At 41.3% G+C, this 60,663-nt stretch overlaps 3 protein-coding genes across 3 annotated transcripts; all 3 read left to right on the top strand.

Moving 5' to 3' along the window:
- The first annotated feature begins 5,972 nt into the window (after positions 1-5,972).
- On the top strand, positions 5,973-30,896 carry entpd2b (ectonucleoside triphosphate diphosphohydrolase 2b). The gene is made up of 9 exons (XM_049604756.1): positions 5,973-6,430; positions 15,085-15,202; positions 18,846-18,996; positions 22,241-22,400; positions 22,734-22,961; positions 25,223-25,492; positions 25,715-25,834; positions 28,283-28,417; positions 28,506-30,896. The coding sequence occupies exons 1-9, from the start codon at positions 6,314-6,316 to the stop codon at positions 28,719-28,721; spliced, it is 1,515 nt and encodes a 504-aa protein (XP_049460713.1). The 5' UTR covers positions 5,973-6,313; the 3' UTR covers positions 28,722-30,896.
- Positions 30,897-32,172: 1,276 nt separating this feature from the next.
- On the top strand, positions 32,173-35,348 carry phpt1 (phosphohistidine phosphatase 1). The gene is made up of 3 exons (XM_049604760.1): positions 32,173-32,541; positions 34,651-34,778; positions 34,912-35,348. Exons 1-3 carry the CDS (start codon positions 32,376-32,378, stop codon positions 35,002-35,004), a joined length of 387 nt encoding a protein of 128 aa, XP_049460717.1. The 5' UTR covers positions 32,173-32,375; the 3' UTR covers positions 35,005-35,348.
- A 2,702-nt stretch (positions 35,349-38,050) lies between these two features.
- Positions 38,051-57,171, top strand: mamdc4 (MAM domain containing 4). The gene is given in 31 exon segments (XM_049604750.1): positions 38,051-38,119; positions 38,122-38,165; positions 38,167-38,228; positions 41,156-41,248; positions 42,366-42,533; positions 42,866-42,991; positions 43,436-43,669; positions 43,793-43,918; positions 44,523-44,690; positions 44,837-44,940; positions 45,115-45,270; positions 45,818-45,908; positions 46,022-46,138; positions 47,407-47,499; positions 47,601-47,738; positions 47,844-47,983; positions 48,500-48,608; positions 48,710-48,814; positions 50,696-50,830; positions 51,091-51,218; positions 51,320-51,536; positions 51,637-51,774; positions 51,853-51,980; positions 53,319-53,409; positions 53,538-53,687; positions 53,903-54,028; positions 54,127-54,251; positions 54,418-54,523; positions 55,424-55,623; positions 55,977-56,042; positions 56,346-57,171. Coding segments are annotated over 31 exon segments (3,753 nt in total). The 5' UTR covers positions 38,051-38,086; the 3' UTR covers positions 56,382-57,171.
- The last annotated feature ends 3,492 nt before the right edge of the window (positions 57,172-60,663 follow it).

The raw sequence follows: 60,663 nt of genomic DNA, 5'->3' as shown, positions 1-60,663 counted from the left end.
AGTCATTCATGAGCCCCAGAGGATGCATTCATTTCAACATTTCATGAAATTTCATTACATTGGCCGCCCGGTGGTGCAGTGGTTGGCATTGTCCCCTCACAGCAAGAGGGTTCCTGGTTTGAACCCAGGGTGGGGGAGCCCTTCTGTGAGGAGTTTGCATGTTCTCCCTGTGTCAGCGTGGGTTTTCTCTGGGTACTCCAGCTTCCTCCCACAGTCCAAAGACATGCAGGTTAATTGGTGACTCTAAATTGTCCGTAGGTGTGAATATGAGTGTGAATGGTTGTCTGTCTCTATGTGTCAGCCCTGTGATAGTCTGGCGACCTGTCCAGGGTGTACCCTGTCTCTCACTCAGTGTCAGCTGGGATAGGCTCCAGCACCCCCGTGACCCCCAACAGGATAAGTGGTTACAGCCAAACTAAAGCTGTGTCCAATATTCCTCACTAATGTGCTATTTCGTAGACTAAAACATGACATTTCTTTGTAGTATATCCAAAACCACAGTATGAAACCAATAGTATGTGAAATGCATAGGCTACTATTTCCATGAAATATTACAGTATGCAAACACTGCATTTCACCAGTATAAATATCCTACAATTCAATGCAGTAGAGGATGTCCGTAACAGACAGCATCCAAGAACAGCTCTGTAACGTCAATAATGCTTTAAGCGTAAGTATGTAAGAAGCGTCTTTGCTAGGCATAGAATAGCCCAGGTTTAAATTATTTTTAAATTACCAGTACAGCTGAAGTTGGCATGAGTTACCATGGTTACGTGTCCCCAATCAGTTAGAAGGCTCAAGCATTATGTACACTAAGCATGCTGAACAATCGTACTTATATTGGATATTTAGTGCACTGTATGTGTTTTCGGAACATGGTAAACATTTCATGCTTAACATTGGGTGCATTCGACAATACTCACTTCGAGTACTGGGGCATACAATAACACAAACTGGACCATTCGTAAGCTTGTAGCATTGTTGGAATGTCGTGTTCAGTTATTCAAAACACCACACTCTCGGAGCAGCAGAGTGCGAAGTGAATGAGTGAGTAACTCAATGGTTCATTCATTCATGTAGGAATAGAACGCTCTGTTTTTTCAAACAGTGGCCCTCTAATTTCAGTGTAGAGCGACAGATTGGATTTACAAACGCACCCACTGTCACTGTGTGAATACTAGCATCTTGAACTTAGCACTGTAACACACTCATGTTTATTTAACCCAAACAATGTCTAGTGTGACTGCAGTTGGTTCAGATCGAGGTCGGAACACGTTCTCGCCACAATGAAACTGCTCCAGAGTTTGTGTGTAACCGACCTGTTCAAGAGGGTCTCAGTCTGGTTGTTTGGGGCTGTGTTCACAGCTGCCCAAACGAACTCCACTTGAGTTCGATTGACCCAAACCAAACAGGGCAGGTGTGAAAGCACCCTCTTGTTAATGGAGACATCTGGTTTTATTGGTTAATGTTCCTTCCATATATCGCACCATGGTTTCTAAAAACAAACTGACAAGGAGGCTACGATTAAATCAAGGGTTTTCCCTCTAAACCTCTGTAGACAAAATAAGAGTTGCTGGCGTTTGTCAACCTAAAATGGATATATATCTGTTTAAGCTGATAAAAAACCTGTATTTTAAACAGCCCTTGTATGTAAAAGTTGATAATCTTTCAGTACTTGATATAATCCTGGGTACCCGACAGAAACAACAGAGCCTTGGTCACAGTCAGTAGAATCTTTAATTAAATTATGAATGTCATCATTAATTAAATCACGGCTGTCATTGTTAATTAATGACAGACCTTGTAGAGGCAGAGATGGGTCATAGGATATTGTCAGGTGAGACATTAGTTCTAGTCCACTGACCTTCTGCCCTGATCACAGCTGACACTCCATCACACTCTGTCAAAGAGATTAATGTGACTCTGAGAGCTGATTGGTTCTGCGGATAACAACCGAATTGTACTGGGATGAACCCCTTCTCTAGAAGGACAGAGCGTGATAGCAGAAGTTTCAATTACAAAGACTAATTTGCCTTGTTTTCCACACAAATTATAGATTTTGCATAATAACAGCGTCTGATAACATAAAATAAGAGCATTTTAGACCTTAAAAGAATTCATCTCTCTCAGGAAAACAGACAAGAGTACAGAGAATGTGAAGGTACGTCATGGTGTGTGGGAGGGGGATGCCATCTTGTTAGGTCAACACTGTCAAATTGCATCAACACTACAGGATCTTTGACTCTCCTTTGCCAAAAAAAAGGGGTACCCATGTGTACCAAGCTGATGTATGCAACCAGTAGGTTCCAGCTTTGCTGCAACCATCTCTATATGGCCTACATTAGAAAGCGTGTGTCGCAACCTGGAGTTGTGGCATTTGAAAGATGGCTTTAATGAAAAATGCTATTAAGTGCATTATGGGAAATGTGGGGTTTGGAGTTTTTAGAGCTTGGCCTTTACCCTACAATCCACTGTACTCAGAATTCAGAAAAAAAAAGTCAGAGTTCCGAGTCACAAGCTCAGGCAAGATCCACCAAGCCTGATTTCACTGACATGGACAAACCTGATTTCACAACTTCATGGTGAACCATACTTTATTTAGTGTTTTATGCCATATTTGTGTTGTTTGGAGTCCAGTCCCACTCCAAAGGCATTGAAATCTGGCGCATGGGCAACGACTCGCTAGAAACCAACAAAGGCATCCTTTAACGTCAGCATGATACGCGGCCAGTTGCCGTTGTAGTTTAAGGGCATCCAGCGGTGTCAGGGGGAAACACTACGGGACAAGGACGAAAGTTAGGGTGGTGAAAGTCAGAGTGGGGTGGCTGGGAGGGGTAGCGAATGGGTCCAACAAACACCAGCTTTTACCCGAGAGAGTAGTGTTCACGTCCCCTAAGATTCTAAAGCCAAACCCTGTGCTTTTTTCCTAAACCTAACCACATATTTTTGTTGTTGAAGGAAAAAAAAACATCAATTTGCAGTCGTGTACCAACGTGGTGGGTTTATTTTGAAAGAGACTGTATGTAAACAGTAAATTTCCTGTGAAAACGGAAGTGCATGTAACAGGCAGAACTTCACACTGTGTCCAAGAACATCAACAACCAACACACCCAGGGTACCTTTGTAGATGTGGAAATTCCATGACCAAACGTCAATATGTGACGAGGTTGGAGTGAGAATGTGTTGTTTGAACTGTAACATGTAGGTTTTCTGCAGATGCTTATGAAGCTCATTAACGTGACAGAAAAACATCAGTTTGCTGTGGGCGTCCATATTTATGGAAGATCAGAAGATGGGTTTCAGGGTTACTGGAGACTAAAAGTCAGAATATTTTAGTCTCTGCTGCTTTGATTCCATTTAAAATCTACCTCCTGTAGTTATCCCAATACCATTGAAGTGCAGTACTAAAGTGGAGTACCCCTTTAAAAATAGAACTTGACCGTTCACTCTTGAAAGTTTGATGAAACAAGCTCAACTCACGTTCAGGACATGAAGTCGTAAAAGTGCCCAGAAAGATGAGATGTCAAATCTGGACAACTGCAGCTCCATGACAACAGAGGAAGCTCCAAGCTCCAGGTCAGTAGTAAATTGATCTTGAGTTGTTTCATGAAACAGATAGGCCAATACGATGTGGGCTTGCTTTTTGCTCTTCTCTTCCTCCTCTCTGCTCTGCAGTCAGCGTGGACTTCACACATAGACAGGCCCACTTTTACTGCCTGCTGCTTGTTCATTGTGATTGTGAACGACATGGGAAAGCCAACGATGCAAAGTTGTCAAATATCCACATGCCTGTTGATTCAACAGGTGTCAGGCAAATCTATCACCTATCACCACCTGAAGTTCAGTTGTTGGACGTGAGGCAGTAATTAAGCTGTACAGTATGGCAAGCTCCTTAAGCATTATTCGATATCCTTGATATCAGACGTCAGTTTACTGAGCTAGTTGACTATGGTGACACTACCTGGAGTGTCGTTTTACCTTACAAGTTAACTAGTGAGGCTCAAAATATATACTAGTTAATTACGAAGGACCAAAATTTTCCACTAGTGACACCATTTGAGGTCGTTTTGACCTTACAAGTCAACTATTTAGCCCTGTTTCCACCAAGCTGTATGGTACAGTACAACTGAGTTCGGTACGCTTTTATTTCTGTTTCAACTGAAAAGTTGTGGATGGTACCAATGGAACCTTTCCGTACTGTCCCCATTTTTGGTCCCCCCTCTGTTGGGGTACCTAGCACACAGATCTGGTACTAAAAGGTGGAGCTGTGAACACTGCAGTCTGTTGATTGGTCAGTAGAGGACGGTCACTCTGCTCAGGGCTGAGTTGTGGCTGGTTTTGAGCCTCATGTAACCACTGATACCATGGAGAGTTTTATTAGACAACAGCCCTGCCCACATTTAAGAGTACTGTTTGTGGTGGAAACGCTAGGGTCAAGGTACCATGTCTGAAGGGTTACTGTTGGTTCCAAAGGTACCATACTGAAAGTGTTAAACGGAAGCAGGCTTTTGTGTCAAGATAATGCATGCACTGTAGTGTGCACTGGGGCCCATCCTGACTTCCTTACGCCACTGGTGGTAACACTAGTTGCACTGAGAGACATTTGAGCCTCATTAATTAACCCAGTAAGGTTCAACAACAACCCAACTCGATCCACCAGTGCACATTTTTGCATTCACTAGTTAACTAGTTAAAGAAAACTAATGTTTTTTTCAACCTGGGCCCTGTTTTGTGATCTGCTTTTGTCTAATTGAATGATAGGATGTTCAATATGTGACATTTCTCCAGTACGAAGCTCGGGCTGACCTGCCTGCAGCCCGTGAACAGCCCGTGAACAATAGGGCACTCAGACAGCATCAAACAACGTCAAAATATGTCCACTAAAAGTGCATTTTTTCACACAGATAGGCTCGGATTGTTAGTATGATTATCTGACAACATAACAGAAAGGAGAAATGAACGTCTGTGTTTACCTTCAGCTGGATTCGGACATGTTCCTCTGTCTGTTGCTGCTCCCTGTCTCTCCTCATCCGCTCTTCAATGTCAATGAGCTCTGCTTCCGTGTATGTCAGCTGGATTTGGAACATGTCCAAATCCAGCTAAAGGTGAACACAGATGTTCATTTCTCCTTTCCGTTATGTTTTCGGATAATTATACAAACAATCCGAGCCTATCTGTGTGAAAAAGTGCACTTTTAGAGGACGTATTTTGACGTTGTTTGACGCTGTCTGAGTGCCCTATTATTTAATATAGCACACGCTCATGGGCTGCAGGCAGGTCAGCCCTAGCTTTGTACTGGAGAAATGTGACATACTGAACATCCTACTCATTTAGGCAAAAGAAGATCACAAAATAGGGCCCAGGTTGAAAAAAAACGTTAGTTCCTCTTTAAATAAATGCTGTTAGAGCTTCTTTTGTGGCATTTGTGGTCTGTCAGATGTATAAACTCAGTTCAGATGTAGCCTAATGTTGATAGTTCGAATAATACATGTTTTTTGCAACATCCAGCAAATTGCAAAGGATATAAAAATGAAAATGTGTGCCCTAAGTGGCAGCATGAACAGCTCTACTGCAATATTCAGAAGCTCCTTCAAAATAACTCATTATACATTCTGCTAAATTTAGACTGTCAGAACAGGATTTCAGCAAAAATAGACTTTGAAAAAAAAGTTCATGTACAAAGAAAGTATAGACCTCCAGTAAAAAACTTCATTTCCATGCTTTTACTGAGGCATTCAAATGAGGGTACAATTTGCAAGTCAGGTTTTGAGCTGCACCCATTCACATGCAAATGCAGGACTAAAACAACAACCAGTTCTGCAGCTCGTCAACCCAACAGTTTACAAGGTGGACCTGTGCCAGTCTAAGCCACCCCTTTTTTCCCTATTAATGATTGAAAGAATATGACTCATGTGATGCTGCTCTGTCCCTGACATAAACAAGGATGTGATTAAGCTGGTGATACTATAGCTGTGAATGTGAATGAGCAGCAGTTTATCCAGCAGCTACAATAGAAACATTTTTCCCTCCATGGCACCAGTAGCCTTGGAGCTGTTTCCATTCACCACCCGAGGAGGAGTAGGTTTCAGGCGCATGGAGGAGGACTTGGCTGCGCACGGGACATAAATTCAGGTCAGACTTTGCTATCTCAAGTGAAATGTAAAACAGGAGGCAGGCAGTAGGTGAAGCGTGAACCACAGGCGATCTGTGATAACGCCCGGCCATCAGCCACTTCTCCCACTTGGCCGCTATTAAGGCACCGCTGAAATCTGCAGCCGGCGCAGAGACGCGCTGCACTTGACACTTTGGCTTCATGGCTCAGCGCTCCGCACACCCTGTCGTCCCCATCGCGCTGCTGGTGTTTGGACTTGTTGCGATCCTGCTCCTCACTATCCCCACTGAAGACGTGCAGGAGGCTCCGGGGTTCATGGTAAGGTCGGTTCCGTTGGGTATTTTGGGATCAGTGTTTGTCAGCGTGTTAAGTTGTCGATATAGTGTAACCGAAGCTGTGCTGGCGGGCGACGGTGCAGACAAACATGTGTGAGACAAAAATCTGTGGCACTGGTGCTTGGATGTTGTTTACTCGTGTTTGTTTCCCCGTGTGAAGTTTGCATTTTGCATCCTCCGCTTTCTGCAGAACCGTGAGTTTGTCTGATCTCCTCTGCTCAGCTGTTGACCTTAAATATATGGAAGTCCAGGTGTGACAATATTGAATATAATATCAAGCCTTTTTATTTTAGATTTTATCTCTTACAGTGTGTGAATTATTACAGAGCCCAGAAGGTGTCATTGAAAGCAAAATAATTAAATATACAAACAACATAATTATAACAATTTGTGCTCTTGATTAAATAATTCATTTAATTTGATTTGATTTTCATCTTTAAGCCATTATGTCCCTCATGTTCACTTCACACTCACTGTGTATTGCTTAGATTTAAAGGTCCAGTGTAGTGCTCGGCAATGCGGCTAAAAAAATTATCATGATGAAAATTTTCATATCAGTTGATATCAATAATTATAATGAAAAAAAAAACAACATTATTTCATTCAAGTTGGCTGATTTTTGCTCCTGGGTTAAAGTTTAGGAAACTATATGCTTAATCCGGTTTAGACCAGTGGTTCCCAGCTGGTGGGTCGCAGTCCAAAAGTGGGTCAGTTCCATTCTTAATGGACTGTAAGTGACCCTCAAACGCAGGGGCGTTTCTTGGGACTGAGAACATTGGGGGCTGAGCCCAGAACCTTATAGGGAAGTCTAGGGGATCCTACCTGGGAAAAAAGCTCTATGCTTTCTTGAGCCTTATTGCGTCTTGTCTACAGCCAAATACTGCCAACATGTACTTCAGAATGTGTCAAAATAAAATTATATTATATTGATAGAAACAGGATGATGCACTTATAGATAACACAGGAATTAAAGCCAAAAAAATAAATATTTTGTAAATATTTTGACTGAAGCCAAGTCATATTCCCCCTCAATTTTTAAAAAATGTTAGAGGTTACATGATTTGCGATTTTTAGTTTGCTTTTTTTTTTTAACACCAGACCATGTGAAAAAGTTGAGTGATGATGCCTACAGACTATATCAGGAGCCATATTTTCCCCAAAAAATGCACATTACATGAGTCAGTTTAATTTTTGGTATTTTATTTTTCCTTCCTTGCTAAAGTGGCACTCACTGGGCTCAATTATGTTGTTTTAATTATGAAATACAAGAGATGGTAGTAAAGAGTTTCAATGTTGCAACAATATATGAGTAGCCTAATTAATAACAACATTGACAAATATCTGCATGAATAACTGTATACATGCAGGCAAAATGAGATAGAGGTGCTCGGCAGCGCTTGTCAGCCCTTCGGAAGTCCTCGGGAGTTTTATTGTGAAAGCTCAGCTTTCACAATAAAAAGAAAAAGGCCAACACTTCAACCCACACAGCAACGTTAGAAGGACATAACAACAGTTACGTAGTTGTGTGCGGTATCTTTGGTAACTTATGTGAGAAAAATATCACTGAATTTATGTGTGGGAAAAGTCGCCAGCCGTGCCGAGCCTTCAGGATTTTCAGCCCGCCTAAGAGCGTCTATCACCGGGGAGGACTGTCCCGCAGCTCCGCCAGCACGCCCCCCTAACACTACACGTTTCACATAATTTTGAAGGAATAAACAGAATTTAAATTATTCATTTACCTGTTTCTGGTAACGGCTCCCCGGAGATGTGAGCCTCAGCCGAGTCAGCCTCCTTGTTTTTGAAAAAACGTCTTATATCCATGATCTTTCGTGTTGTTGCTAAAACGTCTCCCTCCAGCGTGCCAACAGTTTAGATACCGGAAGAGCCTGGTGACGCGAGGCTATCAGCCAATAAAACACGGATGCTTCACGCAACCCCTCTCTCTGATTAACCAGTCTCGACGTCATCCTGTGTTGCATTCACTGAAAATGGAAAACTACAACTTCTTTAGTGGCTCGTTAATGTACAGTTATCATTATTTCTTCTGAAGTTGAATTATCTGGGGCTTAAGAAAAAACGTTCGGGGCTAAAGCCCTGGATGCCCAGGCCAGGCAACGCCACTGCTCAAACGTGTCTAGTTTGTAAAAAACAATCTTTATTTTTAAGTACAGTGAATTTCCAGCACAGAGCTGCATTTATCAAGCGCTGATCCCTGCTGTAGAGTGAGTGACTAACAGACAGCTACTTAACAGAGACAGTAAACTAGCTCAGTGACATGGCTAAATGCAAGTATGACGCTGAATATATTAAACTGTGTGGACCTTGAGCTAATAATGACTAAGGAGAAAACTGGACCTCATGGCTGGACCAACTGGGAACCACTGGCTTAGACTATTATTTACTGTCAGTATATGACAACACTTGCCAACAGCAGAGCATTTTAACAAATCTGAGGTAGATTCCAAACAATTATAATTAAAATAATGTTAATAAATATAAAATAAATAGACAAATAAATCGTAATTCTGGTCAGAAGCATGGCAAACTCTTTGCACAGATGGTTTAACACATTTAGTGTTTTAGCTGGCAATGTGTGCGATTGCAATTTTGGTGGACAATATTGCGATTTGCGATTGCGATTACAATATAATACATAAATGGTATCATGAGTCTTCTTGCTTGATTCAGTGTTTCCCCTACATTATATCAGGGGGGCACTGACCTGACCTGACACAGTGTGTAAATGACCATCAACAGACTACTGTTATGCACAGTCAAACACGCTGCTCGCACAGCAGCGCAGCACGACACTGTACACACACTCAGTTGGAGCGGAGCCAGTGTTGCGTTCAGGAGTTGTCACGTAAATGACCTATTCCAGCACGCCATAGCACAACACAGCAGCATGTCAAGTGGGCCGAACCCAAGGAAAAATTCAGCTCAATATTTCATTTGTTATTATTGTTTGTCATGGAGTCCATGATTTCCTTGTGTCTCTTTGAGGTCTTGGTGTATGGCGTGACACTTACAAATGTTTGCGTAATTGTGCTTTGTTGTTGTTTTATGATGCTCTGGCGGCTTTCAGTTGTCCCTTTGTGTTTAACGCTACTCGGCTTGGCTTTCTCTCGCATGCATTCTTCCTACTTTTCTCTGTGCTGTCTCTGTGCAATGTCGCCGTACCTGAATCCAAAGTATCGCCATATAATGGACGTTGCGGGGTTTTTTGTCACCAACTCAGCCTGTTCTTGGTTGTGCTCATGCTCTTCTTCAGTGTCCATGTTGGTCACTGCTGCACGCCGGCTGGTCACCTGACCATATGTGCTGCACACACTAGGATAGCTTGTGGGCATAATGACCACAAACTCTACACACTACGGGAGAGGTAGTCCCGTTCACAGGCACACACATTAACATTTATTTACATTAAATCGCAAATCGCAGCCTTTTATGCGGTTATGTAATCGCACAGCCTGACATCGCGATTGCGATTAATAGTGCAACACTAGTATGAGTGAACAAAACAAAAACAAAAGACAGACTTAGAAGATGTTGTGACATCGTGTGGGATCATTTATTGCCAAAGAAAATCTTATCTGAGGTGACTGAGGCAGGAATCATATTTACAGACAAGGAAATGTTTGGAAGTTTTATTCACATCACCTTTAATCACATAATGTCATTTAATTCTAATGAAACAGCTGATCAGTCAGTCATGTTAACTTGCTAATTTACCATTAGCATTAGATGAACTGACTGTACAGCTAGTATAGCTAACAGTATGAGGCAGTTCAATCGCGGGGCAGCGCTGCGCTGTTATCTGTGGTCAAAACAATCCTACTAAAAAATAATTTGAACATGTTGAATGTTGTTGTAAAATTATAACCATACACATTAGTGGCAGGACTCGTCATTCACGGTGCATTTCTAATTATATCATTAAGCACAACACTGTGTTGTCTTTGAGATCTCTTAAGCCTGTTTTTCCATAAAACCTTTGATGATACCGCAGATGTCACCCAGTTCATAAAAACCCAGCTTGGAGCGTCTTACAAATGTCTTTTTTGTCATCTTCTTCAAGCTTCCAGCTCACTGAATGCTTTGCGCCAAAGGCGTTTACTGTCACAAATTATTAAACCAACAATTTACTAAATGGTGCACACTAATTAGCTTTTTTCCCCCTCCGTGACACCTCCTGGGGTCTGTATGTTATACATGAAACATTTTTATATTGGTACACACACCACAATACCTGCATTGCTGCCTTTTAAGCATGGATTTAATAATTTGCCGAATCAAAAGAGCTCTAGGTGTAAAATTTGTATGAAGAGATAATGTTGATCTCCAGTGTACACAGTATTGTTTCAGAAATAATACATCAACAGGTAAGTACGACCTCATTCATATTTGAACATAGTGATTTGAATAACAACAGCATAAACCAGTCTAGCTTTAATCTTGACATCTTGTACCTGCTAATCATCAAATCAGTGCTTACTGAATGCCAAAATTTAAACTGAACTTCAGATGCATAATGGAAAAAAATGTGCAGAGAACTTCAGAGAAACTCAATGAAATGAAATGTGAAAACGTCTCCAGTTTCTGTCGATTAATATCCGTGTGTTTGGCTCTTGGTCGCTCATCCCTCTGTTGCTGCAGTTCAGCTGAGGTGAGGGTGTTTTGCCTATCATGAAACAGCCATCAGAGGTGACCTCACATAATGAAACATATCATGTTAAAGCCTGTACCTGTGGAGCGTCCTGCCGATTTAAGAGACTGCCTTACATTCAGAGCGGAAATGAAGGCTCAAAGGCATTCAGAGCAGGACTGCTGCACATGTTGGTTTCTGTTTCCTCTGCTCTCTCATTTTTGTTTTATGAGCTACACATCCCGTGGTTCCTTTCTTGTTGGTATAATGCAGTCGCCCTTTCATTCACTCTCAGTGTGGTCGCCCGGTCGCAAAAAAGAACACAAAAGGGGTTTTCTCACATTTTCAGGGACAGAAGTGCTACAGTTCCCATAGTTTATCAAACGACAGGACAAAACAGTTCATTAGAGCTGCTCTGTGTTTTCTGGCAAGTGTTGGAGTGAGTCCTTACAGCTCACCGCACAGCAATAATGAGAAAATATTATGAGCAATAACGAGGCTTCCACCCGATGTTGCTGTTCACCTGTTGTAATATTAGAAAAGTTGTGCATTCACAAATGCATTAGTGTGTAATTATGTGTGTGTGTATCTACACGTGGTTTTATGTTTGTGTGTGTGTGTGTGGCCCCTTTCCTTTTGGATCATCAGTCACATACCTTCTTGCATGACTGGGTTTCTACACACATTCTGAGTGTTTCCCTTTAATTAATTAGAGATTAAAGTTACTTACTATTCTGCATGGTAGTGAAAGTGTAAGCACTGTCAGGGCAACAGGTTTTTCATCACAGTGAGTCGCAGCTGGGAAAGTCAGTACTAGCTTTTCTCATGTTTAGTAGAATACTTCCTCTCATGATTTAGATGGTTAGATTAAATGGTGAAGCACTTAAAGGGACAGTTCATCCCAAAATCAAAAACACACATTTTTCTTCTTACCTGTAGTGCTGTTCATCAGTCCAGATTGTTTTGGTGTGAGTCGCTGAGTGTTGGAGATATCGCCTGTAGAGATGTCTGCCTTCTCTCGAATACTGGAAGGCACTCAGCTTGTGGTGCTCAAAGCGTCAAAAATATACATTTGAAAAACTCAACAGCAATGTCTCTTTTCAGAAATCATGACCTGGTGACTCAAGATAATCCACGGACCTTTTTGTAAGCATCTCTGTGTAGGAACTATTTTCTTTTTACCGAACTACACCCACCAAGCATACCAATATGCAGAGGAAATTGTGGATCTACACATGCATGAGAGGCTCATGCCCATGACAGCACCAGATGTAAACATTAATAGGGTTTTTCTTGGCATTAGCTAGTGCAGTTGCGCTACATGAGCTAGCAGTAGATGCACGCTATCTCTATGGCTGATAGCTCCAACACTCAGCAACTCACACCAGAACAGTCTAGATTGATAAATATCATTACAGGTAAAAGGAACAATCTGTGTTTTGATTTGGGGGTGAACTGTACCTTACACAGCCCAAACTGTAGGAGGATAATTGCTCCTTGATATTTACCATTTTCCTGTTGTATACTTGTACTTACATATGTGCTTGATCTGCATCTGCAACCAGAACTGTAACTGAATGCCTTTTATTTATGTACCTCAATGTGAAATTAGAACAGTAAAAAGTTCATTTCCAGTGTCATAAGAATTTGTTTGTAATGACCTTTAAGACAATTGAGACCGGAGCTGAACTATCAGAGTTTAACAGAATTTATTATCTTGTACAAGAGGAGCGTTTCACAGTGCAACACACAAGATGAGGTTACAGAGAAAAGGCTCCGTGAGGAGCATCTACTGCACGCTTTTATACAGCACAATTGGGCGTTGGAGTTCGGGTGTTTCAGTTCCCCTAATCTATCAAGTACAGACTTCATAGATAACAATGGTTTTCAGTTGGTGTGACATCTTGTCACACTGTCCTCCAGATGACACTGTCCCCGACCTGTCTCCGACCCTCTGTTTCTCTCATTTCCTCTTACAGATATAGTGACGGACTTCCCTTATCCTTAACTGCCTGCTGATGTTGCAGTTGCTATAGAATGAAACAGGAACGATCCTCCAGACAACACAATGGCATGCTTAAACAATGTGATCAGAATTTTTATAACATCCAGGATGACTGGGACAGATCAGTGGCAGGTTGAGAATTATAGCAAAAATCCAGGATTTCATCGCTGTCATCTGTGCTTTAATATCGGATGTTTCAGGAGAGTTAACGAGTTCCAGAGCGAAACAGCCTCTGTGTATTGAACTGATCTTTGCCCTCAATGAACATGCCTCAGGAACACTCCCACACATATTTTGATGCGTACATTTTGTTAGTTTGCAATGTCACAAATTATGAAAAAAAAAAAAAAAACAAAGTTTACTTTATCACACAAAATTGACTGGATGTAGGACACTAGTTTGTTTTAGAATTTATATTGCATTGCAGTTGCCTTATGCAGCCCAACAGAAAACTGTAAATCCTGTGTATAGAATTCCAAAGCTCAGGGCGCCCACGTCCTCACCTGGCAGAGCAGGCGCCCCATGTACAAAGGCTGTGTCCCTGCTGGAATCCCACCCACAACCCTTTGCTGCATGTCATTTCCCCTTTCTCTAGCCCCCCTTCAAGCTGTAGCTGTCCCATCAAATATAGACACAAAGCCCCAAAAAATATCCGAATAAAAATAATTATTTCTTGTAATGATTATCTTATTTTGTAAAATACAAAAGTCAGAGAACCTTTCCTGTCTCACAAAGGTGGAGATGAGTGATAATAAAATGTCTTACAGTCCAAAGTGTTTATAGAAATAGCAGTCAGATTCAGTCCTTCACAAATGTGTAGTGGTGTAAAATAACACCCCGAGGGCCGTCTTTGAAGATCCACATTACTAGTAAACCTAGTCTGCAGCCAAATGCCTTCCAGATGCCAAAATTAAGGTCATGTAGCCACGATCGGAGCTGTCTTTCATGCTCTTACAGTTTGTTAAATAAGGGGGTGTTGTTTTGTGTGTGTGTGTGTGTGTGTGTGTGTGTGTGTGTGTTCTTGACCCTCCTGGGAGCTGCAAATACTTTTCTTTGAGCCTCCCTGAGCGACTGCATGACCCTCTCTCCACCATGAATAACCGTATCTTTATATATTCACACCAAATGTAGATATTGGAGCCAACACAATGCAACAAACGGCATGGAGGGAATGAGCATTATCACCAAAACAAACAGCTGATTTCTTAAGCAAAATGCAAAGCCTCCTTACAAACTGCATCATCACACGAGCTGTATGTGCACTTCCAACACGTTCTTATCCCAAGTCGTCACATATCGCCGCTTTGTCAATGGACAGTCACGTCTACATGTTACGCGCTAGGTATCCTCCTGCATCTGCGTCAGGACATCAACAAAAGCACATGTTTTAGGCAACAAAAGCACATTGTTAGGTGTAGAAATACACATCGTGGTTTGGCTCTACATTCATATGGGAAGCGAGCACCAGGGCCTCAGGTGAGAGTTCGGGATTTTTTCATGTACCCATCCACCACCCCTTCCACCCACCCTATTAGGACTTTCAAGCTCCTTATATTACGTTGTTACCGGCGGTGTTTCTAACTGACGCAGCCCATCAGCGTATCATACTGCCATGACAGGTGACGTCCGACTGACTGGTGGCGTATCGTAACACTGCAAAAGGTTCTGTCCGGCCTCATTAGAAACTGACACTGCCCAGTGGCAGATCATACCACTGTGAAAGGTGACTACATATCACACACTGGCTATGATGAATGGTGTCATGCTGGTGATTTTTAAAACAAAATCATGTCTTTAAAACCTGCCGCCAGGTTTCATGGATCAAAGCGATTTAACATAAACACAAAATACAACCATTTAAAGAACCCCTGCCCTCCCTTACATAACAAACAGTCCCTAAGGGGTTTAGAGGTTAACCCAGACCCTGACTCCTATTTCCAAGGCTGTCACAATTACCTCTCTTCATGTTTTGTTTTTCTCTCTGCAGTATGGGATCGTCTTGGATGCCGGATCTTCGCATACGGCGTTGTACATATACAAGTGGCCATCAGATAAGCAAAATGGCACAGGCATCGTCACCCAGCACAGTGAATGTCACGTTGAGGGTAAGTAAGGAGAGCATCTGTAGTCAGCTCAGATTCACAACACATTCTTAAGATACACAAAAATCTGTTATTGCTTATATTTACCCAAATGTGGCTTCTGTTTGATGCTAGCACAGTTAGCAGGCTGAGCAGCTATACTGTAGCTACAAATTGAAGCTGTATATTTTAGCATATTTCAGCGAGAGTGTTTAGAACATACAGAATATATGAACAACGGAGAAGAAATGATTTATGCTGCTGCAGGAGAGGTTAAAAAAGTTTTTACAGGGGGGTTGGTGGCTTAGTGGTAGAGCAGGCGCCCCATGTACAAGGCTGTTGCCACAGCGGCCCGGGTTCGAATCCAGCCTGTGGCCCTTTGCTGCATGTCACTCCCTCTCTCTCTCTCCCCCTTTCACGCTTGTCTGTCCTATCAAATAAAGGCTAAGAATGCCCAAAAAATATCTTAAAAAAAAAAAAAGTTTTTACAGATGTTTTAGTACTTTCTTGGCTCAGGTAACTGCACTAGCCCTGACGTGAAATGCAAGCTGTTGCCAAATTTTGGTAAAATATGGTGAAAACATAAATGAGAAGCACCACAGTAAGGTTAACTGGTAAATTCCTTTCATGTCCAACATCTGAGTCAGAATTAGGACAATTAAAGTCCACCCTTCAAAGTAATTGAGGTGGGCTGTTAAAGTGCTAGTGCATTGACTATGCGAAGTGTTTTTAACCCTTACATGACCAGCTCTGCAGGCATGCAACTGTTTCCTGTTGCCTAATGAATTCTTGCACCTAGTAAACATGGGAATCTTTTCTGTTGCTGCTTTCAGTCCCCCATTAGCTGCACAACTGTGAGAAGAGAATCATTCGACCATCCTTTGTAAATATCAAGCAAACATTTTAGCCTCTGTTCAAGCCTTCAGGGTGTGAACTCTTTATATTCAAAACACAGGTTTCCAGTGAAGCATACCTTTAATCTTGTGATAGTTAATTATACCAGGAACATGAACTCAGTATGACCCTCCACTCCTCGTTTTAGAGCACTGCACTGTTTGTTTCAGTCACTTTAAGACTGCCAAATAATGGCGTTAGAAAACTCTTTCTCTTGTTATCTTCACCAGCGGGTGGGATCTGAAAGAGTGCCAGCTGTTTTCTTGTGAATGGATTATATTATCACAGCTAGTGAAGCAAATCATCTGAATCAGAAATGAGTCAGGGCTGAGCTCTGTGCTTTGCCACTCCTGTCCTGCCAGAGGCTCTTTATGTATCTTGACTCAGATAAACAAATTATTTTTTTCCTTCAATTAGTCATGAGCATGGTGTTTACACTGTCATGCCTCATGATTGTAAAAATGTCACAGTCAGACGTGAACTTTGAACCTTAGATGGATGTCTGAGAATTTTATATATGTATATATATATATATATATATATATATATATATATATATATATATATATATATATATATATATATATATATAAGACAAATTGTCCCCACAGTCAGTACGTTTACATGGACAGTTTAATTCCACTTTTAATCGTAATGAAAGGCCATCCTGATTAAAAGTGGTCATGTAAACGGTCATTCCGACTGAAAATTAAATCCGATTAAAGGGGGTGGTTTATTCCGTTTGTCATTCCGATTGAAAGAATTTTGTATGAATGTAAATGCTCATTCCTCTTTAAGTTCATTCCGGTCTTTCTGCGCATGCTCGTTTCCTTGCGCTTCTGGCGCAATGACGTATATAGCGTACATAGCAACGTGCTGAGATAGAGCAGTCGGACTCGTTGTACTCACCGGTTTCCATACGCCAAAGCACGGTCTTCTACCTCCCTTCTTCGACCTTCTACCTCCCTTCTCCTCCTCAACAGATGAAGCATTAGCAGAACAAGGTTGTTGTCGTACTGCTGCTTTAAGAATATAAGCAAAACAGGCCCGAAAAAGGCACTAAGAACGGCATCGCCTAGCATCTTGTTATCTGGAGCGAGGACTACAGTGTTGTCTTCCGGTAAACGTAAACACGTAACATCCGGCCCACCCCCTATCCAATCAGAAACCTTCCCTGCCCCAAACCTTGCACAGACCTGAATAAAGGCGATTAAACTGATCTCCCGTGTAAACCCTCATTCAGAATGAATATTTCCCATGTAAACTACCTGGAAAAACTTTAATTCCGAATGATTTCATTCAGATTTATTTCATTCTGAATGAGAAGCCATCATGTAACCATACCCAATGTTGTATTAAAAGTCCAGTGTGTAAGATTCAGGGGGATTTAGTGGCGTCTGGTAGTGGGGATTGCCAATTGCAGCCAGCTGAAACTTCTCCTGGTTAGAATTTCTCTACTGTTCATAGTTCAGGAGGTTTTGCCAGGAGCAGAATTAATCACAGACGTCTTTTCCTTTCCAAAACTTAGTGATCAAAATCAGTAAAAACACTTTGGCGCTGTTTAGCAGGTGGGCCATTAATGTCTAATGTCTGCTCACTTTCTTTCTTTAATAACTTAAAATCAGACTTTCAGAAGTTTTTTAACGGGGAGTTGAATTATCCTTTCTAAAACCAATCCAGTCTCACTCCAAAGTCTTCGAAATACGGCCATCCTTTAAGGTCAGTGTGATACATGACCAGTTGCCATTATTGTTTAACGGTGCTCAGTGGCATCAGGGGGAAACGTTGCGGGAAAAGAACTATAGTTAAGGTGGTGGAAGTCCTGATAGGGTGTGCAGGAGGGGTGGTGGACAGGTCCTTCAGCCTTTCACCCAGGAGAGTGGTGTTCACACTCGATAAGATTCTACGTCCAAACCCTGTTGTTTTTTCCTAAACCCAATCATGTACATTTGTTGTTGGAGGGAAAACAAGTCAATTTGCATTGTTGTACTGACATAGTGCGTTTATTTTTGACAGACGGTATGCAAACGGTAAATTTCTTGTGAAAACAAAAGTGTATTTTAAAAGAAGACAATGCATGTAACAGGCAGAACTTGACACAGCATTCCAGAACATCAACAACCAAAGCACCCTGGGTACCTTGCACGACGTCGTATCTGGATGCGGAAGGTCCATGACCAAATGTCGATATGTGACAAGATCGGAGTGAGAATGTGTTGCCAATACGAACGGACCTGATAATTTCAGGTCTTGTTTTTCTGACACTGCGCGTCCCGGAAGGGCTTCTTACTACAGTGGCCGATGTGAAAACATGAAAACATGAATGGTCCTATCTAGAACCAGTGTTTGGTTTGTCCATTCTGGGCTACTGTAGAGACATGGCGGTGAAATATGGTGATCTCCATGACTACCCACTCTAGATGTAGATATAAACAGCTCACTCTAAGGTCACCAGAACACAGCAATTCTTATTTTCAGGTGATTATACACCAAAGAAAATGTACTTAGCATACCCCCTTAAATCCTACACACTGGACCTTTAAGTCTATTATCAGTGAGTTGGTAACAGTATAGCAAATATGTTTTTTTTTACAAGTTTCTTTACTGGATTGTCAGACAGTTTTTCCCAGGGAGCTGTGAGATCTCTCGTCTTGTGGGTGTGATCGATGATTTGCATCATGATACATGTGCTCAACAGCTATCACAGGAACAAGATTGTGCATGTCAATGATGTAATGAGATGGTTTTTTTATCCTGTGAATCACTGGCTCAGGCGGAGGCATCTCCAGCTATGCGGGCCATCAGGGAGCAGCAGGGCAGAGCTTAGAGGCCTGTCTGGACCGGGCGGTGAAGGACATCCCCAAAGAAAGACACCAGCTCACACCTGTGTACCTGGGAGCCACAGCTGGCATGAGGCTTCTGAAGTGAGTCAGTGTGTGTGTGTGTGCCCAGACTGTTTCTGTCTGTGTTGACTTTGTTTTTTTGTATGCGAGACTTTGTTCTGCTTTCATACACAGAACTTAATCTCCATTGTAGCTCTATGAATGTAAGGCTGCCCCATAATAATCCTTTTATACACTGTGACAATAATAAAACCCAAAGTTCACCCACAATAAAGTGCTCTTCAAAGCACAATTATACCTTATGTAATAAAAAACCAGCAGTTAAACATATGTCACATGCAGACATCCTGTCTCACGGGGATTATACTGACATGCTCTTGACTAAAGGTAATCTTATTCTGTATTACGTACTTACATAATTTGCGTTCAGAGCTGTCTGTGGCCTGTAAAGATATGAGACTTGTAGATAGCTGTCCTTTCTTTCTTTATTTGCATGAGAATGCAAGTATATATTGTTACATACTTATATTGTTACCTTCAACATATGAACTACTGTATTTGGTGCCTCTTGATTTTGCTGTCTATAAAAGTTCTTAAGCAGTGGTACGGTATTTTTATTTTAAAATAAAAAGATAAAGGTAATATGCTGTAAACAAAACTGAACTAGCTCTACATGTGTGACATTTTGGCATCCCTTTTGTTGTTTTCTCTGTGCTTATTTTCTGCTTCTTTCCCTGTCAACAATTATGGAGACTGCGTTGGCAATTATAAATGAACTTTTTGGCAGCATTTTGGGTGCAAAAGGGCATGCACACCCATTTGCAGAAAGATCAAGCGAAATCTTAAAAGATGAAGAGTTAAGCCTAGTTCACATTACATGATTTTCACCCTGATTTTGCGTCGCGGAGACTATCATATTCTTTTGAGTTTTCATACCTGGCGACGTGTATTTCTGTCAGCAGGAATCTCGCCAACTGCGTTGCGACCTGTGTGCACAACACAAGATTTCTCCACTGACCCCTCGCCGGCAGAGCCCCAGATAACGCGGTGACGTCACCAAACTCGGAGACAACACATCGTAAAGGCATGGATATTCTTCCCAGTGTTGAATCAGATCTGCCTCCAGGGCCTGGGTCCAAACACAACGCGCTCCCCGTGGTCCTGTGGACGCTGCCATTGTTGTTGTTGCTTGCCGGCTTGTCCTCCTCACATTTCTTCCGTCCTCCTGTGTGCTGACGTGGGACGTATCCCGCCTCTCATTGGCTGATGCTCTTTGTCAGTCGTGTCACACTTCTCCAGTTTTCTAGGATGCCAGATATCCAGTCCCAGTCACAGACGAGGGGGTGACTTGCTCGTAGGCTTGTTCACAAATGAGGACTCGTTGTGGCAGACTATCTGCCGACTCACCTCAGACACAAGGTGGCTCTCAAGATCCTCTGCGACGTCAAAATCGCAGTGAAAATCGTGTAATGTGAACTAGGCCTTAGATGACATGTAACAATGCGTGGCAGAATCACTTCGGGTTGTTTAAAGGAATACTCAAACCCCCAAATGACAACTGGTGTATTAATTACCCACCCCATGTTATGCTGAATTCATAAAGAGAACTTTGTTTTTCTGTCATGCCTTCAGAGAAAATTCTTGGTCAAATGAAGTCATAGGGGTCAGCTTTTAACAACAGCAACACTTTATCAAAACATCCATTTACAGACTCCCACACAACTCAAGCAGTATAATCCAAGTCTCATTTTTCCAGTCGTATGCTCAGTACTTCCCAAACTGCCACCCCTTTCTGATGAGTAACTGAAATAAAAGCAAAGCTTGTCTCGATTCCACACCAGAAACAGCTGCACAGCTTCTGTGTTCAGAGAGGTAAAATTACTGTTTATTTCACTGGAGTCTGACATTGAAGAGAGCATTGATAAGTTTTACTTTTAGTTCAGTTCCCCATTGGAAAGGGCTATCTGTTTGTGAAGTACTGAGCGCATGTCTGGATAAGTGAGATATGGATTATACTGCCTGAGTTGTGTGTGAGTTTTTAAACAGATGTTTTGATATAGTTTTGATGTCGTTAAATGCAGCCCCCTCTTTCTTTAATTGATGGAGAATATTCTCCAATGTTGGATTCTTAGGTCACTGTGGAGGCATGTTCTTAACGAACAACTCAACACAGGGTCATTGATATTGACATGGCCATGCAGGGAGGTGAAGCGTTCCTTTAACTCACATTAAAAAATAAAAACGATGTTAACACTATATATCGCTGCTAGTGGTGCTGTGTGGTGTTTCTGCTTTGTGTAGAGTGAAGTTACAAATGACTGCACATTGTATCCAGAGAAAAGTCCATAAATTTGAGTAAAATACAGACGTCACTTATCTCAAGCGAACACGCAGCATGAAGCACAGACATGGGGAGATAACTTCTACATCACATCAGGTCCCCTGGTAAGACTAGTCCCAGGCTAATAGGGCTTAACACAGTGTGACTGCATGAAGCTTTGAGAGCACAAAGAAGGGGTGTTAACAGAGCCCTCAGACACTGTAACCATCCCTCTGTGTGAGGTTTGACTTGATGAGAATATGCAGCAAAAAAAGATAGCTGCCTGATCACTCAGTCAGAGGTGAAAGTGTAAAATATTTGCACACTTGGAACGAGTCCAAAAGCTAAAATTTGAGTGCGAGACAAGACACAGCTTGCCTATTTTTGATCTGTCAGGATCCCTTTGCACCCATAAAATGCTGCCACTACTGTAACTCCATAAAATTTAATGAACTGATTTAACTGTTGATAACAATGCAGGCTGCAGCTCAGGCCTTTTCTTACACTAAATCTTTGTTAATTAGCCTGATGGGTGTGTTGAGGGAATTCAGGCACAGAATTGGGGCAGCTTTCGTTATGATAAACGGAACTTGCTCCATGCAAAGGAGAAACTATTTCGAAACTATTCACAGATCAAAAGATGCCAGTGTAGAAGCTATCTGTCTGGGATGAGTCCTCTCGGAGGCTTTGGTGGAGTCAGGTAGGCTGGTTGAAACTGATATCACGCTGGTGCATCTGGTCCTGCAGACAAACATGTGCCACTGGTTTCACTGTGGCGTCTCTGCGAAACTTCAAGGAGTAAACCCAGCCTTCAGATCAGGGTCAGTTAAACCTTTATAGAGGTCAGGAGTCAAACCTGAAGCTTGGGAGAGTAAAACAGTGAGTACTAAGTGAGTGTGACATAGCGTTTTACAAACCCTGAGTGAGCGTCCATAAATGTTACCTGCTGCAGCTGTACCTTGTTAACAAATGTAGTAAAATAAATCTCCTGTTTCTCCCAACCAGCATCTCCAGCCCGGAGCTGTCAGTTCAGATTCTGCAGGAAGTGGGCCACAAGATCCAGTCCTACCCGTTCAGTTACCGGGGGGCGGCCATACTGAGTGGTCAGGAGGAGGGGGCGTACGGCTGGGTCACCGTCAACTATCTCTTAGAGAACTTTATAAAGGTACCATAACCCAGCAAGCACTGAGACATTGAGTGACAGTTGTTTGAGCGTCCAATCAAGACGTCCAGTTATGGTTGAAAAATGTTGTCAGCTGGATGTCCTTCTTGGGAATCCATCGAAATATGATGTTAATATGAACAAATAATTAACACTGACTGTGCTGAGGGTGACTGATGACACCTAGTGGCCTCTCCATACTTATGGTCAATCATTAATCCCTCTGATATCTGCTTGTTATCAGCATGTGTGTTACATGGACAGCTGCTGTGGAGATAATAACCAGGAATAAAGCCCATAACCCTCTGCTTCTGTCCCCTTATTATGTCCTCACAGTATGGTTTCGTGGGGCACTGGTTCAGCCCCGGCAAGCCCACAGTGGGAGCGCTTGATTTTGGCGGGGCATCCACCCAGATAACATTTGCAACTCAGGAGGAAGTAGAGGACAAACGCGACATGAGAAAGCTGCGTCTTTATGGCCACGAGTATTCTCTGTACACACACAGCTTCCTGTGCTACGGGCAGGACCAGGTCCTCAAGAGACTGCTGGCTCATATAGTGAAGGTAGTGTAACGTGCCACACTCAGATAGTGTCCTAATTGTTTTTCAGATCCAGACTGAACTAGGAGCTGCAACACTAAAGAGTTAAACAGACCCAGGCCTCGTAGCACTACAGTGATGGGTTTCATTAGAACATACAGCTTCACGAGGTGTAAAATCTGACTAGGACGCATCCTGGGCGCCTCCCGCTGGAGGTGTCCCGGGCACGTCCCACTGGTAGAAGGCCCCGGGGCAGACCCAGAACACACTGGAGGGATTACATATCTCGTCTGGCCTGGGAATGCCTTGGGATCCCCCAGGAGGAGCTGGAAAGCATTGCTGGGGAGAGGGACGTCTGGGGTGCTTTGCTCAGCCTGCTGCCCCTGTGACCCTGCCCTGGATAAGTGGATGAAAATGGATGGATGGATGGAGTTGTAAAATAGGCTGTGAATGTACATGCAGATTTCAGACATTATGTTTTGTATATTAGACAGAGTTCCCACGGTCATGAAAAACCTGGAAAAGTCGTGAAATTTTGTGATCACGTTTTCAAGGCCTGGAAAAGTTGTGGAATTAGTAGAAATCATTGAAAGTTTTGGAAAAGTCATGGAATTAATAGTTGGGTAACTTCCACGTAATGTAACATAACGGCAAATTAATTTTCTGTACATTTAGTTGACCATCAAGTATGTTTCCTCATTTTTTTCTCCGTGTTCTGAAATTATATTAAAATAAAGTTTGACTCTAATAATCTGATATGTTAAAAAAAAAATCCAGACTAGTTTGGCAAGCTTTTTTAAATTTATTATGGGACCTTAAAAAGTCATGGAAACATGACTATGTGTCCATGAAAATGTGTGAGAACCCTGATTACAGTTTTATGTATAGTTATGAAACATATCTCTGTATCAATTACCCACCCTGTGTTACGTTGAATTTGTGAAGGAAAAGTTTTTTTCCCATGCCTCTTATGACGGAAGAATCCAAAAAATTCTTAAAGGATTGAAGTAAAAGGGGTCCAAGTTTAACAATAACAAAACATTAAAGCATTTGTTTACAAACTCTCACACAGCTCATGTAGCATAATCCAAGTCTCATTTATCCAGTCATATGCTCAGTAGTTCTCAACAGACAGGCCTTTCTGACAGGGAACTGAACGAAAAGTAAAACGTAGTCTGTGCTCTCCTAAAAGCCAGTAATTTTTTGCTATTAAACACAGAAGTTGCTGATCTACTGTTGTCTCAGTTATTTAGTGTGTTTGTGCTATTGTGTGACTTGTATTTTAAAGGGCTGGTTCAGATTCACCAAAGTCACACAATAACACAAACAAACTAAATAATTGGGGAAACAGATCAGCATCTCCCATGTTTGTTCATTTTTTTTCTGTAACCACTTATCCTGTTGGGGGTCGCGGGGTGGCTGGACATTGGGTGAGAGATGGGGTACACTCTGGACAGGTCACCAGACTATCACAGGGCTGACACATAGAGACAGACAACCATTCACACCTACGAACAATTTAGAGTCACCAGTTAACCTGCATGTCTTTGGACTGTGGGAGGAAGCTGGAGTACGTGTAGAAAACCCACGCTGACACAGGGAGAACATGTCAACTCCGCACAGAAGGGCTCCCCCACCCTGGGTTCAAACCAGGAACCTTCTTGCTGTGAGGCAACAGTGCTAACCACTGCATCATCGTGCCGCCCTCTCCCTTTTAGCAAGGTAAAATTTACTGTTTTTGTCAATGGAGTCTGTCAGAAAGGGCTGTCTGTTTGAGTGTTGGGAACAGATGTTCTAATATAGCTTTACTGTTAATAAATGCGGGCCTTTATGACTTCAACTCGTCAATCAGTGTCTCCATTTTTGGATTCTTTTTTCACCGCGGAGGCATCGAAGAAAAACAAAGTTTTCTTCACAACATCAGTGTAACATGGGGTGAGGAATTGATAAACAAATGGTCATTTTAGGGTTGAGGTATTCCTTTAAATTTCTTCATCAAACAATTGTTTTTATTTTCTAAGCAGAGAAATTAACTTGTCAGTGCTCCCTGGTGGATAAAAGTATATCTACTGCAGCATTATTGGATATACAGAGCAACATATGAGATTGTGTTTTTTATGTACATATCATTTGTGATAAATTAAAGTCAGAGAAAACAGTCTGGTAAGGTAATATTGGTTGTATTTCATAATCGTTTTATGGTAGCATACAAAGTACATAATTACAAATGTGCATAATTAGAATATAATTGTAATAGTATTTTTCTGTCTCTCTCTGTCTCTCAGTCTCAGGGTTACTCTGAGTCCATCACTCACCCCTGCTATCCTGCAGGCCACAACAGAACTTTACCGCTGAGCAGTATATTCAACTCTCCGTGCACAGAAAAGTACAAACCTAGCTCCTACAACTCCCAGGCTACTCTGACAATACAAGGCAGCGGACATTATGAACACTGTCAGAGCAATGTGTCTGAGATCTTCTCCTTCGACAGCTGCCCCTTCTCCCAGTGCTCCTTTGATAAAGTCTTCCAGCCAAATGTCAGCGGTAGCTTCATGGTAAGAAAGGCTGGAGGGAGTAGATGGCGCAGACAGAGGGGTTGTGCACACTGGTAGCATTATAGACTAAAGGTCAGCCTGTGCACAAGGGGTACACACACAGTGTTAGTGATCATAGTCTGACCCACAGACAGGCGTACTCTGCTCTGTCAAAGATTATAGCTACACAGCTGTGCTGCATCAGTCTGACGTTTGTGTTTTGTCCTCTTTCTGTGCTACCAGGCGTTCTCTGCGTTCTACTACATTCACTCTTTCCTGCAGAGTACCACCGGCATCACTGTGAGCACTCCTTCACAACTGGAGGAGGCAGCCCAAACTGTGTGCAGCATGACTTTCAAACAAGTAATGTTCTTTTTCATTTATGTTGCCTTTGTGTCTGTTCATGTGTCTGTGGTTTATTACCAAATACCTGCAGACTATTGACATTCCCACATGCTAAATCATGAGTAACATGGTAAACATTATACCTGCTAAACATCAGCATGTTAGCATTGTTACTGTGACTATGTTAGCACGCTCCCATTAGCATTTAGCTCAAAGCACCACTGTAAACGGCCTAACAGAGCCACTAGAGTGGCTGCAGACTCTTGCTTTAATATAGTTAACCACTAAAAACAATCACAACTACTCTAGTGGCACACTCCATACCCTGTACACACTTGGCAGATAAGAGTAATTTTTAAAGTCCCTCCTCCAGCATTAATAATACCTCTAAAAACTTATTTCTGCTCATCTAAATGACATATTTGGATATTTCTCCCATGACATAAATCCATTCACGCCTTAAAATGGTTAAGGTGTATCTCTACACCTTTGCTTTATTTAGTACGTACTGTAGACTCTGATTGGACCCAAAAAAATCAGGCCCGATCCTAACCCACACAGTTTCTGTCCAAGCCCGACCCAAGCCCAACCCACAGCAAATGTTAAAAGAAATAAGTGTTGTTGTGTTTGGTAGATTATTTCTTTGTTGTAACAATGCTTCTTGGCAAATCTTATACTGTTGGAATGCCTGTTTATTTCCCTTTTAAATGGTGCCACATTTGTAAGGAACATACATATGTGGGATGAGCAGCAGAGCTGAGTATGTGGATTGCACCCATGAAAAAATTGGCCAGATCTTCTCTGCCAATACCTTTTCTTGCTGTTGCTATTGACTCTTGTTTTGAGCTTCTGGTACCCCCAGGTGCTGACAATCAGGTGCCTGACTGTCAGCACCTCATTTGAGGCAATCTCAATGCAGAGAGATATCGAGAAGAAATTCTGCAACCAGTGGCAATCCCATATATCCACACTCTGGGACCGGACTCTATCCTCCAAGATGACAGTGCTCACCGCCACAGAGCAGGGTTTATCAGAGACTACCTCCGGAATTTGGGAGTGGAGAGGATGGAATGGCCTGCCAGCAGTCATGACCTCAACCCCACTGAACATCTGTGGGATCAGCTTGGGACTTGTGACAAATGCTAGTTGAAGAATGGGATGCCATCCCACAGCAGTGTGTGACCAGGCTGGTGACCAGCATGAAGAGGAGGTGCCAGGCTGTTGTGGCTGTTTATGGTTCTTCCACATGATACTGAGGCTCCTGTTTTTTAAATTAATAAATTGTTAAATTGCCAATATGTCTTGTGTCTTCAGACTTCAATCATCCAATCCACCAAACAAGAGTCAACAGCAAAAAAGGTATCGACAGAGAAGATTTGACAAATTTTACATGGGCGCAATCCACATACTCAGCTCTGCTGCTCACCCCACAAATTCACAAATTCATGTTCCTTACAAATGTGGCACCATTTAAAAGGGAAATAAACAGGCTTTCCAACGGTAAGCTTTATTTAAGATTTATTGCCAAGAAGCATTGTTACAACAAAGAAATAATGCTTAGTTTATATAGCATATTCTTTAGATATTAAAGCATTTATTACAAGCTTAGGGCTGATGTGTTTCCTCGCACCACTTCTCCTCCTTCTCTTCCTTATTTCAGTAGTCTGTTAACAGTCTGTCGTCTCATGCACGACAGGTTCAGTAGAGCAGGCTTCGCACCTTTGGTGTGTTTAGTGCACATGGTGGTCCATGGCGAGGTGTTGCGCAGACGATGATCACCTCTCTTTGCTGCATGTTAAGGCACATCTCTCCCACTGCTGGGGAGGCAGAAGGAAACACTGTCAACCAAGTCGCTTTGCAGCTCCTCTCTCTCTCTTTCTCTCATTTCCCATCCCTCTCTCTCATGCTCTCTCTTTCTCTCTCCTCTGGTTCTTCACTATATCACTCCATCATCAAACACATAAATCTCTGCTTTAGACAGTAATAGATAACAGGAGCCATCAGACTGATTACGTTATCAAATAGGCCATAATAAGAGAATAATTGTCTGTAAATCACTTCCTGCATGAGACTCACTGTGTTGCTAATGTTAGATTAGCCTTGTTCGCCTGCTCTGAGAAGTTGAAGCGAAAGTGAAACTTAATTTGCAAAGTAATAATACATAGCTACACCTAGCTTCTCCTCTGATACCCCTCGTTTCGACATAGCGTGATGGAAAGCCCTACCCTCCAAGTCGTCACGATTGGCTCCTCAGGTTTGTGATGTAACAAATCCTGGAAGCCAGAATCAGTGTTTCTGGGGCTGTCGTTGCTACACTGCATTTCCAAGGCAGAAGTGGTCAGCCATTGCATCAACTGCTTGTTTTATGCTGCTTATGATATCTCTTGCAGCATATAAAGAACACCATATGGAAATATTATAAACGTTAGAAACATGCTAAACACTCAGTCTTGGTTTTTGTTCCAGATGCTGCTTCTTGCTCCACGGCAGAAGTCTCGTTTGCAGGACTACTGTGCTTCCTCTGTGTTTCTCAAGATTCTCATGTTGAGAGGATACGGCTTCGATGATGCATCGTTCCCACGCATTTCCTTCCAGAAGAAGGTGAGAACTTCATCACCACTTTGCAATTAAGTACATCCTCTAGACTCATTTCCCACTAACTTGCAGTAATCATTTGCTGATCCTCCAGGCAGGAGACGCCTCGGTGGGTTGGGCTCTGGGCTACATGCTGAGTTTGAGCAGTTTGCTGCCGGCAGAGACAGTGGGGCTGAGGAAGGCCCTGACCCTGGGAGCGTGGGGGACACTTATCTTTCTCTTAGTCCTCCTGCTCGTGGCAGTCCTGGTCTTCATTTTACTTCGAGCTCGTGATGGGAAGAAGAAAGGAGGCAGTGAAAGCGCCATCTAGACACCCTAACACACAGTGCAGTCACTGAACAGTAAGACAGTGACACGTTTTTGCTTGTGTTGGCTCTGTACTCCAGTATTTGGATGTAAAAATGAAACTGTGACTCAGAGGTGATCAGGACTGTTATCCTAAACTCAGAGACTGATATGAATTTGACTGCATTATATAACTAGAATCCCTTTATTTGGAGATACCTTGACCCTAAAATCATCTGATGTGGATGCAGACACCCTCGATTAAAGCTAAAACTCAAGACTTAAACTTCATACATGCTGGAGTGCAGAGAAACACAATGAAAATGTGTCACTGACCAAATCCTGTCTGACTGCCCTGTAGGTTTAATATAGTACTCCGCTGGTGGCATTGGCACCACAGAGGAGGTCTGAATGTAATTTTTATTCTTGAAAAGTGAAACCATTTTCTGATTGTATGGAATGTAAAAAAAACAACAACAATATTTTGTTTGTTTTGTTTTGTTGTAGAAGGTGTGACTATACTCTGAAGCACTGTTAAAGTAATATAAAGCACACTATGCCGACGACTACCAGTTTAATATGTAATCACTATTTAATTTGTTTTTTGTATTGAAATATGTTTTTCAGGTAAGAGTTTTATCACATTTGAGTCTGCCCACATTAACTTTTAATAACGAGTATCATGTAGATGTGGTGAACAGCAGGCGTTTGCATATTATAACAATTTCCTGGTGGAGACAAACTCTTCACAGTCTATTCAAAAACTTTCGTTAGGAGGCAGATATGTTTTTTTCTTATAGATCTTGTGTCACTCGGCGGATATTATTAAACATATATTTTGAGTGTTAGTCTGTAAGGACAGAAAATGGGATCTTTCAACTAAGATTTAATGGTCAAACTTGTGTTTTCAGAATAACACTCACTCATATACACATTTCGTTTTCTTGATATCTATAATAAAATGTAAGATGACACAGCAGTTGCTGATACAAATTAAACTAGAGTACCACACTCCCTATTGAAAAGACAGAGAGGAATGATATATCATTGAGTTGCTGAACACCAGTCGCATCTTATCTGCCAAAAAAACATATTTATTCACAGCAGTGTTGTACTTGATCTGTCTTGGTCTCGAGATTACTTTTTAAGGTTTCAATCTTATCTCGGACTCAGCCATCTTGTCTCGGTTTTATTTCATTTCTGGATTTTATTTCAAGACCAATCATGAATCATTCAGATCAATCTGAGGAGTCTGCATGATCTATGTTTTATCGTAAGTGTAACATGCAGGGTGGGACTTGCACTGGTCTGGTCTCAACTTGGTCCCACCCCCTCTAATTCTTGGTCTTGTCTTGGTCTCAATACACTCTGGTCTTGGTCATGACTTGGTCTCGGTTTAGGTGGTCCTGCCTACAGCACTGACTCATACACTGTTAATGTTTGTCATGTTTTAGTCATGAATCCATTAACTTACTTTCGATGATACAAATATCCCTAAGGTTTAAAGTAGTGATGAGTTTTAGTCAATGTGTCAAACAGGTGTTAATTCAGCTCAGTAGTTGTTTTTGAATCTGGTGTGTGTGTTGTTGCACTGCATTGTGTTATATTTTCCACCATAATATAGTATTTAAAGGCTCTTTTGTTCGATTAGATTGCACACCACTTGTGTTGCTTTCATCGCGCCATCCCATCTGCATTATAGGCTGAGGTGGAAAATGAAAAAACAAATCAAGACATTCCAATATGTGCTCAGGTGCGCTGGCATAAAAAGCCAAAGGCAACTCTAAATTTAGATTTTGGTCGTAGCAATTCAGTGTCTTGGCGCCTTTTTCAAGAACTTCCAAGATTATTTTAGCTCCATTAAAGCCCCTGCATGTTATTGTTTTAATGTGGCATCTTTCACACTATTGTTGTGGCATTATACGTTTTGGTTCATGCTGGTGAAAATTGGTGTCATTAAACATGTGTAGCTGTCAACCCATTTAATAAATATCAGATCAAACAAGTGTGACAAATAGTTTTAACTAATTTTATACCGTACCAATATTTTTTACTAGTAGGCCACTAGCCACCGTAAATGCGTAATTAATATTAAGTCATTGTGAGTTTTGAGTTATCGTGACATTACATTGCTCTCTGTGTGTTCATGTTGTATCTTAATTGCTCCTGATAACAAAATAAATGTTTCTTTGTTTTTCCTTTGTACAATGAGGCTACTGTTTTTGGGTCCTTTTCATTTTTGTGCATCTTTCTTTCCTTGGTTTGCTCTGGACTACAACTACCAGAATGCTTTATTTTACGGAAGTTTGCGGCTAGTTCCGATAACTTCCGGCATAGTCATGTTGCCGTCAAAATAAAAGCGGGGGTTTTAATTGTATGTCAGTTTTGTATGTCGTTTGAACCTCCCTCCAACTTAGTGAATTCATAGATCAGTAATTGGGGTCAGTAAAATAGTTAGAATATTATTGTAGGGTATAATAATAATCAATGAATATCTAAACAGATATAGACTTAATTGATTTGATTAATAGTTTGCACCATAACAATGGTAAATGACATAAAACGATTACTGTAAATATAAAATATGATTAAATGATTTCGTGGGCAGCAATATGTGTCACCAGAAACTGAATTCAAATAATTTACATTTTAATGTTTGCTAGACTTGAATAATTGTATTTAACATATATACCATAATTTGAAATTGAATGTATTAGTTTGAAAGGGAATTCCAGCAAGCTTTAAACTGAATGTAATGTTATGCAGTTGAATTCAGTTGCTCTGAAACTGTATTTAAAAATCCAGCTCTCCATATACTTCCACATTCAGTTCTCAGTGAACTGAAATTAAATTGCAAAAACTGACTTTCAATTGTAAATGAATGAGAAATAAATAAATTAAATAAATGATGAAATTTCACTTTCTAGAGACACATTACTCTGCTCATAGCTGTGGTTTAAAAATACTTAAATTGTAAGTCTATCTGTAGTCAGTACTGCTTATTGTTTGGATGGTTTCGGTTTGGACCTGCAATATTGTTTATTTTTCTCCCCCTTAAAACATTTATTTATTTATTTATATTTTTGCATCATAAAAAAAATCTTTGCATAATTTAAATAGACATACTCCAATGTCTGTAAAGTTAAATTCTTTTTTCAAACAAATAATTCCCACCTCATAAACATAGAGTTCTGCCATATCTAGACATAGAGAGTAATCGTTGTTAGGTAACTAAGGAAAACAAAAGAAAAGACAATAAAATTAAACATAAAAAACACAAATAGAAAGTTTCCAGCTTTCCTCGCAAGTTTCAAGACATGGATATTATTATTATTATTATTATTATTATTATTATTATTATTATTATCATCAAAGAAAAATCTAAGTCTAAGTAAAAAGCTAACATGAGGATTCAGAGCTTGCTTGTTGACTTTTATTTTGAAGGCTGTGACCGGAAGTCCTTCCCTTATTACTGCTCGGCGGAAGAGATGTGACTGTGGAGGAACCGTTTTCAGTTGTAGTGAGTTCATGTGGGTCCATTCACGTCTAAAATAATTGAACAGAGCCGTCCGTTGAAGCTGTACATCTCTCTGTGTAGACAGACACGGCGTCTGTAGTGAAAGTACAGGCATTTTGTCTGTTAGCTTGTGTGTTGGTGGTGTCGCTGACAGGTCTGGAGATGTGCACCCAGACGAAGGCTGCAGCTCTGATGGCCAACATACCGCGGGCAGACATCGACCCGTCCGGTGTGTTTAAGTACGTCCTGATCAGAGTTCACAGCAAAGAGCCGGGAGACGACTCGGAGATAGATATAGTCCGAGGATACGGCTGGGCTGAGTACCACGGTGAGTCCGGAGTACCTAGCATAAGCTAATGCAGTCCAATACAACAGCCTTACAGTAAAACATAGCTTCATGGAGGTTCTGATGTTTAGTTTTGGCTCATTCAACTTTGTGGTAACTTTGGAGGCTGTATAGATTTTTGTCACTGAGAGGTGTTTCTAATATTCAGCCTATCCTCATGGATGTTAACATGGTGGACAAAATACTAGAAACAACCTTTGGAGTAAATTACTGCCTCTAAAATGGCCATGAAGCCGAATTACCACCACTCTCATTTAATCAGACCTTACATTTTGGAGTCAGTCAGTCCTGTGTTTGAATTTTGGTTGCAGTGTATCATTAGTTTCACTTTATGTCAGGTATTTTGCATTTAACGGTCCAGTGTGTAGGATTTAGTGCTATCTAGTGGTGAGGTTGCAGTGCTGAAATTTCTACCTATGCCAAGCATGTAAGAGAACCAATGTCAGATTTATACTCGTGCATCAGCTCTATGCAGATCCTACGCCGTAGCTTACACACGTGGCCTACGCGGTTGCAAGCATTTATACTTGTGCGATGGTGTGTCTGCGTCACTCTGCAGTTACACCTCCACAACATTAGTCAGCAGTCAGGTTTCTGTGAAGTGCTGTACAATTTAGTTGATAGAAAACACACATTAAACATGTTTTAATAGCAACAGTTTCAAACAAGTACACAAATCAGTTTCACTATAACTCGCAGCATTCACAGACAAAGCACTTGTCTTTATCTGGACACATTTTCCCCACAAATACAACATGCTAATGTTTTTAGCACAAGCCTATGGCATTTTACATTGTATAAATTAGCCTAGCAGCTAGCAGACTTTTCCTCTACTCATATGAAGCCAGGGACAACAAAGGTAACGTTACAGAATTCAGCTCCATTGCATCTCATAAGGTTCACAGAAAAAAAACTGTCTTATACTAAATACGTTGTCCAAACAAATACAACGTGCTAATGTCATTAGCACAAGCCTATGGCATTTTACATTGTATAAATTAGCCTAGCAATGAGCTGACATTTCCTCTGCTCATATGAAGCCAGGATAAATCACACACAAGACTTAAAATGCTATTTTTGTGGAGGCTTTATTGTCTTCACAATTTATTATTTCTTATCTGTGAAATTAAAGTAAATAAAATAATTCTGGGAAGGTGCACACATCGGGCTACAGCATAGGGTATGGTGTCGATTCAACGTAGAAGTATAAACCCTGCTTTAGGTGGCTGACGTGAAAACGTGGATGGTCCTATCTAGAGCTGGTGTTTGATTTGTCGATACGGGCGAGGCCTCCAGGAAGTGCACCAGGCTTTGAAGTGGAAGTGGAAGTACAATTTCAGCCCAAAATGACTTTTTCCCATTGACTTACATTTTAAATGAAACATCCGTAAATCAGTGGATGACTTTCTTTGAATGCCACTACCCTGGCAAAATGACTTGTTTTACTATCAGAATTTGATCCACTGGGTCCAGTAGCATGTGGAAAGTTTATAAGAGCCACACGATTAAATCACTTTTTCCCCGTCAAGTTAGTGGAGGGCTAAACTGATATTATTTGAAGTGTAATACACCTCTTCACTGTGTTTTCTGTGTTGTGGTTTGCATGAAAAGGAAATACGCGTAACAATGTGTGTTGTGTTTCCCTTTATTTCTTTGTTTAATTTATCATGCGTTTTACTACCCAGGCCTGCAGGAGTTACAGACTATTTGTGAGCATATTCATAATCTGAAGTATCATCTGAAGTGGAGCACATGCAGGTTTATCTAACAAGTCATCAACCTTGTCTAAACACCAGATGGCGGCCTCCATTTGTGATGATGCAGTAACATATTTTATGGACAGTTGGCGACTCAAACACTAGCAGCTTCATTCACAAGTTTATTTCAAACAAATGTGTTAAAGCCGAAATCCCAGTCGCAGTTGTTATTTATAAAAGTAAATATTAATGCCAAAAATCTGTGGCACAAATTCCTCTTCTGTCACAAGTTAGGAATGCTGAGCCTTCTGTATTTTCCACCGTTATATCTAGAAATCAGAAAGTGCAGCGTTGCTCACCTGTCAGTTTGTCTTTTGGCGGGTTTTTCTTGCAGCTGACATCTATGAAAAGGTTTCTGAGGAGCTGGAAAATAGCGGCGACCTGGACTGTGAGTGTATCGGAGGAGGGAGGATCAAACATGATCCACAGGACAAGAAGATCCACGTCTATGGATACTCCATGGTGAGGGAGTCCTGCTGAATGAGTGACCCCTTTTACATTATCATGAAATTCAGGGTTAAATATTGATTATTTGAGCTTGATTGAATGGTCATTTTCTAACTCTAGAGCTATGATGTGTTACTTTACATTACAGGGATATGGAAGAGCAAACCACGCAGTAGCCACTGAGAAGCTGAAGGCTCGGTATCCAGACTATGAGGTGACCTGGGCCAATGAAGGATACTGAACTGCACTAAAATCAGCCTCTAATGGACGCTCTTTCTCAAGGACTGACATGGCACTTACCTGTAACCCCTCACGCAAACACAGAGCATGTCATTAAGAATAATTCAGAGTCTGATGAGGAGCTTTTTGATACCACATTAATAATCCAAGACTGAGACTGACATGCAGCGACAGGTCTGATCAGAACACAAGCCTTCTCTGGCTTATTTTTATGTGACGTAACTTGAATAACGATATAGCAAACAGTGTTTTTTCATAGCTCTGTTTGGAGCTAAAACAAATACATGATTATTGTCAGTAGTGTGACATCTCATCTGGAATTATAGAATAAATAATTGGTCATTATATACAGTCACTCGCTGACTTGTTTTAGAGTCACATAGTCTCATAAAGATCTCACTAAGATGTGTTGAAAAGTAAATGCTTTGTCATGTGTATGCCTCATAAATGTTTCCAGGAATTTGCTTTTCAGTCATGTGTATATTGTGATCCCTCTGTTGCACAGCAGAATAATGAAAACACCTCCCATCGTCGCTTATCTTACTTTCGGCCAACAGCGGTTCACAGTCCTGTCAGACACCGACAGGACTGTGAACTGCTGCTGAATGTTGTGACCTTAATTTGATGTGGGCAGATAAGACTAAATGCACTCAATGATCTTTCAGGATTACCAGTGTTTTGACAACATGAATCCAGGTAGTGTTGCTATTGACAGGATACTACAGTTGATAGGGTAAATGCACCTGCTAACAGTCATTTAAAGTTGTGTTTCTGGCCATTTTTGCTGGATACAGCTGCCTGCAGCAACAGGAAACTGAGCTGTTGAGAGAAATGAAAGGGAATTAAAACAATAAAGTTGCAGACTATAAAACCAAAACACAGCTAAAAATGCTACAAGGCCCTTTAGAGCTGATGACATGTAGTTTAGCTTATCTTAGCACAACGACTAGAAGCAGGGGGAACTGTTACTTACATCAAAAGGTATATAAAAACCTCAATAAAGGACGACAGAGATTCCTGGAAAGACTTCATAACTGAAAAATAGCTCATACTAACACTAATAAAGAAGGAGCTAAAAAGGAGCTATAAATCACTGGTATCTGGTTTCAGGTGTTAATAAACCACGGAGACTCTGTTTACCCCTGCTATTAACATGCATCCTGGGTGATCAAATCAGAAGTGGACAGCTCTAAGTGGGTCTGTTCACACCTGGCATTAGAATCCATCATATGCATCTTAAAGGGAAATTTCGGTTTATTTCAACCTGTCTCCTATTGTCCTAAATTTGTTTCAAGTGACTAGTGACATAGAAATAATAGTTAGCATGTTAACCGTTAGCCTAGATACAGCCGGGGTGCATAGTAGCGTCAGACCTGTTAAAACGTAAGTGAACGGGCATCATTTCAAGTGCAAAGTTAGTCCTCTAAACAAGCTTTTTTTCCACAAAGACCGCCTCATATCGTTAGGATAAATGTCAGAGAACATATAGAAAACAACATGTAAACGTGTTGTCTTACCTTACCGGTGTGGTGCCATGTTTGTTTACCATTTAGCTCTGCTTTCCAAAGCGCGGCCGAAATATCGCGAGAACAAGCAGTGATCTCATACCGTGCCTGAAGTCTTGCGATATGGGATTTGATTTCTTTTCCCCGCTTTAGGGGGCCATCACACAGAAATGAGACGCTAGCGACGCGGACGCTTCAAAGACACTTGAAACACTGGAAGCGCTTATTCAATGCGCATTAGCTACTGGCGTCTGATGCTCAAAAAGTTAAAATATAAATATTTTAACTTTTCAGCGTCTAAAAAAGAAGCGTCTACAAAAACGTACGTCTAAAAAGACGCCGGAAAAACGCCCGTCTAAAAAGACGCTTGAACGCCGGTCAGATGGCCATATCATAGGAAAACAATGGTTTTACTGGGGTCGTGTTTCTAGCGTTTCCTCTCAGTGTGATCGCTCCCTTAGATGCAAATAAACTCACACATTATTTTCATGTGCAAAGAACAAATGCACTGTTGTTTTTAAGCAGTGGGAGGCAGCAGTGCACTTCTGCTGGAAATGAAAAGAAGTCTGCAAAGACCTTGGCTCGCAGACAAAAGTACAGACGGGTTTATTCCTTATAACCAAATGGCCAAGACGTTTGAGGCACTCGTAATATATCTTCACACTTTTAAAAGGTACCCCCACCTATGCAGAGGATGTCAGCTGAGTAGGCAGTCCTCCATCGTGGCCGAGGACACATAAGATGCTAAAAAGATGTGGCCATATGCGGCACAGACCACCTCTGAACGTGGTCTGAGTGATTGACTTTGAAGACGCAATGACGCATTGGGTGCATTCACACCTGTGTTTAGAGCTGTCTGCTGTGATTTGGTCATCTAAGATGCCGTTGATGCTGGGTGTAAACAGGGCCTAAAAATTTGTGACATGGTACAAATGCCTGATGTTATTTTAACTTCCATTTATCTAGTGATAAGACCATGTTGGAATAATGCCTGAACACATCAGAATAACACTTTCCTGTTTGTTTTACTGTCAGTATGGCATGAATGCACCTGAAGGGTGCGGCAGTAGCTCAGTCCATGGGGACTTTAGAGCCAGAGGCTTGCCGGCTCAAGTCCCGGCATGGTGGCTGCAGAAGTGCCAGCCTGTCCCCCGCTGAGGTGCCCCCAAGCAAGGCACCAACCCCCCAACCTTCTGGGGTGCCTGCACATGGGCAGCCCCCCACCCAATGCATGTATAGGTCCTGTTTGTGCTGGTGTGTATTTTACAACAGAGTGAAAAAATTGAATTTCTCCTTAGGGATTATTAAAGTACATCATAAAGTATATCTTCAGACCATCCAAAAAACATCACAGCTAAATTAAGTTCCCTTAAACAAGCAACTCCAAGTGGTCTTGTTAAACAAAATTAATAAATTCATAATAGACACTCTCTGCTGCCAGCTCTGTCTACATCAGTTGTTGTGCAACATACGGATGTACCTGCTGCAGAAAAATGTAATCCGGAGGAAATTGTTTTATGATGGTTTTTTGCAGTTGCATGCTGGGAGAATGTAAAGTCCAGGTGTTATCTCTTAGAAATGGAGAAGAGGTCAGAGTCAACTAGTAAAGACTCTCCAGGTTGTGTTCAGACTTCTGGACTGATCAGGTGGAGGAGAGGAAAACAGAAGATGTTACAGTGGAGGAACTCGGCCCTCATTCTGCTGGTGACTCTGCAGTTTGGTAAGAACACATTCAGCCAGACTCTATTTAAACTGGGGGAGTTTTGGTTACACTTGAATGTGGAAATAAGTCTGCTGGTAGTGGTGGTGGTTGGGCTGAACTTAGCTTGATGTATCACAGAGAGAAGTATAACCTACACAACTGATAGTGTTGAAGTGTTTCTAACAAGCCCCAAAAGTTTAACAAAACACAACTGCTGAAATTAAATCACTGAACCCACAGTTTCTAAGGTCAAGAATAAACTTATGTGCTCAAAGCACAAATGAAAAGTATTGTTGGTGCTGATCGTCACCTCTAAGATTTCAAAACACAGCAGCAGTAAGTAAAATTATTGTTTTTGATAATGTGTGGTTGCTTGAAAGAGAGTCATATAATGGCTATTTCTGGTTTAAAAACTGTCTTATAGAGCAGTGATTCAGATATTAAATTCTCTTGTTACCTTTTGTGTCTTGGGCCCTTTAAAGTGAACCGGCAAAGATTTATAGAGCTGCCATGCAGGGCACCTGTAAGGTTGAAGGTGTGTTTTTTTCTGTGGTAAGGTTTTCCTGATAAGTGGGAACAGCCTGAACTGAGGTTCACGGCATTCTGTCTTCCATAATAAAACAATGAATACATGTCCTCATCAGTAGAACAGTACTGAATACTGCTATCAGTATTATTTTGGCCTGAACATACATTTCCTAGGGTTATCTCTGCTTTACTTAGGATTGCTAAAACTAGACTTCGTGCTGACTCACTCATAGTGTTGCACTTATTACGGCAACATCCATACGGATTAATGAAATTGAAAACATAGGATGGCCTCAGCACCTTGATGACATCAGATTTCATTTAATATTCTCAACATTCATTCCATATCCTCCTTAGACTCTTCGTCCTCATACGAGCACTCCATTGTGCTAAACTTAGACCTGTTGTCCTCGTTCATGGACACTTTTTTTGTGCCATCTAGTGGTAGCAAAAGGACAATACACTAGTACATGTAAAAACAAGATGGCAGCCATCTCTGCCAAGTCGGTCTGCAGCTGAATCCAAATGTCCGGACTTCACCGCACTTGCAGACTTAGCGAGCACGTTCCCAGGAAGTCTGGGAGTGCTTAGGACTGTCCAAATCCACATATGATGGTAGCGATAGTTGAACGTTTCCATGGCAACGAGTAAAACAGTCTCCAGGGCTGTCTATCAGCCACTTGCAGTCTCTGCCCTCGCAGACTTTACGTGATGATGGTAAATACGTCACACTACGTACAACTGAAGTCCACGAGGGCGGACATTTGGATCCCGACACAAAAGTCGCCAAGGTCCAAAACCTGAACAAATTTTATGTTTAAAACTTGTTTATTTATGCTTAATATTGTTTGTAGTTTGATATTGCATATAAATTTGACCAATTTTAGTAACAGTAAGGAGCTACAATGCTGTTAAGTAGGAAATATTTATTTGAGGACACTGGGACTTTATTATTGCAGCAGCTCACACAGGCCAATTAGGTGTGGCAGACTGTTCCTATAGACAAAAAGGACAGCTAGCTTGGACTATGGAGCAAGGAAAATTCATACAGTTACAAAATGAACAATGTTCAGGTATTTAAATGAACTGTTTTATACTTTATCACACACTTGTGGCTATTAAAAATAAACATAATATATCCCCATATGAGGACATCATTTAGTCACAAAACTACTTCCTGTTCAAAGACAATGCTTAGGTTTTTACACTTACCCGATCCTACTGATCGAGTTAGGAGACATTAAAAATGCGTCCCAAAGAAAAGTTCAGGTCTCAGAAGGATATGTTCTTTTATTCCATATATTCAGAATGGTTTTAGAAAAATCTAGATTAGAGGAAGATTTCGAAATTCAAGATCAAACTATTTTGACTTTATTTTATTAATTTATTTTACCTTTATTTAACCAGATAAGTCTGAAAAATATGCTTTAAAAAGCTTTGGTGTGAACAGAACTCACTAGAAAGCTATCCCATAGTTATCACATGTGTGACTCCACTATCATGTCATGGCTATCACAACAAGCTCACTGTGTGATAACTGAACATTTTCTCACCACGAAGCGTGCAGTGAGGAAAGTTCCCACTCTGTGTTATGTCTGATTTCCAGCCGTTAGGTCGCTGAAGCGCAAAGTCTTGAGTCCTAATCAGAGACCTTTGGATGGACAGATGGCATTTTCTGCTGCTTCTCTCTGGCCTTTGAGCCTGTTGGCATTAATTGTACCATAAAACTTTGACTCTTGATCTTTGCGTGATTAGTCCTGATAGGGGAGCTTGGGGCTGAGTCATCTGTGAGATAACATAGAGCCTTCGAAAGGAAGAAATGGAAAGTTTTTAAGTAAAATTGATTGTACTGTTCTGATGCTTTAGGTATTTGAATTATGAGAGACTTTAATTTTACTCTGTATTTCAGAGGAATATTTTTATTTTCTACTTCAATACTAAATTTATCTGAAGGCTGGAGTTACCTTTTACATTTCACAACTACTCTGACAATTCATTTTCAACCTTGGAATCAGCAGTTGACAAAACAATCTCCATTCAAGGTCCACTTGTTCTGGAGCTTTCCATCGTATTCCTCTGTCTTCATCAGCAGATAATGTTTAGATTTGTTTGTTTTGTTTTGTGGTTTTAATATGGAGCATAGGAAGAGAAACCTTGATCTAAAATATACAAAAACTTGGACAAAAAGTCCTGAAAGTGCTCTGAATAATGAATAATAAACTTCTTGTGCTGATGAGGATCGTGTGATATGGTCGAAAACCCAGACAATCTGCAATATTTAATAACAGCGTACAACTAAATGAACAGTATTTATCTATTTATATACACACTGAAAGGCACTATACTTCAGAATAAAAGCTTTTACATTTGATGTTTGTGTTTGTCATGTGCTGAACGTTGTCTGATGTGTCACACAGCGGCTGTCTCTTGGGCTCACCGATGTCAGACTCCTGAAGGGAAATGTGACTTTGTGTGCGACTGTTCTGACTGCAGCGATGAGACAAACTGTGGTAAGTTTACAAATGTTGTTTAAGGGTGTCTTCACATGAAGTTCTTTTTAAACAAACCAAACTCAGCTCTCTTAAGTGCACCAAAAAGTGGACCAACGGAAAAGGGACTCAGTTCTTTTTCTGTTCACACTGTAAGTTCATTTGAAAGAGGACTCCGTTCTCTCTCTGGTCCACTTCAGCTCTGATGGGGCCTCAGTCCTCCTCCTGTTCACACTATAGCCTATATATAATATATATTGACATTGTTTGTTTTTACTTTGACGTGGCACTGCAATGTGGTTATGAAGCCCCTCACTTTCAGATGAACTTGTAGTTGGAGGAAAACCTTAGTGTCTCTGTGCTGTAGACTGTTGCAGTTTGATGTATTCTACATTCCACATTTGGAGACGTGCAGTATCTTCCATGGACCAATCTACTCGTCGTCCTGCGGCCTTGTGAGCGTCACAGGCCGGCGTGGTTTCATCTGTTTTTTCAAGCATCCCAGTGCAATAGCATGTGGTCTAGAAGGATTAATACCAAGAGCAAAGCGGACCTGGAGCACTTTGTGTCCACAGTGCACAGGTTAAGCGAACCGCATTGCAGACTTGAAGCGAACCGTACTCAGACCACCAGTTCGCTTCAGAGGGGTCTGAGTTCTCTTGGACTGCTCACATATGCCCAAAAAATTGCTGAGTCACCACTCTGAGTGCGTCTAGAGGGCTGAAAAGGACCAAGTGTGAAAACACCCTAAGCCCAGATTGTTTTGGTGTGAGCTGCAGAGTGTAGGCCATAGAGACGTCTGCCTTTCCTGGAACTACAACAAAATACATTTGAAAATCTCAGCAGCAATATCTAATTCTAGTGCCATCTAATTCCTTAATATTGGAGAGAAGGCAGACATCTCTACGGCCAATATCTCCAACACGCTGGAGCTCATACCTAAACAATATAGATTCATAAATAGCACTACAGGTAAGAGGAAAAATATGCATGCTTCATTTATGGGTGAACTGTTCCTCTAAATATGATGTCGGACCCAAAGATCCTGCTTTAAACTGAATTCTGAGTTCCTGTATGTAGAGTTCATGTTCATATGAAGAGTACGACAGTTAACTATTATTTCTTTCCACTTCTCAAGGCTACAGCGGGAGAGGGTTTGAGTGTACCTTTGAGGATTCAGGCATGTGTGGATGGACTGACCAGTCCGTCAATGCAGTAGAGTACAGCTGGCAGAGAAGTCAGAGAGGAGGGGTCACGCTGCCGGACAGTGGACCGTCCTCTGACTACACCACCGGGACAGCTACAGGTAAAGTTTATATCTATCCCTTTTTATTTTGTTTTGTCCTTTTGTCCCCATGTTGTATATGCTACAAGTGTCTTAAAAGAATCAATTACTTTTTGGTTTAAATAAGAAGAAATACTAGTAAAATACATTAATTTAATTAAGTTCACATTAGAGTCATTTAACAAGAGAAAATGTGTTGAACGCAGGTTTGGCTCGTCCTCCCAGCAGTTTAAGATCATAACATGTCAAAGAGAGAGCAGAGGGACGGAGTCATATGAATTTATGAACTCTAATTTTCAAAACTGCAATGTCAACAACAAGAAATAAAACACTGAATATCTCCCATCACACAGGCTGGTTTATGGGAGTGAGTGCAGTGCAGAAAGCGTCTCTTAGTGCTGCAGTTTTAGTCTCCCCAGAGATGAAGCAGACTTCACCAACCTGTCGTCTCCGTCTCAGATACTTCCTGTGGGACTCAGGTAAAGACTATTAATGACCGTGGGTCATACAATCAAACTGTCTGCTCTGGTCTGCTACATGGAGCTTGCTAATGGTGATTTCTTCTCTGTAGAAAATACTGCTTTACACAGTTAGTCATTTCCTGGCTGCAGTGACAGTGCAGAAACACAGAGATGCAGAAGACCTGAAAATGCTGACTAATCAGAACAGACGGGGCTTTTTCAGGAGGAGGGGCTTTAAGAGAAATAAAGTGAAAGTACCCCTTTAAAAACAATATTATAGACAGGATTTCATACTATTTTACTACTTTTACTATCAGTATAGTTTGTATTTTATGTGTTGTCATGTATCCCAGTTTTAATTTTAATTTTATGATTGTCGGTCATAATTTGATTGAGATTTGATGTGAGATGAGATTTTATTTTTCCTGCAGCTGCCCTACTAATTAAGCATCTCACCTGTAGGTCACAAAGGTTTGGGCTCCACACCCCTGTGGGCGTCCATCCTTCCCCAGGACTCTCGAGAGACTGTGGTGTGGCGTCCTGAGGTCACCAGTGTCCGTGGCTGGAGGGAGGCTACCATCTATCTGGGCCGTATTCCCACAACTTTCCGAATCCGTCTTCATTCGCAGCGCTCCAAGGGGCAAAGAGGAGATGTGGCAGTAGACCAGCTGGAGTTTCTGGACTGTGCTCTGCCCTGTGAGTCCCTGATGTCTTTTTGTTCTGTGCCTTTAGAGTCTTGAGATTCCCATCAGCAATAATCATAATTAATGAATAAGTTGATGAATTAGCATTCTCATAATGATGTCTTTCTCTCATCAGCACCACATTCTGGTAAAGAGTGTCCAGCAGGGATGATGGAGTGTAAGAATGAGGGCTGCGTGGAGCTGCAGCAGGTCTGCGACGGCACTGATGACTGTGGTGACGGGACTGATGAGCAGAACTGTGGTGAGAAATCATCTGAGTCACAACACAGAGCCCTCTGACAACACGGCACAGAAATGATGCAGAAATTTGTCCTAAAACAAGTGACTCACTGTGCAAACAGAACAAGTACAAAATGCCTGTGATAACAGGGCAAGACATATTGTGCAGAAAATATTAAAGGGGCAGTTCAACCAGTTAAAATCACTGGATTACATTTTAGTAATGACAATATAGTCCCAATGAAAACAATTAACGGTGTGTTGTCTGTGGATTAACCAGATAAGCTAGGATGTAGTTAATGGGAAGAAATGCAATTTTTTTTCAAGTTTTTAGTACCACAAATAAACCTTTACTTTCATTGTATTTAAATGAAGGCAGAAGTTTCTAGGATGGATATCTTAAAAATTTGGCCCATGAAAAAGATGTAAGAAAATATGTTTCATGTGATTTGATAAGATACGATACGATACGATACGATACAATGTTGTATGATATACTTTATTGTTGCTGTAGGGAAATTTGTCTCGGTTAGAACAGGTGATTTCCTATACAGTCCACGTAGTACCTTAAACCTTAGGCTTTTATGCATCCATTGATCACCAGTTAATGTGCATTGTGTTTATAGTGTCTTCATTAGGGTACCAGCCCTGTGACTTTGAGCAGGGTCTGTGTGACCTGTGGGACCTGAGGTCACTGTCCAACTTGAAGTGGGTAAGGACCAATCAGGAGAAGATGTCCGTCACGGATCCTCTGAAAGGACCAGGCAGGGATCATTCCAGCAACAGTGCAGCAGGTATCACATACTGATGAATCAAAGTATCCTTATGGCTTCACTGTCAGTGTGTTCAGTGTTACTCCTCTAACTATAAGTAACTTTGTTTTTAAATATAACGTAAAGTAATAATAGATAAATAAAGGATAGCATTATTATCATTGCAGGCCACTTCCTGTATGTCACTGTCCCTGATGGTGGTCTCACAAATGACTGGGCCGCTTTCCAAAGTCACCGCCTTGAACCCACCAATAGTTCACACCCTTGCAAGGTGAGGCTTGCGCTCATTCTTTCTTCATTCAGAGTTTTTTATTTTACTCTTATGCTTCAGTTTCACAGTAATTTCTTTACAGTCTGACGTTTTTGACCAGTTATTAAGAAGGCAGATGTTTCTAAACCTAATCTGAAACTAATATGAACGGTTGTCTGTATCCGCCTGCCATAGATGGTGATGTACACTCACCAGTTTGGGCCGAGGTCCGGCGGTCTGTCGGTGCTAGTGGCCGATGAGAAGATCTACCCCGTGTGGCAGAGGGGCGGTGCTCTCGGCGATGTTTGGGTGAAGGCAGAGGTGGAGATTGTCACCAACTCTACTTTCCAAGTGAGTATTTCACCTGAGTTTGAAGCCACAATAATGATGCTACCTGTGGTCTGTAATATTTTTTTAAACAGAGAAACTAATACTGAAGATTTATTAATAAAATCATGATAACAAAAAGTACTTTATTCAGAGTTTTTGTCACAGTGTATTGTACACAGGCTGACTACATGTAAATCCTAATTTGTTAGCTGAGCCTAAATTATGCAGGGTTGTTTTTTTTTTGGGTTTAAAATTGATATTGGTATTAGAGAGTTTATTCTGATGAGGATGTATCAGCCAAATTTATTTTTGCAAATGAACATGCCAGAGAAAAGTGATCTTTGCACACATAGGAGCATAGGAAAATAAGTTTTGAGCCCTGCTGAAAGCTCCATCCTCCTGCATGTAAACATAAACATTAGGGTCTTTATGTTTTAGAGATGTTTGAAATAGCTCTACATGTTTACCTAGCACTTCAGACCTTTAGTTTTTTTGTCTTTTGATGAAATTGTTTTTGTCCTAAATTCACCCCTTTTCCCTTCTGCTGTCAAACTTTCTGCCATTACAGATTTTAATCGTGGCAGCAATCAGGGACTTTGCATATGGAGGTATCGCTGTCGACAGCATCGTGTTGTCTCCCGAATGCCGTTTGTCATCTGGTAATCCTTTCTAGCTGTCCTTTTAAAGAAATGATTCCACATCTGCACAGGATGAGAGCAAATACTCTCTGTGGTGTGACTAATCCGCTTCCTCACATTCTCATCTTGAACAGTAAATGATACCTGGGCTGGAGAGTTCCCGAAGCCCCCTAAACACCCGTGTACTGTACCGGAGAAGATGTGTGACTTTAATCCTGACTGTGTAGGAGCAGAGGACGAAGCCAAATGTGGTGAGTCTGTTCGTTATGCTGACTCAGTTTTACCTTTAACAACAGGACTGCGAAGATAATCTTTATTAGAGCCAGCAGAAGCGCAAATGAAGCTGCTCATGGCTTCAGGAGCCACCAGGGGGCCCCCTAAATTAGCAAATTACAAACTACTGCTGTCTTAAATGCTGACTATTTGAGAACTAAGACCAACAGTCGTGTGATAGAAGGTTTTTTAAAAGGGCTTTATGATCATTGTATTTGAGAAGCAAAGGAGGAAGTAGAGCGATAGTGCCAAGAAACCTCAGAGGGAGCAGATCAGATTGGATGATTTATAGAGATCTGTGTGCTTCACATCTCAAACAAAAACGGTTTCCTTTAATGGAATACTTCACCCACCAATTACCATTTGTATATCAATAACTCACCTCATGATACATCAAATGTTTTGTACTTCCCAAACAGCCCTATCCGACAGGGGGCTGAACTGAAAGTAAAAGAAGTTCTCTCCACAGCCAGACTCCATTGACAAATACAGTTATTTTACTTCTCTGAACACAGGAGCTGCTGGTCTACCTCTGCCTCGATCATTTAGTTTGTGTGTCTTATTGTGTGACTTTGGTGTTTTAAAGGGTTAGTTCAGGTACACCAAAGATACACAATAACACAGACAAACTAACTGATGGAGGCAGCAGTACACCAGCAGCTCCTGTGTTCAGTGAGGTAAAATTACTGTTTTTGTCAATGGAGTCTGGCTATGAGGGGAGCATAGATCATTTTTCTTTCAGTTAAGTTCCCTGTTGGAAATGGTGGTCTGTTTGGGAAGTACTGAGCATATGACTGGATGAGACTTGGCTTATACCACAAAAGCTGTGAGAGAATTTTCTCAATTTTTGGATTATTCGTTCACTGAAGGCACACGAGAAAAGCAAAGTTTTCTTGACAAATGCTTAAAGTATCCTTTAACCATAACCACCAGCTTCTCCTAACCTTACCCAAGTAGTTTTAGTTGTTTTAACTGAACCAAACTTTATTCAGGCAGTAGATCAGAAAGTGCTGTGGGACTTTTTGAGATAACCTCCAGTACAGTTGAGGGTTTTCATATGAAACGACAAAATGTGCAGTCCTGTTTTTTAAATACATTTTTCGTTTACACAAAACTAAGTAGATAGATTCACTGTCTTTTATTTTATTTTTTGAAATGAATTCTAGCACACAAAAATAATACAAGTCATTGTTGTGAAGCTGTTGTTTGTTTGTGAGTGAGATGTCTGCGTGAATCCTCTCTGCAGGGGATTTCTTTTACGCTGATGGCAGCTCAGGCTGGACCGACAGCAGCATCGGGAGTCAAGGTTGGATGCTACATGAAAATACCACTTCCGGAGGTGCGATCAACAACACTTAACCATTGCTTAACTAATATTCAGGTTTTCAGATTGAAAAAATAACAAAATATTTGGATATTTGTTGTTGTCGTATGTCTCAGAGGACCACCTGTATGTAGCCGAGGCTCCAGGCCAGCAGCTAACTGAGGCCCAGACACGGACCCCCCTCCTGGGCCCCTCCGGCCCAGCCTGCACCCTGAGCTTTGATTATGAACTAAGTGGAAAGCCAAGTCACATTGGTAACTAAATCATTTTGTTATCTGATGTGTCTTCTGTTTACTCCTAACCTCTCCAGGACACACTGCTTAGATCTTTAAATATGACTTTGCGTCTCTCTGCTGCAGGTGAGCTGTCTGTCAGGGTGTTTGACAGCTTGCTCGGCATACAGCCCAAGCTGTGGGAGTTCAGTGGGAGGACAGGAGCAGGAGAGGGGGCGTGGCAGCATGCCGACGTGCCTATTGGAGCCAGAAAACATCGCTTCCAGGTCATAATTGTTTTCACATTTAAAATGTTCGCATTGATGAGACGATAGAGGGCAAGCTTTGAAGAAAACGAAACATATATCTTCAGTGTGACCTTCTATCCTGTCTGGACAAATACAGACAGAGATTGCAAATAGTTATCATCATTATAATGTTTGAAAGTTTTGATCTTGAGACCAGAGTCACAGATATGAGCTAAGTTAAATCAGAAATCAAACCCACAGGTTATCTGTTTCTAGGATCCTTTAAGACTTTTCTACAACATGACTCCTCACTTGTTCTTTGCAATGCTAGAAAAATATAAAGATGATACAAATAGGAAATAGTAGAAACCAAAATGCAGCTGCAGATTAAAGGCAAGTGAAAGAAAAACGTAATTTCCAGCTGCTCTCTTTAGCTCGTTGAAATGAAACAGCTGCATCTGGTGAAACTGGTTAAAAATCGAATTTACTGTTAAAGCTTACTGATGTGAATCTTGTCACTTATCGGGACTCTTCTGTTTCCTCTGTCTTTACCAGCTGGCCTTTGAGGCTCGCGCTGTGAAACTTTGCCCATGCGCCAAAATTAGAGTGAAAAACGTTCGATTTGTCGCCTGTCATGCCAACTATTTCCCATCCTCTCCAACAGGTAGCTCCCATAACTATTTACAGTACACAGAGTAATGCATAATTCCTTTTATATTTTACCCAGAAATGTCTCACTGCTTTGATTAATTATTTTCTGGCCAGCGCTGTCATGTAACTTTGAAGAGGGGCTGTGTGGATGGTATCAGGACAACAGCGACAACTTTGACTGGACAGTGATCGATGGGATGGACCACACCATCGGGATTGGTAAGCTAACGTAAAAACAAAATATAAAACAGTGTATATGGGTATACAAATGGTTTATTAAGGTTTTTAAATACATTGTAGACTTTGTTCAGACTTAATGTACATGCTATATGATACTAAAAAGTATTCTGTACAATATTTTCATTGAATTTTCAGGGAATTTGGGGAATTTTGTCATTTCCTCACCCTAAATAGTGCCGCAGAGGCCAGTATTAGGGTTCAGTATCTTTGGACTAGTGTTGTCAAAGTGTCAATTTTTCGTTACATATTAATTCTGAATATTTGAAAGTGTTTCACCACTCATTTTCCATGGTACTGACACACTGGTACCAGCTGTGCTTTCTCACTCTCTGTTATTTTTAATGTTTACTGCAGTCATTCTTCTCATGTCTGCTACTATCGAAGAACAGTCGTTGTTGTCATGTCATAGCCTTGTTATATTTATTTTTTGATTAGTCCCTGCTGTATCTAAAAAGGTATCATATCGATGTATTTGTTTAAAGGTGTTGTATCGAAGTAAGAAATTCCAATATGTGAAAACTGAAAACACTTCTACAGACAATGAACTCCTAGAGCCATGAAATTTGGTAGGGGAACATACAAAATGGTGTACAACAGTTCCAAAAAGGCACAAGCAAATGTCATATTTTTCATCACTTGCCCTTAAAAATGAAAACAGAAAGTGCAGAATTGGTGGTTTGGGGCCCCAGGCAGTCCCCCAAAGTATACACATATGGACATTTCCATATTTCTTGCTGAAAATGCAGTGTTTGATTGCTGTTGTGTCGGATTTCAAGGGATCTAATTTCAATAGAATCTGAGATATTCAAAGTACGGAAAGCCAGCGTCGCAATTTGTTGCCATTTTGAGATGCCAAAATAGTCATGTTGACTCATTCCAAGCACCATGAAGATTTGTGTGAAAAAGGATTTATACTGTGTGTGGGAATTTTGTATGTAAAAAGACAAGCTCCCTCCATGTCGTCTTCATGTTTAACTTGAACAAGATATGAGGATTAGTATGTCCAGTCAGCTTCCCGTGCATATATTGAGCATTGAAGAAATGAAACTGGGACATCTGAGTGTCAGCATCAGGTGAAGTTTATGCACCTAAGTGGACCAGCCACGTCCTGCAAGTGGCCTCCATCAGAAATCTTCATGAGAGTCTAGTGAGTTGCATTTGGGATGTTTATTCTAGTCCCACTACAGCCTCTAGATTGACAGCTGTTGGGATTATACTTACAGTATTATATATTAGAAGTTATTTCTTTACTTTTACATTTACCTTCCTTAACACCTTGTTGTGACTCAAGAATAACACTCCCATTAACACCTGATCATGTGCTTTTAAATGCTGTAAATAAATAAATACTGAACTAATAAGTTATCCATTCATTCTGTTAATTCATTAAAGTTTATGATGCTGTCTGGTAACCTATTGCGAAATGTAAAATGGCATTACATTCAGAGAACTGTACAAATGACTCAAAACACAAAGTTCAGGACTTTGTTAATCCTGATTTGTGACATTATCTTGTGACTTAAAAGTCTCAGGTCTTGACCTGACATTTTCTTTTGACTTTTGACCAACACCCTAGCCTAAATCACCCACAGGTCAATATGAAGTTTTTCTGGTTTGAAAGTGACCTTCTTAAATCTTCAGAAACAGTTTTGCCCTTTTAAATGAGTGTTTTTAACAGAGCTAACATGACAAGATCTTGACAGCTGCCGTAAATATTCTCTGCTTAGTTACGAGCTCTTAATCACTCTAAGCCTACATCATAACATATATCAGACAACACTGCAGTGTGTTATATAAAACTGTTCCTGTAATGCCTTCAAAGTCACTTAAATTCCCACCTGTCTATGTGTTGATATCCAGGGAAAAGCCTTGTCGTGGACATGTGGAGTCCATCTCTGCGTGGTGCGTTCGGACGCTTGATTTCATTCACACAATCACCAGGTGTTACAGGTCACTGCCTGTCCTTCTTCTACAAGCTCTACGGGCCCAACGCAGGTGAGGATGACACCGGAAGGAAAGCAGTGTAGTGTGAAAGATTTACAATGAGACATCTGTTTGTTCAAGCCAGTGGATACTTTAGTTAATAACTTAGTACAAAGCGAACATGACATAGTCTGAGAAGTCTTATTCTGCCTATTCAAATAGATTTTTAATGAGTTGCTGTTTCAAAATACCTGATCGAAGCTGAAAATAATCAGAAAGTTGAATCATGTCTTTGACTCACTGCCCTGTCCTCGCCCACTGATCCCATCCAGGTGCTCTGAATGTGAAGCTGTTAGATAAAGATGGTTTTGAGACCGTCCTCTGGACCCGAAGTGCAGCTCACGGCAACATGTGGCACGAGGCGCACTGCCCTGTACCACAGCAGCTCACAAACTTCCGGGTATGGAAAACTGGTAGTCAAAAGCATTTAAGAGTATAATACCAAAATAAATATTTGAACATTATCTTACACTATCCATCCAACCTGCTATGTACCACCAGCTGATGTTTGAAGCTGTTCGCTCTGGTTTTGACGGGCGCTTGGCCATTGACGATGTGGCCTTTGGGGACGGTCCATGCACCGTGCCGAGGATGTGTTCCTTCGAAGGTCAGCGGTGTGGTTACACCAGCTCTGGTAAAGTTCGCTGGCTCCATCGCAGCGGACTCACCACCACAGTGACTGGACCCAAAACTGACCACACTCTGGAGACTGAACTGGGTGAGAGAGAAGCAGAAAATCACATGAATTAATAGTAATATTTTCACTACATGCAGAAAGCTTAGAGACGCTGAGTTGTGATCTTCCTCTGCCTGGTCAGGTTTCTACATGATGGCCAACACTGGCGCCAACAACCTTCCCTCTGGTGAAACGACGGCCCTCCTCTCCCCTTTTCGCCAAGGAACCACCAAGACTGAGTGCGTCAGTTTCTGGTATCACATGGGAGGAGTGAATCCTGGTGAGGCACCTTCACACACTGAAACACACACACTAAAACAAGAACAAAACACACAATACAACTGTGTGTACTTCACAGGTTCTCTGACATTGTACATGAAGCCAGTGAAGGGAGAAAGGGTGAAGATCTTCTCTGATAGTCTGAACCAGGGAGATGTCTGGCGCCATGGCAACGGCAACATCTCGAGTGCCCTTGAGGACTGGCAGGTACAGTGTGGAGGCTGGAGAGGGCTGCTGGGGCAATTATAGTATGACTATACTATAAGTGTTACATACAGGATAATGAAACTGTCTTACTCTCTGCTCTCTCTCACAGTTTATTACTTTGCGTTCCTGTCATGTTTCTGTTAACTCTCTGATTCAGAGACATCCTTAAAAGAACACTTCACCCCACACTCAAAAATACATATTTTTCCTCTTACCTGTAGAGCTGTGAGTTGCCAATTGTTTGAGATATTAGCCGTAGAGATGTCTGCCTTCTCTTCAGCATAAGGGAACTAGATGGCACTCGGCTTGTGTGAAAAACTCAGAAATCATGACCCAGTTACTCAATTTAATCCACAGACCTTGTGAGCAGGAGGACGCCATATCGTCTATGAGTAGATGCACGCTTCCTTCTTGTGGTGATAGGTTGGTGGGTGTGGTGCATTAGAAAGAAAATAGTTCCTGCATGAAACTGCTCACAACAAAGTCTGTGGATTATCTTGAGTAACCAGGTCATGATTTCTGGAAAGAGACATTGCTGTTGAGTTTTAAATCTATTTAAAGGCAGACACCTCTATGTCCGATGTTTTCATCACTTGGCAACTCACACCAAAACAATATAGACTGATAAATGGCACTACAGGTAAGAGGAAAAATATGTATTTTTGATTTTGGATTGTGTATAGTCCCTTTAAATGTCTTGTTGCAGTCTGAGTGTATTTTTTAAGGGAAAACAGCATGTTAACCCTTTAAAAGCTGAGCAAATTGGCTTGAATCCTTTTAAGAACACACAACAGAGGCAATGAGCAACTTTACAAGAAATGACCCAAAAAAAAATAGCAAGAAATTAATAAAAGTTACTGGGAAAAATAAGTTGAGAAAGGTAAAAAAAAAAAAAAAAAATTAAAATTAAAAAATTAAGTAACAAAAAAACAACAAGGAAATGACCCGTAAAAAAGTGCTAAATATTTTTTTAATATAATTTTAAACACAATTACAATAATTCTAAATACATTTTTGTCTGGTTTTACGTTTTAAGTTTTACTATATTCTTGCAATTTGCAGGACACTTGCCAAGTTGCTCATCGCCTTTTTAATACTTTTCCGAAAGAAACCAAACCAATTCACTGAGGATTCAAAGGTTTAAATGCTTGTGAGAGGCGCCTGAATGCAGCACAAGAGAACTGATGTCTCTCCAGGTTTCAAAGGGTTAAACTTTCCATTCTCCAGCAGAATTTGACCCAGCAGATTTAGAGAATCATAGTTAGTGGACATTTATATTTAGGATTTCGTGTTTGTTATCTAAACCAAGATGCTGTTGTGCTTTGTCCTGCTCTGCAGCTGGAGTTTGAGGTGGTCGGAGCCGGAGGCAAAGACACTCACGTTGCAGTTGATGACATCTACATTTCAGCTCACCCATGTCAAGATCTAGGTTTGTAACAGCCTCAGCAACATTAATGAGAAACACAGCCACAGCATTAATGTTTGGTTTCACTGCAGCTTCTGAGCTCTTTAAAGGAGCACTCTGACAATTTCTTTATGTTCTGTTATATATTTTAGGCTCTAAGTGCAGCCTGGAGAGAGGGATGTGTAGCTGGAGCAACACTCAAAACATCAAAATGGACAAACTGGACTGGGAGCTGACGAGTCAGGAGGCAGAGAGCCACTACCCCACCCCAGCCGAGGACCACAGTCTGGGGACAGAGAAAGGTAAAACAGAGAGAGACAATCAGGGACAGAGTTACTTTGACTGTGGACGCTGTGGCAAACACGAGATACGATCATGTAAATCATGTATTTCATTACTTATCAACACAGTCTTCATGCTGAGAGTCAGGAAGCACTTTGATTAATTCCAGGCAGTAACAATAACACATCAAAAAAGCACTGAAATGTCAAATAACTTTCCCTTTCCTTTCCGCCAGGTCACTTCCTGTTCTTACCGAGCAGCAACCGGACCACAGACAATCAAAACGCCCAGTTACTGAGCCCTCACCTGCCCCCAACCAAAGGCACCTGCCTGAAATTCTGGGCCTACAAGCCGTACTCATGTAAGATCACTGTCACTGTGAGAACCTGTCAGGTGCAGTCTGGATGTGTGTGATATTTGATATTTTCTAAAACTCAATCCACCTGTTTTTGTTTGCAGCGGACAGCGAGCTGAAGGTGTGGAGGCTGTCTAAAGATCGTCTCCTTCAGCTGCTGGTGATTAGAGAACTGGGAGGACCGTGGAGACACTTTGACGTCAACATCACATCTACTGAGGAATACCAGGTCAGGCTTTCATTGCCAGAAAACACAAAATATACTGTGTCTAATTTATATTCACTAACATAGTGCCTTTATTCAGTACACTACATGGGGTTAAAGTGTTCAAAGTCTATGCTGCAGCAAAGTGGTACAACTGTCTCTGCTGTTGTCTTGTTTTTGTTGTTTACAGATTGTGTTTGAGGGAATCAAAGGCACACAAGGTGTTGTAGCTCTGGATGACATTGAGTACACCATTGGAGTCGACTGCGCTAACCAAGTCACAGATGCAGTGAAAAGTAAGACAGGCCAGCCCATTAAGTGCTTACTGTACATGTACACGGCTTATTTTACTGATAATAGTTTGACATTTTTGGTAATATCCCTTTTTTGTTTTCCTGCTGAGATCTAGATGTGAGGATTGCCACCAGATTCATGTCTGTATGTGAAATGTAAAGCTACAACCAGCAGCTTTTTTGCAGAGCTTATACGGCTGTAACTAACATTTGTTTTCATTGTTGATTAATTCAGTAGTTGTTTGGACTTTAGATTATTAGAAGATGGTTTAAAGTGTTGATTGGCGTTTCTCAAAGCCAAACAGTACGTCCTCAAATGTCTTGTTTTGTCCATAACCCAAAGATATTCCGTTTACTGTCACAGAGGAGTAAAGAAACCAGAAAATATTCACATTTAAGAAGCTGAAATCAGAGAATTTTGACTTTTTTTCTCTCAAAAAAATTGTTCAAACCAATGAATTAAAGTAGTTAGCGATTAAAGTAATGGTAGACAACTAATCGATTAATCGTCACAGCTCTACTAGCTTAGCATAAAGACTGAAAGTAGGGAGAAACTGCTGGGCTGGTCTGAAAATAGAAAAGTTGACACCTCTACAGCTCACAAATTAAGATTTTACATCTTTTTAGTTTTAATCTGTTCAAAAGTGTTTAACATGGTTTTACATGCTGAAACAATTTCTCTGTGGGTGTAGAGATTTTTCAGCCGTCCATTTCCTCCGCTATGATAAAAAAATGTCTTGCAAACTTGTAAAATGACTATATTCACTAGTTAAGATATTTGTCTGATAGTCAACTGGCTCAAAATGTCAAAAAGAGCAGTGCAGCCTTTTGACTGACTTCCTGTCGTCTTCAGTATCATCTCTTGTAAAACTGGAAACTAAATGTTTTCCATCTTTCTTGCAGCTGCAAAGCAAGACAACACAGGAGGGATCGCAGCGTCTGTTATCGTGGTCCTGCTGCTGATCGCCACATTGATCGCCCTGCTGGTTTACTACCTGCGAATCCGACAGAGAGTCAATAATATGGCTGGTCCAACATCATCCATATCATCTTCCACAGCTGTTGCTGGTTTCAGTAATGAATCATATGAACCAGACCCTACAGTAAGTTAATCTGACATGAAAACCTTTGATGCTTAAAAAACATCCAGACAAGTTTGTGCTGTGAGTATTAGGATATTTCTGCTGTCTTACACCCCGGACCTTATGTTTGTGGGTTGGGCCATCATGTCCATGAGTAACATTAGCTTTGCACTCATTAAGTGCTGAGACCTCTCAGACTTGTACTTGTGAAATGAAAATGTTCTTTACAGTCTCCCAAGTGATAAAATCATACTTTAAAATAACCAACTCTCTTTTATAAACCAAAAATGAGTTGCAGATTTTAGCTGTAATGTAGCTAGCAGCATCGTCTTTTCTTTGCCGTGTCTGATTAATGGTTAATCATGTGATTTCAGCAGGACCATGTGATGATTCCACCAAGGCAAAACCATCCCATGGCAGCTGGGTTCAATGATGTCTCCGTGAGTGTACAGCATTTTATACTTTTTATGACTAATGTTTTATTTCTTTTGGTAGGAAGACAATATAGTCATCTCTGTTCATGTTCTGTGAATGTACAGTTAAATAATGGTGGTTTAAAACTGCACTTAAATCTAATTATTTTCTACTTAAGCTCTTGTGGCTCATCTGTAAGAAAACAAATACCTAGCATTATTGACACATGTCGCAGAGATGAAGGAACATGGTGCCTGTTGGAGTTTGGAGTACGTTGGACAATGGTTGTGCCCACTGACAGATCAACTCTTCTTCTTGTGTTTCTGCAGGTCCCTGCTGATTTCAGAGAGATGGAGGTGGCGTGAGGCAGAAGGAGCGGTGGTCCTGCCACCCAGAGGTGGCTTTGTAAAACTGAGGCGATATCACAGCAGAAGAACTGCTTGTGTCGCCCCTCCATGACACACACACACACACACACACACACACACACACACACACACACACACACATACATACATACGTACACAAAACACAAACCGCCAACATACTGAAACACTGATGAACGCCTAATCGGTACAGCTGCCTCAGATCTGATGGAGCCCTTGAGGGTCGCAGCTCTCTGCCTGTGGACGGACGCATGGAAGTCAGAAGGAGAACGTCTGAGGTGTCGTGGACAGAGGGAAGTTTAATTGTCTTTAAATCAAGATGGGGCATAACCCATGAATGTCAAACATGGTTGCTTGGAGATTTAGGATCCACTTTGGATCTGTAAGTAAGCACCAACTGAGGTTCTTGAGCTTAGAAGATGTGAGTTTACCAGACAGAGAGTCTAATGAAAGACACGATCAAGATGCATTTTGGGAGAAGAGCTCGACTCACATTAAGGACTAAAAGTTGAAATATCTCTGCCTCAATCTCTTGAAAGTTTTCTTACTTTATAGAAAGTTGTGGAGTGCTTCTTTAAAGGAAGAACTTAAAACTGACGGGTTAAACCTTGATAGAAGATAAAAAAGGTTAGAGAGGAAGTTGACGTGTATTGCTGTTGTTTGAAAAAAGTCTGTGAGACAGATGTATTCTTTGGGCTTTGTGAGAGGGTCATTACTCTTTTAAACAAGATATAATTAAATTGAATTAAAGCTGAGCGTTAAAATACGATTAAGATACAGTTTGTTTGTGCTGTTTTTGTTTTCTTTCGCCAGTGTGCAGTGTACTTGCTCTTAGCTCATACTGCTCCCTGACACAGGCAGCTGCAGACCCAGACCCTGGGTGAGATTGTGAAATGGTGAATTTACAGATCACAGCAACTAAATATGAAACACTCTGTTTGATGTCAGTCTTTGTTTGAGTTCTAGTTCCGGCAAAAAAATATTGTCGCACATATCAGATATGCTGTTAACATAGTTAGCTTGCATTAGGTCAGTTACAGACCATGTCATCTGATGTGATGTCAACCATGTGTTTCTTCTGAAATGGAGATTATCATAAGTGAAACCATGTCAAGGAACTTACCAGAAGTAAACTCATTCTTCCTTCTTCTTACTGGCATATGTGTCAACACATGTCTGACACTTCCTGGTAGAAGCATGTCAGAGCACTGTACATGTTTTTCGTATCACCAGTCATTCTTCAATGACACATCACATTCATTCCACAAAAATAAAACGGAAGTCACAGCAGGAAATTGTGCTCAGCTATGTCAAACACTCCACTGAGGTCGACTTACGATTTACATGTAAATGACACTGATCATCCCGATACAATGGTATGTTCTGCTAGGAAACCTTAGGCCCTGGCATTCATGTGGATGCCACTTGACTCATACCACCCACCCAAACACCGCTACAGACCATGTACACCTGCTCATGGCAATGGGAGTACCATCCCGGCAGGACAATGCACCATGCCACACTGCAAAAACTCAAATGGTCCGAGCAATGTGACAAAGACTATCAACTGGGCTCTAAATGCCCCAGATTCTAATCCAGTCGAGCATCCATGGGACATGCCAGAGCAAGTCTGATCCAAGGAGGCCCAATGTGGCAACCCACAAGACTTAAAGAATCTCCTGCCAAACACCATAAAACACCCAAGGAGGCCCTACAGTACCATGGATTGGACTTGGCTCTGACCTGTTGAGGCATGAACACGGGATCCCTGGGGTATTAGCCCGTATGCTCAATTGGATTGGGATTGACGCCTCAAACTCTTAGGGTGCTTTCAGACCTAGAGTTGTCTTGCTTTGGTCTGAATCAGGGACTAATTTGTTACAAAGCTGCATTATTTCCTCGAGTTGGTTCGTGTTCTCACGGCAGCATTTACAAGCGGACCAGATCAAATGTCTTATGTGAGAAAGCTGCTCTTGATTGGTCAGAATTTCCATGTGGGAAAAATCCAGGAAGTAAAGCAAATGTTGAAGAAGAGTACACTTGCAAGATAAATGTGACACTTTCTAATGTCACAATGGAGGGACAACTACGCAGGCTGATTTTAGCGCTGCTCATCGTGGACTATATTGCTGTCATTGTTCATTTTAGTCAAACCATACAGTTTGAAAACGAGGCGCGGCTCCAACTAGAAAACAATGTTTTGATGCATTGGATGTGCTGAATGTGCATATTAAGGCAGTACAGGAGGAGGTGCACATTAATAATCCTCCAGGACTGTAACATGCTCATGTTTAACCCAAACAATGCGACTTCAGTTGGTTCGGATCGAGGTCGGAACACGTTCTCACCACAAACAGACTGAGACCACCTCTTCAAGAAGGTCTTGATCCGAACCGAAGGAGCATGTTGATTATTTTCCCTGCTTATGTGTAGTTGTAGTTTTTTAAAACCCTGTGTATAGACAGAAAGTACCATCACCAAGTACTACCATCGCATGTCTATCTGTCCTCCTCAGCTAGTTTGATGACATTGGAGGCACTCTGTCTTTTTCAGTTAGGTTTCCTACATCACTGACTTTGTTGCCATAGCACGTTTTTCACTTTGCTTATGTATTTAAAATCCTGGGAAGAAAACTGTATTGTTCCCCAAATGAATGTTTAGAGTAGTAGGCTATTTTAAATGTGCTTGCTCAAAAGTAGTGCAGAAATGTAATTTTTGAATATAAATCAACAAAAAATGATGAGAGTTTTGTAAACTAACCTTGAGCTAATTAATTAGAAATATCAAACATTTTCTGGTTATATCTTCACAAATTTAATAAAGTCTTATTTTCCCTCATTATAATACTTTTGTTGATATATATTTTCCACATTTTTGGAGGTATTTATCGGCTGATTAAATACATTGATTTAAAAAAAAAGAAATCATTGATAATGCAGAGGATCAATGGTTGCATCCTGCACGTCAGAGGATGAATGGTATCCTACAGCAATCATGCGTGCTGCTGATTGGTAGCTCCCTGCATGGCTCTGCTGTGGTCAAATGCCTCGTTCATCTTTAGGCAGAGGGGATGACGACATCATGTCCTTAGCAACGGTCGCGTCTCTACGGCAACATCCTCCGATGTCCCCTCTCTGCTGTTGTCACCGTGATTCTCATCTGTTGTCAGTGAGAAACACCATTTTCTCTCGGGTGAACTGATGATTTTGGAGGATGCTGTGTTGTCATGGGTGGAGTGCGAGCGTCCACCGCAGCAGCCGTTTGTCTCTCGCGACTTAAGTGCCTAAAGTTGGAGTGGACACGGGGCAACTTGGCCACGAGGACCCTCTCCCCCCAGTCATCGCTGATCAGCCTTCATCCTGCAGCAGACCGCCAGCCAGCTCCGTCTGCAGCCCGGTGCTGTTTGCTCTCAGCTGGACCGTTTCCATTTGCACCAGCCGGTTCTCATCCAGCGGCGCGTGCGGCTGAATGGATCCCGCCGTGCTCATCTTCCTGCTGTACGTGATGATCGCGCACGAGCTGGTCTGCGGCTGGATGCAGTACCGGAGACAGAGCAACAAGCCCCGCAAACGAGCAGCTGGACCTCTGCTGCGCTCAAGGTGAGTGTGTGTGAGCGTGTGCACGGGCGTGTGTGGCTGTGATTTAGATTGGGTTTTAATCAGAGCAGTAACATCTGGATGTAGATATACCAATATGTTCTGATAAACATGGAGGCACTGTTGACAGCTCTGAAAGGCAGCCGAAACATTTGTATTGATTATTAATCCATTCATTGATATTGTTGGGGTTGGTGTCACCAGATACCAATGGCAACAGTGACAATAGATTTTTTTTTACCCTACTTTTCCCATAAACACATTTAAAAAAAATCAAAACAAATAATAGATAAATTTAAATCAAAAGTTTAGGTAACAAAATAAAGCAAATTTCTCAAATGCAACAGTGTTTGTATTATGTATTGTATTGATGTGAGCCGTACAAGAACATTGTCTGAATTAAAATAAATATTTGAGTATGGAAGTTCATTCGTGACCTTATCTATAATAAAAATTTACAAACTCAAGGTTCACTTTCTGTTTTTCTCCAGTGCTTTTGGACATATCACAGCTTTCTTCACAGTTCTCCACAAAGGTCCAGTGCAACCGGGTCTCACTCCGAAGTCGTCAAAATCCGGCACTTCGGCTGTGACTTGGGGCGTCAGACACTGACAAAAAAAGACGTCCTTTAATGTCAGCATGATACGTGGTTGGTCAACGCTAGG

This window comes from Epinephelus fuscoguttatus, linkage group LG18 (genome assembly GCF_011397635.1).
Source record: "Epinephelus fuscoguttatus linkage group LG18, E.fuscoguttatus.final_Chr_v1".
NCBI lineage: Eukaryota > Metazoa > Chordata > Actinopteri > Perciformes > Serranidae > Epinephelus > Epinephelus fuscoguttatus.
The sequence above is the reverse complement of the archived record's forward strand: the minus strand, read 5'-3'. Positions and strand labels throughout refer to the sequence as shown.

Bases quoted from the DNA above. Each gene is read 5' to 3' on its own strand.
- entpd2b (XM_049604756.1), top strand. From the start codon at position 6,314: ATGGCTCAGCGCTCCGCACACCCTGTCGTCCCCATCGCGCTGCTGGTG. The intron at 6,431-15,084 runs GTAAGGTCGGTT...TTCTCTCTGCAG, and splicing joins AGGAGGCTCCGGGGTTCATG to TATGGGATCGTCTTGGATGC. The intron at 22,962-25,222 runs GTAGTGTAACGT...TCTGTCTCTCAG, and splicing joins TGCTGGCTCATATAGTGAAG to TCTCAGGGTTACTCTGAGTC.
- phpt1 (XM_049604760.1), top strand. From the start codon at position 32,376: ATGTGCACCCAGACGAAGGCTGCAGCTCTGATGGCCAACATACCGCGG. The intron at 32,542-34,650 runs GTGAGTCCGGAG...TTTTTCTTGCAG, and splicing joins CGGCTGGGCTGAGTACCACG to CTGACATCTATGAAAAGGTT. The intron at 34,779-34,911 runs GTGAGGGAGTCC...TTTACATTACAG, and splicing joins ACGTCTATGGATACTCCATG to GGATATGGAAGAGCAAACCA.